The sequence below is a fragment of the Cupressus sempervirens genome, chromosome 2 (genome assembly GCF_028749045.1).
Source record: "Cupressus sempervirens isolate cs-2001-9-10 chromosome 2, ASM2874904v1, whole genome shotgun sequence".
In the NCBI taxonomy this organism is placed as follows: Eukaryota; Viridiplantae; Streptophyta; class Pinopsida; order Cupressales; family Cupressaceae; genus Cupressus; species Cupressus sempervirens.
In genome coordinates, this window is record NC_143119.1 from 600,861,445 (window position 1) to 600,933,533 (window position 72,089).

The following is a 72,089-nucleotide window of genomic DNA, read 5'->3' on the forward strand; positions in this document are numbered from 1 at the left end:
TCATCTTTTGGAGCATAAAAAGAACCTACATTTTTGTAATCTTTTAAGTTATAAAAACAAATAAAAATGCTTTGAGTGAGTTTTTCGTTGGACTCACCCTCTTTAATCACCCATCAATTTAACCATTAGTTGCAATCTCAGCACCATCTATGGGGATGGGTCCACTTAAGAGGGTGTTAAGTGCTCCACGCAAATCAAACTCCACTCACTTGGGTTTTTAGTGATTTTTCTAAGTTAGAAAATTCTTTGAATGCACATTAGTCTTGCTAACACTTCATTTGGGCATAAAAATTGAACAACTCTTGACGTGGAGGGCCTTCGAGCGCGCGCTTGACAAATTGAGTTTCACATATCTTTGTTTTGGGCTTAAAACAAACTCACACTCAATCTTGAATGCCTAACAATCAATGAACATCACATAGTTTTGACACATTTTCAATGACGCTCACATTTCTTATGTTGACGATCTCTCGACTTCCATTATGCTGACGACGCTGTCAAATTGGAATGAACATTGTATGCCATAATCACAAGTGTCTTCAATCATAGCTTACAAAATTTAAATCATCAATTGGAATGAACGTGTGTCTTTTAAAACCAAGATCATGTATGTGGTCTTGTTTTACACTTTTTAGGAGGCCTGCTTGGGGATTTCATCACCCCTTGGGATGACCTCAACTCCAGTGTTCCGGCGGAGTATAAAGATCGAGAGGTGAATCCAAAGACACCTCTCTTGAAATCAAGATTTTGTCACTCGAGCTAAGCCTCAAGGAACTTTATACCCTTGAGAAGTGAAAGAGGAGAAGTGGGTTACCGCTCCTCTCAGCTGTATGACATCTTTTTAGTTTCATCTACGGATTTGGGCCTCACGTACCTTGCATATATTGAGGACTCCCTAGCTAAACCAAATTTCATCCTTGTAGAAAGCTTCCTAGGATGTTTGTGTGTTTGACGTGCTTGCTCCAAACTTTTGTTTGCTTGTTTGTTCATAGCTTTTGAATGAATGTTTGCCAACTTTGGTCAAAATCCTAGAAAAGAAGAAATATCCCAACTCAAGGCAAACTTAGCGTAGTCATTGCCTCATCAGAATATCATCCAAGCTCCCCCGCCGCAAATGAATCTATTCAGTTCTTTGCTTTAGAAAAATCCCAAATCCAAAGTCCATCCAAATCATCCCCCTAGCCAGCTAGCAACCCAATCCAGAAACACCCAAGCCTTTAAGGAATTGTGATTACTCTGCCAAAGTTTGCTATCCAATCAATCCTACAAATCAACCAATCTCACCAAGGTTATCTCTCTAACAGAGCATTGTCTAGGGTAATCCAGCTTTGTCACCTGTATCCCTCATCACCTTGAGCTAAAGGTTGGGATCCACAACTGGTCAATCTTGTGTCATACCCATAGGATCATTAGTCTATCCTCAAGTTGACACAGCTACCAATCCTGCACATAGGAAAGCAAAACCCTCACCTTTTGACAGCATGCCCTTGAAGTCTTCCATCCTTACAAAAGCCTAAAATCCCCATCCAATCCTCCTTAGGTTTTTCATGCAGCTTTGACTTTCCCTAGGAAATCTTTGCAAACCCAATCCAAAATTTGAGCTTAATCCAAATCCAACCATGAACTTCCGTGTTCATCCATATTTAAGACCTCATCCCCATCAAACTCACTATCAAAGCATGAAGTCCCAATCCTATCATGATGAGTTTGGTTACATTGTCCTTGCTTCCGCCACCTCCTATTGCAATGATGATGAAAATATTGTTGACTATGATGGGTATATTGAAAGCCTTAGAAACATTTCACCAACCATCCCCCAAAATCCAAGAATTCTTCCAAACTATCTAAGTCATGCCATCTCATATCCCAGCTTCTCCTCCATCACCCAATCAACCAAGCTTCCAATCTTCCACCCCCATCACACAAGCTATTCCTATCAATCCACCACCTCCACCTCTGACAGACGAGTCTCCCAGGAATCTCCTAGAGGAAATACAAGAAAAGCCACCTCCAGCAGTCGATAAGCCATGTCATCTAGTCCAACCATATGAAGTAGTCAGTGATGAAGCTTCCCCACCTATAATATCACCTCCATCTCCCATAGCTTTCATCCCCATACCATCCATCAAATTGCTTAAAATCCTTCCATTTCCCGCAAGCATCAAAATCCCACCACCTATCAAATCCCTCCAAATCCTATCCACATTACCTCCAAGAATTTCCCAAATCTCCCGTAATGACCCTTATGCATCCATCTTCTACTCATCCATCTCCACTACCGAATCTCCCATCTATCCATCTGTTGCCTTTGAAGAATCTATCCCTTCACCTCTTATCACACCATCCACTCCAATCCAATCCTATCAAGATCCTTCCCAAAAGCATGTTGACATCCCCCAAAGCATAAACAAAGATATCATGATACCATGTCTTCCATCCATAGTGCAGTCACCATCCCCTCCATCTCCAAAACCTCAAGCCATACCTCCTCTTCTGTAGGATATCTTTTCATCCCATCAGCTAAATCAAGATCCTATCCTACCATCTCCTCCTCTCCATGCTTCCATCTTACCACCTATCCAAGCTATTCCACCATCTATAATCTACCCTCTTGGTTCACCTACATTCATCCATGGTGGCCCCCTCTCAGCAAAAGAATTAAGAACAGTATCTCCTCGTTGCAATACACCTAATGAAGCACTTCTACCATTTTCTGCAAGCAAAAAGTTTCCTCAGCTCGTTCAAATGCTCAATCAATGGCATTATCAAGGTCAAGGTTTAGGACCACAAGAGCAAGGAATTAGAAAGCCTATTATTGCACAAAAAAATCTAGGATTTCATGGTCTTGGATATGTATCCAAAGGCTCACCATCTAAAGGTGTTGGTACACCACACCCCCAAACCAAGCCTATCTCCAAGCCCACCATCCCAGCCTCCCATCACTCTTTCAAGAAATCTTATGTCATCCCCCCTCCACCATCTTTGAAACCCAAAAAAACCTACCATATCCCCCCTTCATCCGCTAAATCCATTTTGGGTCCCTATGTCCCAAAATCTACCATCCTCCATCCTCCTATCAACCATCATAAAAATCCTATTCCATCCATTCCTACGCAAGATCAACAAAGGCACGTATCAGGGCACATCATCCATCATCCCCCTACACGCTCTTCCATATCCTCTCCATCTCACAAAGCTTCTCCTAACCATCTTCCTAAAGCTTACCATAGCAATATGAATGCCAACTTCAAAATGCATAAAGCTAAAAATACACATCCTAGGCAATCATATGTCTATTCTAAAAGACATACTCCAAAAAGGCAAAATCCAATCAAAGAATGCAAAACAATGCAAAAGCCTATGAAAAGAAAATCCAAAACCATGTGGATCCCAAAGAAAAAAGTTGAAACCCAATGCATAATGACATCCACCATTGCTAATCCTCCATCCAATGATTCGTGTCCCCCATCTCCTTACTCCATCTTGGGTGCCTATATCCCCAAGCGTGCTTCCACAAATCCTCCATCAAGCTCGCACCTACCATCTATCCCCCATATGCTCTTTTCACACCCATCCCAACATGTGCCAATGTTGATCCTGCAAGCATCCCCATCTCATGCTCCTTTCCAGCCTTTTCATCCCTCGATCTCCTACCATCAATCCCATCTAATCCAATCTATTGCATAAATCACACATCCGGTGTACCAACAGCTAGCAACAAAATTGAACATTCCAACAGCCAATGAAAAATCCCAAAAAAAAAGCCAAAAATAGCTGAAGAAAGCCAAAATCATTCCAGTTAAGTCCAAAGTCAAAAAGTCAAAAAAATAAAGAAAAATAAATCGTCCACTGGTGAAAACTTGGCAATTCAAGCGCCTTGGACAAGTACCATGATATAAACTTGGCAAACAAGCGTCATGCGTAATCCAGCCATCCCCAGCTTAGCCTATCATCCTCATGCTTTTTGGTCACATCTTGACATCCAACTCCATCTTCCAATCTATACACCTATCCTCCATCCTGCAGCTTCCATCTCACACCATCCACTGATCTTCTGCAGCTTCAGCTAATCATCCCAGCTATCATCCATCTCCCTAGCGCCTTCCGCTTTTCCATCCTAGCTTGAATCCTATCACATCCATCGTAAGACCTCCTTCCACATGTCATCTTCTAACTGGGGGAATTGTATTCCTTGGAGATCTTGTCTTGTCCATCCTCCCTTGTCATTAGTATCCCGCTCTAGGCTATCCTCATGCAAATCCAATGTCATCCTCTCATTAGCCATTCACTCTAGCACCATCTATCCGTTCAGCTACCACCAACCTTAGCATTTTCCCCATCATCATCATTGGATGCATCTTGTCAAATTCATATCTTTCGTTATCACCTCATCCTTAGCTTCTACCTCTTGCACCAACTTGATCCATCCCGCTATCCTCTCATCCTGAGCTTTTTATCCATCTGTATCATACCTATCATTGGTCCATTAGCTTGTACCATATCTTGATTAGCCCACTTGTAAATATCTTGGTTCGTCAGCTTGTACATCTTCTTTAGCTTAGTACCATTGTATCTATCCAGCTTTCGTGTCAGTTCCTCCTTGATTAGCATCTTGCACACATCGCACAACCCTTGGTTAGCTATTCCAATGCATCCTTTAACTAGATCTCCTATCACCAAAGTGTTATCTTTCTTAGTTCAAATTGCCAGACACATCACTCATCCAACTCCACCAGCTTAGGTGCTCTCCGATAGATCCTTGTAGGATATAGCTTTCCTCATGTCTGATCTTGGTCCGCTAGTACCTCGTCCTACCCATCTCATTGGCAAACAGTTCTCTTTTGGATTTTCACTTTCTTTCAATTTGGAATCTTCCCTTTTGGGTCTTGAAGTATCTTTTCCAAGCAATCCTTTTGTTCCCTCCTCAAGGTTGCCACGATCTTCCATATCATGGTATACTACGAATGGGGCAATCTGAGCATAAGGTCTTGATCAGGTCTTTGGTTTGTTTTTATTTTCTGTTGGTGGGTTACCCAGTGTCGATTCCACACTGCTTCCTTTGGGAATCATGTGTGATGTTGGGGCAATCCTTGCGTGTTTTTTTTGAGTCATTTCATCAGTCCTCTAGATGGTTGGTGACACGGCCTTGATGTTCTTGGTAACCTTGGAAATTAACCAACTTTCCTATAGAAAATCTAGTGCTCAACTACATGGTGGTACTTCTCTTTGAAGTATCCCCCTACTCAAAAAGCTTCAATGGAATCTCTTCATCTCCATTATCCCCCATCCATATCCAACATCTGTCTCTCCTACCCCAGCTTGTGCAATCGTATCTCTCAGAATCAATCATCACTCTTAGCTTTAGGGATCCACAATCCTAGGCTTAGGGATCCACCAATCCAATCGATCCACCAAGCCTCATCTTTCGAGATCCACAATCCTAGTCCTAGGGATCTCCGAAACCCATCTTCCACCAATCTAACTCTTTGAAATCTTGTTGCATCAGCTTTATAATCCCCTCATCCTTCTCCCTATCCTGGATTCCTTTTTATAGCGCTCTACTTCTTCATCCTCCACCTTCCCTAAAGTCTTAAGCTTTCTTCCTCTTGTGCATCCGATTCTCCCTTTATTATTCTCTCGTAGTGAGAGTTTGAGCTGATTCAACCCCTTCTCTTTAGCCACTCTTCATCCTCCCACCCACCGAGATTCTTTTACTTTTCAAGAAGCCATCGAGCCTCGCTTTCTCCCCCCACCGCCTTCTTGAGGGGGCATCTAAGTCTAGTCTCTCCTCTTCTTATCCGAGACTAGGGCAACTTTGTTGCTAAAACACCTTCCTCATGTCGTTCATATTCAAACTTCTTTGAAATAGTGTTATCTCAACACTATGTCAAAGAGGGGCAAAATGTAGACACCTAAAATTCTTTAGAAAATAATATTTTTATTTTCTGAAAAAAAAAGTCCCTGATGACATCATCATTTATTAATTAATTAATTATTTAATTTATTTATTTATTTTTATGCCATTAAATCCCTTTATCTTAATTAAAAATATTTAATTAAGGAATCCCTCCCAAAAATGTTTAAATCTTATTTAAACATTATTTCCTTATTTATTAATTATTTAATTAATAAATTGACCAAAAATCCCAAAATAAATAAATAAATTATTTTTTGCCCAAAACTTGGCCAATTTCCTTAAGACCACTAACCTCTTCCAAAATCTTCTAATCTTTCTTTAATTTCGATTAAAGGCTAATCTCATCATTTTCTACCCTTAATCCCAACTCAAAATATTTAATTAAGATTAATTATTAACCCTCATATTTATTAATTATGTTTTAATAAATATCTCCTCAACCCAAACCCTTGAGATAAATAAACTTTATTTATCCTCAAAACCTTATGAAGTTCTAGACTCTTCTAGAAGGACTTTATCCTCTTCCTAAACCTCTCTCTAAACTCCCTTTTTAGCTTAATCCACCCCATCCACCCATACTAACCAAGCTTAGCTACTAACTCACCCACCCTCATTTAATGACATCCACTTGCACATCTCTAACATCCCTAATCTAATCCTAAACCCAAGCCTAATCCCCCCCCCCCCAACCTTGTCACATTCCCTAAGCAAGCTTAAGACTTTCCTAAACCAAGCAAAGTCAACAATCTCAACTCCCTCCAAAATATCCCAACCACCCAACTATGAATGCTCTTAAAGGGCCATAAAGACTCTTACAAGCCCATTCATTGCTCTTACAAGCCATTTATGAAGGGTTTTTATGAAGATATTATCCCTTGAGCCTCCTTTGTTGACTCATCCTTGCCCTTCCCTCCATCCACTCACCTTGTGACATGTGTCACTCTCTGATTGGTGCTAAACAAGCACAATCCATGTGCTCCCTTTTGAGTGCATCCTAGCCCTCCTTAAGCTTTCATCTCTCCTTGCATCCTAGCCCTCCATCCCTCAAGCCCTTTGCCTATAAATTGAATCCCCTCCCAAGCCATATCATCACAACTTTTAAGCCAAAGTTATAATGTTAGTTTGAGAAACAAAGCCTTTTACCATACCCTTATAATGCCAAATTGAGAGCTCACAAAAGCTACCAATTTGCCATTTTCCATCTCCACTGAAGCATAGTTTGAGAAGCCTTGAGCATACATACCAATCATTTACATAGACTCATCTACCAAGCAAAGAGCTAATTCCTATTGGGAGAGTCCATTCATTTTGCTCACATTCCTAATTAGGGATTTCTCTTTAGTCTCTCTTATATGTTATATTAGTTTTGTTAGTTAATGCTTTGTTCTCTTAATAGATTAGTATTTCTTGCTAACATATTAGTGTATACACTACTAACTTATTTGTTCTTTCAGCAATCCCATTTTTCTTGGGTATCCTAGGTGAAGATAGATGCCTTTTGATTCCATTCTCTTCACAAAATATTTTAAACTCCCTAGAGGTGAATTTTCCCCCTCTATCAGATCTCAAACACTTTATCTTAACATGAGATTCATTCTCAACTCTATTCTTAAATATCTTAAACTTCTCAAAAGCTTCAAATTTTTCTTTAAGAAATGTTACCCGCATCATTCTAGCGAAGTCATCAACAAAAATAATAAAATACCTTTCACCATAGAATCCTCTTGTTCTAGAGGGATCACTCAGATTTGTGTGAGCAATCTCTAGCTTCTCTTTGGTAGTGAACTTCTTGCTAGGAAATGATACTTTCTTCTACTTAGCCAAAATACATTCTTTACACACAACATTAGTGGGATTTGTAATCTTAGGCAAGTCTCTAACTACAAAAGTGTTACTAACCTTCACAATATTATCAAAGTTTATGTGACACAGTCTTGTATGCCACAACCAATTATTATCCACTTTAGCTACCAAACATGTCATTTTAGTAGGGTTCTACTAAAATACATTACCTCTAGATCTAGTGTCAGTTCTAATTAACTTACCATCTCTATCTTTGATCATGCAGGTCTTCTCAGTGAACTGCAACTATTAACCCTTGTCCACCTACTATCTGACACTCAACAAGTTATGCTTTAATCCATCAACAATATAAACATCATCAGTATTATTTTTACCATCAAGAGTAATGGATCCAAATTCTGTTATATGTCAGGTTGCATTGCTACCAACTCTAACAATACCTCCATCATGATACATGAACTTAATAAACTTATTCATATCACCAATCATGTGATGTGAACAACCACTGTCAATTATCCAGTCAGATTTCTTTTCCACTTGGGAAATTAGAGCTCTTTCTTCTCTAATTTCTCTATCAAGATCATCTTCCTTGATAGCCACAAATCCTAATTCATCATCACCTTCAATTTGACCTTTCTCATCAGATTCTTCATCTTCATTTGCGTACAACAATCTCTATCTCTATCTCTTCTAGGCTTAAACTTTCCCTTATACTTTTTCTCTCTTTTAGGAAATTTAGATGCATAATGACCAAATTCATCACAAGTCCAACATTTAAAGATTTTCTTACCATATTTTTTCTCTTTTCACAAGAAGGGCTATTCCTTCCTCAATATTCTTGTCTTCATCAGATCTGTTACTACCAGCAAAATCTCTACATGTGCTTACACTCCTTGTCAGATTGGGTCAAATGTTCAAAGCATTGAAAGTTATTTTGACTCTTCCTAGATCTCCAAACTATCTCAAATCTACTTCTATTCATTCTAATCTTGCAAGCAACATTTTCTTAGTGAAATCCTTAGTACAGGGCATTACTAGCTGAATCATCTGAGCTACTTGCTTGAATGGTGGTGTCAAAATTTTCAAGATCTTCCATATAACTTCATCTTCTTCCTTGGTTCCACCATGAGACCAAATTCCTACAATAATTTTTGATATTCTGCCACTATAACTTCTTACAGATTCATCTTCCATTATTTTAGCATGTTGAAATGCACATTCCAATTTTGTAATCTCATTGTCTTTGCATGTAAATCACATTCAAAAGTATATTCTAATGCTTTCCAAATTTCATAAGATGTTTTAAGTGAATTTACTTGATTGTGTCCATTCTCCAGAAGAGCTTTTAGTAGAGCTCCTCTTGCTCTCATGTTACACATGAACAAATCTCTCTCTTCTTCATTGCATCCTTCAAGATTTTCTTCTTCAACGATTTTCTTCTTACTTGTCAAGATCCAATATCTTGGACCCATGCACAATAGATGAGTCTTCATCTTCTCCTTCCAACTATCATAGTTGGCCCCATCAAATCTAGGACTATCCTTTCTAAAAATATTCACCATTGATCTCCCAAAGCTATTAAGCTTATCTTTCAAGGACCTGATGCTCTGACACCAATTGTTAGAATAAATAGTCCACTAATATAACTAAGAGGGGGGTGAATCAGTTATCCAACTATTATAACAATTATCAACCTTAAACAAATTTAACCATATGATTAATATAAATTGAAACCACAACAAGATACTCATAGACAATAACACCAATTATATTAACTAGGAAAACCTTGGTGGGGATGGTACCCACAAGATGATGCACTAATATAAATGTTCCTTATTAGAGGATGGACCCTGTTAGGAGTCTATGAATATATTCAATACATATGAGTCCTTGTTAGGACATTCTAATCGTGTTAAGAGTTGTGGAAGATAGCTGGACCCACTGCCCAAACAACTTAAAGGGCAAGACCAATGAACCCACTATTCAAATGATCTATGTATTATTACTTGTAGAATAATAGAATTTTATTGTATGTAATGCCTTGCCAAGGGATCCAATAGAAATAACCTAAAGTTTTACTAAGTTTACCAATATATATTTTTTGAACAAGAAGAATAACATACACATCAAACATAAAGTAGCAAAAGCAAAAACATATAATCAACTATAAGCGTACATAACAAGTTACATTCCTTAAGGATCCCATGATGTTGAATCACATTTAAATTTAATTAATACTAAGTCTAATAAATGTCACATCCATATGAAAGAATAATTAAAAGTCAAGTTGCATTCCTTAAGAATCCCATGACGTTGAATAACATTTAAATTTAATTAATACTACGTCTAATAAATGCCACATCAAAATGAAAGAATAATTAAAAGTTCATTGTCCATTTAAATAATATACATCTGTGTCTGAATGCCACTTGGCAATAAGATTCAGAATGCTCAATCATCCATTGTACATGTCACAGGGTATGAAAGGCTAAAAGAATATACATTTATAAAAATAGATTACATCACCCCTTTTGGATCCATGAAACAAAGTAAATACAATAAGTGAAACCATCCATCATAAAGATATAACCATCCATCATAATACACAAGATAGAAGGAAAAGAAATGCAAACAAGGAACTCCAACCACGACATCAATGGACAGATTTCAATGGTAAGAGTAAAAAGCACTACCACCTGACCACATGGAACCTAAATGCCCCACTCCCACCGCGCTGAGGAGATAGTCTCAAGTCCCAAATAGGATAACAAACCAAATATTAAAAGTACTCTCTAAGTCCATGAAGTCCTAAAAGTAGTCTTACTCAAAGGTACCAAGATAAATTGGCATCTAAACCCAGAGGCACACAAAGACACATAGGAAACCTACTATGTAAGCGAGCAAGTGTCATCGCATGAATCACGCTAGAGTAACCCTGGCAATCTCTAAGGACCCTAGCCCCCTAGTGATCCCTATGCAGCTACTAGTATCCTCTCGTACTGACAAGACATACTACAGATGCAAGATCACAACCAAGCGTTCTCTCTACTCCCATCCTAATCTATACTAGCACTCAAGCCATGAGTGAGAACATACAAAGACTCTTATTAGGTTCATTTTACTCTCATTGAGTGTAGTGTTTTCACTTATTAAACAATCTACAATGGGCTACCCTGGCAGCTACTTAGGGCCTCGACCCGCATTGCAAGCCACTTCCCGACATTACATATAGATAACCTACCCTAAGCTCATGAAATCACAAATCAAAGAATCATAGTAAAATCACCCCAACCCTATACAAGTGACTGGAAAGAATCAAAAGATAAATCACAATACCCATCAGTTCTCAGTGAGCAACCAGAAAGTATCCCAATAATACTGATTAACGACTCAAAATAGTTAAGTCAAATATCTCATAGCATAAATCTCGCTATCCCACAAAGACACTGAAAATAGTAGCCAATAATATAAACACACTCAACATAGAGTATACCAACACATTACCATGGTTAAGTAAAAATAATCAAGATTGAGTCAGCATGATACCACACTCACAAAACTCCCGAGCCTCTGGTAGATGTCCTAGGACTAGTCAACAATCTAATCAACCCAATCCTGAAACATAGACAACATATAAGTACAAAGTGTAAGTTTCATGTTTTGGTTTGTTTTGAAAATGCATGGTTGGGTTAAATGTAATGTTTTAGTTTCATTTTCAGAGTATGCTATCAAGTAAAAATATTCTTCATTTTCCCTATAGTTAACCCATGTATTTGTTTGAATAAAAATAAGGATTTACCCCCATAATATTTTAAATCAATTTCCTAAAATACTCTAAGGGTAAATGTTTGACTATTTAAGTCATTAAAATTATAACTAATGATCTTTCAATAAAATAATTTCAATTTTATAAAATAATTCATTATCGTGATAAAATGAATCTAAACCCATTAAATACCCCTCTTTTTAAAAAAAAAGCTTAATTAAAAATGATCAAATTTAGTAACATTTTTTTTAGTTAACATAAATTAAATTAAATTATATATATATATATAATAACTCTGTTATAATTAATTATTAATTATTAATAATTAATTAATTAAATTCTATTTAGCAAATACTATTTAAAATTGTTAACAAAAAACATTAAATTAAATAAATTTAAATTTAATAAAAACTAAAATTTGAATTTAAAAAAAAAACATATATCATAATATTAAAAAGGCCGACGGCCTTCCCTTAAAAGGGTCGGCCATGGCATGCCTAGTGCCGCAGTCTACAATAGCAGTCGCACGGCTACCAAAAATGGCAGGGGTGGAGGGTGTGGTCAATCCACCCTCCCACCATTTTATATATATATATATATATATATATATATATATATATGTGTGTGTGTGTGTGTGTGTGTGTGTGTGTGTGTGTGTGTGTGTGTGTGTGTGTGTGTGTGTGTGTGTGTGTGTGTGTGTGTGTGTGTGTGTGTGTGTGTGTGTGTGTGTGTGTGTGTGTGTGTGTGTGTGTGTGTGTGTGTGTGTGTGTGTGTGTGTGTGTGTGTGTGTGTGTGTGTGTGTGTGTGTGTGTGTGTGTGTGTGTGTGTGTATTTTAAAAAAAAAATTCTTAGCATTATTTTGATGGAAAAATTACTGCAAACCAACCAATTATTATTATTTTTATAAAGAAAATTTTCATTTTAATTTCAAACCCTTCCCGATTAATTTCTCATTTCTTTAATCTATTGGAAGAGGGTTATACTAATCTTTTGGTTTTCCCCATAAATAAAAGATTTAATATTCATACTAAGAATGCATATTACTGAAACATTCGTCACAAGAATTCTTCAGAAAAGCATTCAACAGACACGATGAAGACAAGAAAGAAAGAGCGTAATAAATTTAACGAATAATCATCAGTATCTACCTAGACATTGATGCTAATCGCTACACCCAAGAAGATTGTAGAGAAAATTTCTCCTCCCAAAACCTCCTTCTTTTCAAAAATTCCTTCCTCTTCCAAAATTCATGGTCCCTCAAAAATGAACCCTCAAATTGTGATACGAAGTTTTCTCCTAAAATTGGAGCACTAATTGTGCATTCACAAATCGAGGCACTAATTCTGCGTTCACCCGAGAGAACTCTCTGCTCACCAAACTTCAACTCTTTATTAACTTTTCCTTTATCTTTCCTTTATCTTTTCTTTTTCTTTTCCATGCACATTTATTGAATTATTAAATTACTTTATTTAATTTTAACTTGAATTTTCTTTTAATTTATTTATTAAATTTAATCTCATGCACGCATCGTGCAATCATAAAAAATTTAATAAATTAATTTCTTTTTTCCACGTCTTAATTTATTTTCAAAATTTTAATTGGTAACATATTTATTAACTTAAATAATATTATTATTTAGCATTTATTTAAAAATAAACTCTAAATATTATTATTAATTTAAATAAATACTATCATGTTCTAAATTTATTCTTATAACTTTTATCTTCAAATTTAATTCTTTTTATTTAATTAATCTTCCAATTAACTAAATATACTTAAATATTAAAATACCATAATAATTAATTTAATCTTTTAATTAGACTTAATTAATAGAAAATTCACCAAAGACTCATAAAATAAAATATGGAAACCCATCATAGAAAAACACATACCAGATCAAACTAAAGGGTTATAATCACGAATTAACGTCATTCGACGCATTCAAAAGGTACTCTTGACTCAGATACTTGTCCTACTTTTCTAGGATAAATGGCTTAAAGGTTTAGGATTTGGACTTAAGAATTTATCTCCCCTCTCTTACTATTGAGATAATGCAATAGGGTACGCTCATCCTGGAAATTCAAGGAAGTCAATACCCAATACCTATAACCTACATAAAATCCATGCATGTACAAACACAATATTCTAAGCTAAATAGGCAATGGTAGGAAGTGGTGCATTGTGTAGATCCCGACTAGTAGGTGACTACGACTCCCTTCCTTAACCACATCAAAAATGCCATACATAAAGAAAACATAAATGCACACCATACACATGCAGTATCGGGTTAGTATCCATAAGAAGACACATAATAATCCATCTAACTAATCATCATCAATAACTGAAATCATTGAATAATCATCATGCATACATGAAGTATAGAGTACCAAGTAATCTCATCATATAATCAACTACATGTGAAACAATATCTGATAATCTCAAAACAATACTACTAATAATCAAGCATAAAACTGGCCTAAAAGAGTTCGGCAATAATAACAGAAATGCAAACTAGGGGCAGGCACTACATTGTATGTCCTGTCAACCAGACTTTTACTCATTTTGTTCTTGTAACCAGATCACAAATCTCAGATTCAATAATCCCTTGGATCCCTTGCACACATTTAGTAAGAATTTTTCTTCTTTTCACACTTCACACTTCTTGCAACAATGGATATAGATTACAATCAAGGAAAACATTTATTCTTTATACCATATCTTCATAATAATTCCTTGAGTTGTCCTTGAGGCTTTCCCAATGAGGCTTTCCCAATTAATTATAATAAGATAATTAATTAATTGCAATTATAATGGCACTATTGGCTCATAATCTATACAAAAATTTACACGTGTGATACTAGGGCTTCTGCACTCATTGATGTCATCAGTTGACTATCCTCTGTTACTACTTGATTGTGCATCTTCTTACTACATCTTGGATGTAATCTAGAAAACAAATATCAGGAACTATTTTCCCAATACTCTACCTCTAAACTGCTCTCTATAAATCAGGTACAACTTTCATACATCTTTGACTTAGACTATGTGCACTTAACCACATCATCAAGACATTGCGTCAAACAAGTCCATAACTACACATCACTAGAAAATCAAACCATTATCTATACCATTAAGATCTATGTCTGCTACTTAGTCAGTCTTTAAAGAAACTATGCTAAATTGACATCAATGACAAACAAAGTCATGAATGCAACATGTCAATACTCTCCAATGCTTAGGATACTCCTCCAATGTAGTATCATCAGTATTCATGCTAACAACCTCTAATTGTAGATATTCATCCTTAATAAGTTATTTAGTTAAAACAATAGCCTTTTGGTAGCTTTTTACCACTTTGAGAAGCAATATTAAGTTGACACCTTATCATCACCAATCAACTCAGGTAATCAAATTTTGAAATAGAGACTTAGCAATAAAACTAAATGCAATTTTAATAACAATTGAGAATCATTAAAGGATCATCAAGTGAATAGGTTTATAGTTAACTACAATTGTTTGAAAAACATCTAACACAGACTCTGATAACCCATCATCTCAAACGTAGAAACCTAAGCATAAGAACACATATTAACTAGGCTTATAGTGGTTGTTATACAAGATGTTTTAGTTAAATTTTCTTTCTATGCTAATTTTTCAAATTAGTTTCATGTAAATGACATGTTGTCACAAAATCTTGCACCCTTGTCCAATTTTTATACCTAAGGACAACCTTGTGAAACATGGAAACAACCTCCAAGTTGTGGGACTTGAATTGTAAGGTTGAGTCTCTAGAGAAGGTCGGCTTCCTTTACTATCAAGATGTACCTAACTACTCTTAGAGAGGAAAAAGGAGAAGGAATGCATAGAAGCAAAGTACCTAATGTATTCTAAGGAGGTGATGCACCAAAATAGAATGTTTGATCTTATCTCTACCCATAAATGCACAATTAACCAGTTATAACCTCAAAGAATACAAATTTAGCCCTTGCTTAATCTAACAACCACATGTAGATCAGACAACAAAATAATACTATAGGAAGAAACTTCACTCAATATTATTCAAATGCTAAAATAGATAGAATCATTCAAATTGCATAATATAGACAAGAACATCAACCAGAGGCAAAGAAGTATTGCATAGTGTGTTAGTGGCTGAAAGAGATACAAAAGAGAATTACAATAGCTCAGAGGCACAGGAAATTATAGTAGTATGCATGGGAAGCAATACTAGAGAATCAGAGAAAAATCAACCCTTTGAAAGGGTACAAAACTTGATTTTATAGTTAAAGCATAACTAAGAAACTTCTACTAGAAGCCAGGAAATCAACCACTATTATCAAGTTGCAAAGAGACATCAATGTTGATATAGAAGGATTTCCCCAAGTGTACGCCCATATGAAAAAAATCTAATTTCCATACACATTTTCAACTCTGGAAGGGACAAAAATGGTGGTCATAACTAAAGATTTGGTAGATGGATAACCCATAGCCATGAGAAGATAGAAAATTCATTCACCAAGCCTAGAGAAAGCAAAAAGTAGTTGCAAATGATCAAAAGATCGATCTAATCATTAAGAGCCATCTTTATTGTTCTCAATGCTCGCCAAATTAGATATATTAGTAATTTAAACATATTCAACCTTCATCTTATACCCTTCCTGTAATTTCATTGGTCGAAGATCTCTTTATTTTCTAGCCTGGACAAAAGAAATGCCTTCATGGTCAACTCAATGTCTTATGATCCTACAATCGTCAAATGAGGTCAAAACCCTCATATCATCTTTAGCTTAGAGCCCAGCCCTTATGATCTTACAATCACAAATGTACCTCATGGTTAAAGGCACCCTCTATAACCACTATGATCTTATGATCATCAACTCATCTTAACATTGAGCTCTCCTTTTACCCTTCTTATGATCTTATGACACACCAATATTTCATAGCATCAGAAGCCTACCAATCTACCCTTACGATCTTATGATTTACCTTGTCATCCGATCATAGGACCCTCAATCTTTCCTTGCGATGTTACAATACAACTAACTGACCTTATGATCTCACAGTCATGGTCAACTTAGCCCTTTGTCATGACTTCAACGGTCTCATCATTTGCACCTACAATCTTACAACATTGCTTCATCGTAAGATCGAAACACTTCATTTGACTTCCTTTGCCCTTAACTGTGACTGCTAACTATGTTATTACTTTCCAAATTGGGCCCACCATGTTTACATGTCCATTCATTTCTTTCTCACATTGTCTAAAAATCGTGCTTATTGGTAAAGTGAGATTGTGACGGTCGTAGATATAGGAAGATCTGACAGTAGGGAAAGTTGTAGGCTTGCAAAAAAGTTAAAGTGTGCAATTACTTTAGGAAATGAGATATAACCTCAAGTCTTAAAGATATATTTTTGCATGTCCCAACTTGAATACTTCAAATATATGAATGTTATAATTTTTAAATTCATATATGGAAATTTTGGTGGGAAGGCAAAAATGACCAACAATTCTGGCAACTCCTAGGAGATGCAAGCCTACTACACATGGACCAGTGGCATGTGCATCCATTGGACAATAGAGTTTCTCTTTGTAACTAAAACTAGGAACCAAAATCCTCTACAACCTCTGCAAAAAAAACATGCACTCGTGGACTTCTTGGAAAACAAGAAAAGACTGAAAGAAAATAGCTAACTATATACATGAACACTCATCCTTCATCAGAAGTAGGACATAAGATATATTCCATTAACCAAAATAGGAAAAATTTCACCATCAGACCTACTTAACTAAAAGCATTAGCCTAATTGCAACTGATAACCACATAGGCTCAACTCCATAATGTATCAGATTTTGAGTGCCTCCCTAGTTTTTTCCTATTTGCATCCCATTTTAACACAAGATCACCCTCTCTAAAAAATTCTAACCTTAGCCTTCCTATAAAAGGACTTCTTGACTTGATGTTGATATGCTTCTAGGGTATGTATGGCCTGATTTCTTTTCTCTTCCAGCTCCATCCATTCTTCCATTCTTATAGGCATAGCATCATTTTCAATTAGCTCCAACTAATAAGCCAGCTCAAGAGTAGGAAACTCCAAGTAAATAGGAAGTCAACTTCTTTACCATATACCAACATGAAAGGAGAATTTCCTATGGCTCTCTTAGGTGTTATTCAATTCTGGCAACTCCAGGGGGATGCAAGCCTGCAATACATGGACCAGTGACCTACACATCCATTGGGCAACGGAGTTTCCCTCTGTAACTAAAACCAAGAACCAAAATCCTCTACAACCTTTGCAAAAAACACATGCACTTGTGGACTTCTTGGAAAACAAGAAAAAGGCTAAAAGCAACTAGCTAACTATATACATGAACACTCATCCTTCATTAGAAGTAGGACTTAAGCTATATTCCATTAACTAAAATAGGCAAAATTTCACCATCAGGCCCACTTAACTAAAAGCATTGGCCTACTTGCAACTTATAACCACATAGGGACCACTCCATAATGTATCAGATTTTGAGTGCCTCCTTGGTTTTTCCATGTCTTCATCCCATTTTAACACAAGATCACCCTCTCTAAAAATTCTAACCTTAGCCTTCCTATAAAAGAACTTCTTGACTTGATGTTGATGTGCTTCTAGGGTTTGTATGGCCTGATTTCTTTTCTCTTCCAGCTCCATCAATTCTACCATTCTTATAGACACAACATCATTTTCAATTAGCTCCAACTAATAAGCCAACTCAAGAGCAGGAAACTCCAATGAAATAGGAAGTCTAGATTCTCTTCCATATACCAACATGAAAGGAGAATTTCCTATGGCTCTCTTAGGTGTTATTTTACTAGCCCATTGTGTTGTTTTCAACTTTTGATGCCAACACCTTTGGTTATCCTCTATAGTCACATTCATAATCCTAATTAGGTTATTGTTAGATGACTCAGCCAATCCATTGCCCTGAGGATAGTAGTTTCAGGATGTGCTCAAGTAGATATGATGATTAAATACCCATGGACAAATCTAAGCTCCTACAAAAGATTTTGAATTATTTGAAATAATGGTTGAAGGGGCACCAAACTTGGTTATAATTCCATCAAGGAATTCAACAACGAAAGATTTTGTGGCATCCTTCAATGCAATCTCCTAGTAGCTAGAATCCATTTATGACTAGAGTTAGAATGTGGATTAATACGGCCTATGAACTCCAATCCCTATTGAGAAAAAGGTTGATCCACCTAAATGGGATGAAGAGGAAGAGTTGCAATTCTTTGCTTACCAGAAAAGAAAGCACATTTTTCACACTTCCTCACATGTCTATGACAATCATGGAACAAGGATGGCTAGTAGTAACCAACCTTCATGATCTTTATTGCAGTTGTCCTTGCTAAAAGGTGACCACCATCAGGACCATCATGAAGCTCTTTAATCAGTCTCTTTTCTTGGTCTACATGAATACATCTTAGCAAAGCTCCATTGAAGTCCTTCCTAAAAAGAACACTATCAACTATAGCATAGGGGATTTATTGCAATCTGAACTATCTCCTTTTATACCTATCCAACCCTTGAGGATATCCATTTCCTACTAAGACGGTATTCATGTCATCTATTCAACTACTTAGATTATTATTTCTCACCTCGTGTTGTTTTATCAACAACAAGGCAATTTCTTCATCTATTTTGTGAGATGAGATCATCTACTTGCACAACCCTTTCCCTCTTAACAACTTGGTAACCTAGATGTCCACATCATACTCCATCACCTTAGTCATCCAACCTACTCTTTTCTCATTGATATATTTTCTTAATAGGAAATATTTAACACTTGCATGAGGGACCAATAAGTGGATATTATTATGGGATAGAAGGTGTCTAAATTTCTTCAATGCTCTTATGACTACAAGGGCTTGCTTCTCCACATAGTTTTACTCATCTTCATACTCTTTTAGCCCTTCACTAAAGAAATCAATAGGTTATTCTTCATTCTTATCATTCAATTGAGTCAAAATAGTATAAATACTTGATTCACCACCCAAGGTGTAAAGGATGAAATTCTTCTCAAAATTTAGATTGATGAGAGTAGGGGTTGAAGCTATGGCTGCTTTGATCTCTTCAAAACTTTCTTTCCCTTCCTTGGTCCATGAAAAGACCATATTACATAGCTATCAGAGGTTTCACCATGGAAGCTAAATTAAGAATAAATCTCCTCACAAAAATTATTCTACCAAGAAAACTTTGCAAACCTTTCTTATTGTTAGGAAGAGAGAGAGCAAGTATGGCTTTGGTTCTTTCTGGATCAATAGTCAGACCATCCTTGGATACAATGTAGCCTAACAACTATCCTTGATTAGTGGCAAAGACACACTTTCTTGGATTCAAAGATACTCCATACTCTTTACATTTTATGAATACTTGTCTAAGATGGCCAAAATGGTCTACCACATTCTTTATATACAGTGTAATATCATCAAGATAGACCAGCACAAATCTTTCAAGCATACTATTGAAAGCCATCTCCATTGCCTTTTGGAAGGTGGCACCTACATTAGTTAACCCAAAGGAAATTTTTCTATAGGATTTGCTCCACTAAGTGGTGGAAGCAATCTTGTATGTATCAACCTCTTGAACTAGAACTTGGTCATAACCAAAGAACCAATCCAAGAAAGAGAACCTCCCAAAACCACTAACCTTAGACAATATTTTTTTCGTAGAAGGGAGGGGGTTATAATCTTTAAGGGAGATATGGTTAAAGTCCCTAAAGTCCACACACAATTTGATTTCCACATTCTTCTTCCTAAGAGGGACAAGGTTTGCTACCCATGATGAGTGCTTGATAGGAAAAATTATATTAGCCTCAATCATCTTGGATAGCTCCTTTCTCGTTAATGGCTCAATTTTAGGATTCATTGGCATCTATTTTTGCCTTACAGGTTTGAAATTATCAATTAAATCTATGGTATGTTGAAACAAACTTGGGTCAAACCCCTTTAAATCATCATATGTCCAAGTGAATACATCACTAAACTCTTGACATAGATGAATGGAATTCTCTTGCTTAGTTTCATTACATACCTTCCCAATGTTTAAGGTCTTTCTATTAGCAGCCACAACTGGTTCATGCCTCTATCCCTTGCTTGGTCATTAGGATTGAAGATGCTCTCCAAGGTAATGAGACCCTTAAGAAACTTGTTGGAACTGAGATTGATGATCTGATCACCATACTGGCCATGCAAGCTTGACTAATTTCTCTCTGAGAATTCTACCTCATTCTGCAAGAAACTTACAATTTTTGCATCATATTCAAACACTTGCCAATTGGTGTTATTGCTAGGAATAGCAGGCCTAACTACCACTTTAATCTACTAGTTCTTTTTAGCTTCAAGGCTCTTTGGCACATCATAAGATGCACACACTGCTACAAGTCTATCAGAATGTCTATTATCCATTCTAGGGATGCTTTGAATATTAAATGCATTGAAACCTTCAAGAAAATCCCACATTCTATGTTTGTATTGCTAGGAATAGTAGGCCTAACTACCACTTTAATCTACTGGTTCTTTTTAGCTTCAAGGCTCTTTGGCACACCATAAGATGAACACACTACTACAAGTCTATCAGCATGTCTATTATCCATTCTAGGGATGCTTTGAATATTAAATGCATTGAAACCTTCAAGAAAATCCCACACTCTATGTCTATAAGACTTGAGAAAACCATTCTTAGTGACATTCTGATTTCTCACTTGATTAACCACCAATTCACTATCTCCATATACACTTAATGCTAGAATTACTCTTCTTTGAGCAAGCAAAAGACCTTGAATCAAGCATTCATACTGAGCCACATTATTAGTACAACTAGATTAGAGCCTAAAGGAGAAGTAGTACCTTACTAGTGCAACAGAAATCAACATCACACCAGCCCTTGATCCATTCTTATTCCTTGATCCATCAAAGTACATACTCCATATCCCACTCATATCTTCTTTGGTCTTCATAAGCTTAGTGACAAGAGAATCCTTTTCTAATACACAGTATGTACCAAGGCCTATCTCAAGGGTTTCTAATATAGGATCAAACTGGTATTCATTAGCCTATTCATTTAAGAGAAAATCAAGTGTATCTGCTAGGGAAGTAACAGGTTCATTTACTATGTCATTCTCATCCATCTCCAGGATAGTGCAATTCATATTGATGAGATTAGGGGTGTAGGGCTCAATATGATGGAGGGCTAGAGGCTTTTCTATGATTGAAGCCTTGGTTCCATATCTTATTCTAAAAAACACATATGATTAATCAGAAGATATGCAGTGAAGTCTCTTGAAAGACAAATGGCAAAGTGTGGCTTGACCTCAGCAACTGATACATCTTGAGTTATAGTATAACCAAGGCATGCATGTAGGACCATTTCAACATTCCTAAGGATGCCTATAGTCTTGAAAGTACTACCATCCAACTATAATACATCCCTAACAATGGGCTCATATTTCATTTCTAAAGCATTAGCAACACACTTAGGCATCACTGAACTACTAGCCCCTGAATCAATCATGTAGTTGTGGACTAGTTTATCCCCTATAATCAGATAAACATAAAATGAGGAAGTCTAACCTTTTTACTTATTTCTCCTTCCTTTGATGGTTGTACAAGACTTGTGGCACTCTCAATGTTATGTGGGTGATCCTTTGGTTCGATGCTCTCCAATTCTTGTTGCATCAGCCTCTTCTGCGTAGGTATAGTGGCAACAACATCTCACATGGAAATATTCACATTTTTCTTCTTCATCTTCTCTACCACACTGAATGAGGCATTAGGTGCTTTGGTAAAAACCTTGGGAGCTGCATGTGTTGGAGGTTGAGATGGGATAAATTAGGGGCCATTCACATATCCTCTACTATTATTGTATTTGTTGTTGAGGGGCATTGGCTTGATCAGTCACCACTTGTACATGAGGTACTACATTTGGTGTTGAAGCTTTATTAGGAGGACTAGGGGTAGCCTCTTCAATAGCTCTTCTTTTGCTCCTGGTATTGTGAGCAATGGAGTCCTGGTTTACATTACAATATTCCTCCACTGGTGATTCATGAAGGAGAAACCACCCTGTCTTTGCGTATGTGAGGCATCTTTGGGTTGGCTCTCATTATATGACTGTCCTGTTGTAGGCTCTTGAGTGGTCAAAACCAAATAAGATTCAACCTTTTGACACATACAATAGGCATAGTTGTAATTGTAGGAGGGGCAAAAATCTTGATCTTAAGCCATATTTTTTTGAGGGACTATGGCCCTACTTTGATTTGCACTCAAAGTAGAAGCATGACCATTCTGCCTACCATGATCAAAAGAAATGTTACCATGATTCTGATTTTGAGGCCTACCATTATTTGGAGTTTGATATTGTATTTGAGGAGCCTTATTACCTTGAGTCTGTTTCCTTTCCAAAGTCACCACCTTATTTCCAACTTTATGCAGCACCAAGAGACCATCCTCTAGCTTCCTCTCTTGACCTTGCAATCTCTTATCTATGTTTTGATTCATAGACTGCATCATCTCTTTAATTCCATCAATTCTATTTGAAGAGGTGGAAGCTTGAGGGGCTAGAGCAAGGGGGAGTGATATGGAAGGTGTGGGAATATGGGCTATTGTTGGTTGATGATTTGGCATATCAGGGAAGAAGGGCATAGGGGGTCTTGGAGCTAACTCCCCTCCCATATTAGGATTTTTTTACTTTTATTTCTATTTTCATAAGCATCAACTAATGTGTCTCCTCCCATGGTTTGGATTGTAGTGGCAATATCACTATTAAAGGCTTTGAGGTAATGCAAGAAGGCATTACTGGGGGTAGGCTTCATTGAAGTAGGTATTTTGTCCCATGTCTTTTGAAATATGTAGTTGAAATCAGTCATACATTCATGGGGGGCTCTTTTTATAGTAGTTAGTTGTTCTAAAAGTGACAAATAGTCACTTTTATCCTCAAAATGTTTAAATAGTCTTGCTCCTAACCCATTCCAATCCATTATAAAACCATGTGGTAGACCCCTGTATGAATGTAGGTATTTCCCTTTTAAAGATGAAGCTAGGAGGCTAATGGCCACATCATCTTCTATAATACCATGGATATTGCAAACATTTGCAACCTCTTGAATCTGTACTAAGGGAGAGATGGAAGTTTCACTACTAAATTCGGTTATATTTTTAAGTGTTGTACTGGTATGTCATGTCTTTGGGCTAACAAGAGAGGACTTCCACCATTAAAGGTGGCAAAAGCATGAGATCTAGCCATATAAGAAAGTGACCTATTGATATGAGTAGAGGCTATTGTACGTTAAGATCTCACAATAGGAGGAGTGGAGATTGATCTTGAGGGGTATGTATTTCCTTTGTACTCCTAACTGGTGATAAAGATGCTTTAGTCTTTCTTCTTCTAGGATTTGAAAATGAAAGCTCTTGGTACTGAAATTTAACTTTAGAAGATGCCCTTGTTTTAGCTTTAGGCATGAATCGATGCAACTTGGTTTGAAACCAGATATGAAGGGTGTAGAGTCACCATGTACTTTATGGAAATGAGCCTCTTGGAGGCCTAAAACACTGAGAGCAACACTATCTTCTCAGCATCAACTTGAAATTCTTCTCTTTTGATACCAATCAGCTTTGAAATCTTTTGAATATTATCCCACTGTGCATGCCAAAAATTGTTGTCACAAAATCTTGCACCCTTGTCCAAAGTTTTTACTTAAGGACAACCTTCTGAAACATGGAAACAACCTCCAAGTTGTGGGACATGAATTGTGAGATTGATTCTCCAGAGAAGGTTGGCTTCCTTTACTATCATGATGCACCTAACTACTCTTAGAGATGAAAAGGGAGAAGGAATACATAGAAGCAAAATAGCTAATCTATTCTAAGGAGTTGATGCACCAAAATAGAGTGTTTGATCTTATCTTTGCCCATTAATCCACATTTAACCAGTTATAACCTCAAAGAATATATTCAAACCTTTCTTAATCTAACAACGACATGTAGATTAGACAAAAAAAGAATTCTATAGGAAGAAACTTCACTCAATATCATTCAAATGCCAAAAATAGATACAATCATGCAAATTGCAGAATATAGACAAGAACATCAACCAGAGGCAAAGAAGTCTTCCACAGTGTGTTAATGGTTGAAAGATATATAGCAAAGAATTACAATGGCTCAGAGGCACAAGAAATTACAGTAGTATGCATGGAAGAAATACTAGAGAATCAGAGAAAAATCAACCCTTTGAAAGGGTACAAATCTTGCTTTTATAGTTCAAGCATAACTAAGAAACTTCTACTAGAAGCCATGAAATCAACCACTATTATCAAGTTGTAGAGAAACCTCAATGTTGATACAGAAGGATTTTCTTAGGTGTAGACCCATATGTAAAAAATATGATTTCCATATGCATATTCAACTCTGGAAGGGACATAAGTGACAACCATAACTAAAGATTGGGTAGATGGATAACCCACAGTTGTGAGAAGATAGAAAAATCATTCACTAGGCCTAGAGAAATAAAAAAGTAGTTGCAAATGATCAAAAGATCAATTTGATCATTAAGAGCCATATTTATTGTTCTTGACACTCACCAAATCAGATATATCAGTAAGTCAAACATATTCAACATTCATTTGATACCCTTCCTGTAATTTCATTGGTCAAAAATCCCTTTATTTTCCAACCTAGACAAGTGAAATGCCTTCATGGTCAACTCAAAGTCCTATAATCCTACAATCCTACAATCATAAAATGAGGTCAAAACCCTCGTATCATCTTCAACTTGGAGCCTAGCCCTTATGATAGCCAATGCATCTCATGGTCAAAGGCACCCTCTATAACCTCTACAATCTTACTATTGTCAACTCATCTTAACATGGGGCCCTCCTTTTACTCTTCTTCTGATCTTACAACACACCAATATTTCATAGCATCAAAAGCCTACCAATTTTCCTTTTTGATCTTATGACACACCAATATTTTGTAGTATCGAAAGCCTACCAATCTGCTCTTATGATCTTACGACACGCCAATATTTTGTACCATCAAAAGCTTACCAATCTGCCCTTATGATCTTACAATCTACTTTGTTGATTGGTTGTGGGACCCTTGATATTTCCTTGTGATGTTAAAACATGGCTAACTGACCTTACAATCTCACGATCATGGTCAACTTAGCCTTTTTTTGTGACTTCGATGGTCTCATCATTTGCACCTATGATCTTATGACATTGCTTCACTGCCTTTGCCCTTAACTGCAACTTCTAGCTTTGTTATTACCTTCCAAACTAGGCCCACCATGTACATGTGTCTACTCATCACTTTCTCACATTGTTTAAAGATCATGCTTCTTGGTAAAGCGATATTGCTACAGTCATAGATCTAGGAAGATCTAATGGTAGGGAAAGTTGTGGGCACACAAAAAAGTTAAAGTGCGTAGTTACTTTAGGAAATGAGATTAACCTAAAGTCTTAAGGATATATTTTTGCATGTCCCAACTTGAATACTTCAAATATATGAATGTTACTACGTTTGAATTCAAATATGGCAATTTTGACAAGAAGGAAAAATGACCAACATGACAATAGGCAGGGAGGGAGGGAGGTTATCTTTTCTCACAAACACAATAGGTCCAAGTTCATCACTCCACTCTATCACTAATATCATTTAAAAATTCATTCAAATTCTTGAGAAGGATGCTCCTGATATCTCCAAATTAAAATAAAAACAAGCTGAGCACACATATAAACTGGGGTATGCCCCTTTTAAGATGTAAAAGTGTATCGAGCAAGACTAGAAGTTTTCTCCTTCGTTCTTTCCTACTAGTGCCCGTTTGAACAAAGACATTTGTAAAAGTAATTATGTAGATATAGAGGTTTAGATCTAGATATAAATAAACTAAGGTATGCCCCTTTTTATATGTAAAAGTGTATAGGATGAAAGTCCCAGGAAAGACTGGAGATTTTCTTCTTTGTTCTTTCCTACCATTGCCTATTTGAATGGAGATACTTAACATTTTTAATTTTTTCTAAATTTTTATATAATAAAAAAGAATTCAGTTGTTTATATATATATATATATATAGGTTTCCTCAAAGCATAAAGCAAAGGAAAAACATGAATAAAACTAAAAACATCAGAAGTATTCCTTAGTTAGCTTAAACACTAAGAAAAGAAGTTTTATCCATAAAGCATGGATAAAAAACAAAAGGCATACTAAGTTTTATTTTATAACAACCCCCCCCTGGCTCAATTCTAACTAAGGAGAAAAAATCCTAAGAATAGGAAAGAGGAAAGAGGGAAAACCAAGTAGGAACAAAAATGTGCATTAGAAAAGCATATTTTGGGACACAAGCAAAGTGTGAACTGTCAAATAATAATTTTCATAGTGCTGAATAAAAAACCTCCTTTGAAACAAGGATAAAAATCAAGATCAATCTGCATGAGTGCCCCTAGCGACACTACTTGAACAATGAGCAACTGGCAAACTAAGCAAAAAAATTCTCAATCAAAGATATAGAAGATAATAATCTACATAGAAACCCCCAAACAATGAATAGATGGAAAACAAAGGCAAAAAATTTATCAGTTAAGGATGCAGATGACACATAAATCTATACAAGTGACCCGAACAACACTACTCAACCATGCAAAAATAAAGTGCTAGTTGAAAATACAGGTGCCAATTGTCTACAAAACTAATCAACTATGGAACAAAGGAAGCATCAACACTAACAATAGAAAAGCCTCCAAAATCTTGAAATAAAAGGCATGGTAGGTTCATTTCGATTGTGTGTCACTAAGAAGAAGGTGAAGGAAAGACCCATGCAAAAAGAGCATGATCTTAGCCTATCTATAATGAACCAACAAAATTCAGCTCAACCTCTATTGTCATTACTATTACATGCAAGTCTCTATTTCTAAGATGAAGCATAATCTTTGGCTTCCATTTAAAATAGCAATATAGCTTCAAGCAAGCAAAGGCAAAAAAAATCCATCCTTCAAAAGCTCTAAGTTTCTTCAATACCTACAGCAAAAAAAAATCATTCTCCTTTTTAGCAACCATGAGCTTTGATACCATGTAAAATTTTAGCTTAACCAACAAATAATCTAGCTAGAATGATAGAAAAAAATATGCAGTTGTAGAAAGAAAAAATTCAAAACAAAAGATGAAAAATGGAGCTTCATACTAATTACAATGAAAGAATTACAATAATATAGGTTTCCTCAAAGCATAAAGCAGAGGAAAAATTGAAAAAATCAGAAGTATTCCTTCATTAGCTTACATAGTAAGAAAAGAAGCTTTATCCATAAAGCATGGATAAAAAACAAAAAACATACTAAGTTTTATTTTCTAACATTCAACAACTTTGTTTCCTTCCATAGTATCCTTCTTATCCTCCATCTCCTAACCTATCTTACTGGATAAAGATTATAATTCCGTCTTGACATACTTTTTCCCCTTTTACAATTTCTCAACCTCTTGTGACAAGGCCTCAATAGTCTCAATTTCTTCATATTCATTATTATTGTATTCTTCCAGTTTACCAATTCAACCAATCAATATTGGGATAGATGAAGTACCTTACATCATGCATTTAGCTTAGTCTTTGTCAAAAGATGGAAAAAAAATCACAAATTTCTACTAGGATAAAAAGATAAACTTTTCTTGGACTTATTAGATATGCTAGGGCTTGACACTAATCTCATAATTCATCATCTCTCCATAGCTCTTTGTGTCAAACATGTTAAGCAGAAACCAAGAAAAATGCATCCACACATGGCTCTACTTGTCAAAGTTGAACTAGGGAAGCTCCTTCAAGATGGACTTATATGAGCTATTGATTATGTTGAATGGATTTCCAACAAAGTACCTATTTCTAAAAATGATAAATCCATTCAGGTCTGCACTAATTTATGAGACCTAAAGAAACCATGTTGGCCCTGAGGACGACTTTTCACTCATTAACATTGACATGATAATGGATATGACTATTGATTCAATGGATGGTGGTGGGTTACAAGGTCCAAATAGCAAGAGCAAGGAATATGCAAGTTTCACAATGTTGTCAATAGAATGGAATGACCTACAAAGCTTCCAACCCCTAAAATGCTTAACCAAAACCTATGCCCTATTTTGAGGTGATTGAAATGGTCTTAAGACATCAAATTCAAGATGATTCAATAGGTTTTACGGCCCTCAACGAAACCCAACACTCCAAACCCAAAACTAGCCTTTCTAGGCCTTAATCCTTAAATCATAACAGCAGCAACGCTTTTTTGCCCTTAACTCCAACACTTTCCAAAGGAATTGGAAAATAAAAACCAGATTTGGATACCCTTATTAGAGATACATAACATATATAAAACTTAAGGGTGGTTGTTTTGGACCAATATGGTTGTTCTTCACAATAGCCCTATCTTTAAACACACAAAAGAGGTCACTTTACAAAGGAAGTATATGATAAACATATCCCCAAATTTTGGAACCTTCTACAATCTCATAAAATGGATCCAATTAGAGGAATATGCAACCAATTTCAATGTATGGTCTCAGTAAACAGAAAAGCCCCAAATTATGCCCTCAAACCCTCCAAATCTAGGGCTTTGTCAATCTCTGCTCATCCAACACTTTCTTCAAGAACCAAAGGTTGGAACACCTTGTATTTGAAATGAATAGATGAATTCAAACATAAAAATAGCCCCTCCTTAAGGCCAAACTCCTACTGTTGTAGCAAACCAAGAAATTTCAATGCAAAATGCTTCAAATCAGCATGGTGATCACCATTAAACTCTATCTCCTTCCTTCAAAAATGTATGTCATAGGGTTAGTAAGGTATAATATAGATGTAGTTAATTTCATTCCATGAGAACCAAGAAAACATTCATGGAATGACCATCCTTGCAAGGGTTTTGTCAAGTTTCCTTAAGAAAATTGGAAAATGTTGTTTACAATCAGCACCAAGGAATGCAAGAATAATGAAAAGCTTAAAAAAAAAGTGTGTAATGCAGTGTAATAACATAAAAAAAATCCCTAATTCATGCAAGGTTCAATAGCCTTCAAAAAATACACAAAACCAAGAAATAACTCATGAAAATGGAGATTTTCTTTCAAATCTGTGACAGTCCATACAATGGCATTTTTTCTTCTTTTTTTGCCATACAAAATGACTTATCTATAATATATAATATTCATTATAACCTTTCTAACAACCCTTGTTAATTTTAGGAATGATTAGGAGCCTTAACATAAAGAAAATAACTTTCCCTCCTAAATCCAACTAACCATTGTAATTCAAAAATTTGAATTTACAACATTACAAATTTTGGATTTTTAAAGAATTTAAACTAATCTAACCTTTCCAATGGACTTATATAGTCTTATTGAGCATTCCTAAATACTAATATATCCTATTATGATCCCTTTTACATCCTTATGTCCATTTAGTCTCTTTTTGAGCCTTTAGGACCTAGGATCTACATATTTTACAATTTTATGCCATAATAGGCTTTAAAACTTCCCAGTTGATTCCACCATGATATAATTGGTTTGTCTTCCTACTTGGAGTCTTCTGGTTGTACTTATTTCCCTAAAGTACCCCTGCACCAACTATAGGCTAAGAGATATATTCCTTAATGGATGGAATCTTGGGATATAACCAAACCAAGATAGTTTCTTAAGATCAAGAGAAAATAATCTTCACATGCGCATGGGGAACCTTCTATTACAATGTCATGCCATTTAGACTTTAAAATGGTAGAGCTACATATCAAAGAGCTATGACCACTATATTTCATGATATGATGCATAAAACAATGAAAGATTGTGTGGATGACACCCTGGTTAAGTATAAAAGGAGAAATAAGCACCTTGTTGATTAGGGGTTAATCCTAGATTGCATGAAACAATTCAAGCTTAGACTTAAACCTAAGAAGTGTGCATTTGGGGTCACCTAAGGAAAACTTCTTAGATACATCATATCTTCCAACAAAATTGTAGATCCTAAAAAATTTCAAGCTATCATGGATATGCCACCTCCTAGAAATATTAGTCAAATGAGGAGCCCTCAAGGACATCTACAATTTATTAGGAGGTTCATCTCTCAACTTCTTGATAAAGCACAATGATTCAATAAGGACTTTCACAAAGGGGCTAATGTGTGTGCAATGAAGCATGTGAGAAAAGATTGAATCATATTAAGGAAGATTTGGAAAATCCTCCTATCTTGATGCCTCCTATTCTTGGGAAACCCCTTATTCAATATATTTTAGCTACAACAACATCCTTTGGGGTATTAATAGCACAACAAGATGAAAAGAGAAAAGAAAAGGTTACTTACTACATCAAAAGAACACTGATAGATTATGAGTTCAATTACAACAAAGTTGAAAATGCTTTCCTTGTAGCAGTGTTTGCATCCCAAAAACTCAAACATTACATGTTGGCACACACTACACAACTAGTAGATAAAATTGATCCTTTGAAATACCTATTAAGTAAATCTAGTCTTATTAGTCAATTAGCTAAATAGAAGGTGATTCTCTAAGAGTTTTAAATTGAGTATATTGATCATAAGGCTATAAAAGGACAAGTTATTTCTAATCAATTGGTATGTTTCCCTCTACAAGATAATGCAACTATGAAAATTGATTTTCCTAATTCATCTATCATGCATATGACTTAACATACTTGGAAAATGTTCTTTGATGAATCCTATACACAAAATGGTTCAAGTGTGGGAGTCCTATTTAGCACACCTCAAGGATACACCATTCCTAAGGCATACAATTTGTTGTTCCTTTTCACTAATAATATAGTTGAATGTGAGACTTTAATGAATGGAACTGAACTAGCTATTGAATGGAGTATTATCAAGTTGCATCTCTTTGGAGATTCATAGCTTATCATCAACGAAACCAATAATAACTATCAAACCAAGGATGAGAAATGAATTCCTTATTTTAAAATGGTTGATGATCTCAAGAACTTATTTGTCTTTGTGACTTTCCAATAGATTCCTAGAGTTGAAAACAAAGTGGCTGATGTTATGGCTACTCTTGCTTCCATCTTATAGTTATAAGAACATGAATCTAGATATGAATTCTTAGTGGAAGCACTATGATTCCTTGAATATGATACCCCATAATTCCTATGTAATTCTCACCTTTGTTAGTCATGGTGCATTTTACTACACTAAGATTTGTTCCTACCTATGTAACCAAATAATTCCCAATAGCCTAACCCATAATGAAAAATGTCAGCTTATCTATAATGCCTCCCATTACACCATCATCTTTGGTGACTAGTTTAGGAGGGGTCTAGACATAACACTTCTTAGATGTTTAGAGAGACAAATCCAAAATGGCATTAGCTGAAGTGCGTGAGTGCATGTGTGGGTCTCACTCTAAAGGCCTTATGCTAGCTCAAAAATTTCTTAGGAATGGTTATTGTTGGCCTACTATACAAAAAAGCATTGTCAAATATGCTAAATATTGAAAAAAAATGTCAAATGCATGAAAATTTAGAATGTGCTCCTAGTACGAAGATCATCTCATATATTACACATTGGCCTTTTCAGCAATGGGCCTTTGACTTAGTAGGTCAAATACATCCCAACTCATTAGGATGGCACAAGTTCATTAGCACAACTACTAAGTAATTAACTAACTAGGTTGAAGGTGTACTATTGTTTGTTGCTAAAAGAAAATAGGTGTCCATGTTTATCCTAGACTATATTATTTTTCACTATGGTATGTCATCCTCTATATTATTGATAATGGAGGAAAATTCAAGAACATGGATCTCAAACAATTATGTAAGAGATTTAAAATCAAACAACATTGATCATCCTACTATCATTAGGGAAATGGATAATTTGAAGCATCCAATAAGACTATTCTAAATATCTTTCATATAACAATTAACAAGTCTGGTATAGATTTGCATCTTCAAATCAATCCATCTCTATGAGCTTACATAACTAGCATACACACACCAACAAGAGCTACTCCCTTCTCTAGGCTAAAGTTGTCTTGCCTATCAAGGTAGAAATACCTGTTGAAAATGTGAGGTAGGCTAAGCTACTAAGAGGGAGGGGGAGTAAATTAGGAACCAATAAAAATTCAACTTATTTCACTAATTAATCCTTCATAACATATTCTGATCTAATTGTACACATGAAATAATGAAAGCAATAAAACATTCATAACATATTGACACAAGATATGGTGACCTAGAAACCTTCCAAATAGAGAGTAAAATTGTTGAGCTATCAGTTTGCACGATGCTTAAGAACAAGAATCCTTTCAAACTCCTCTCTTGAAAAGCTAATCTGAGGATCAACTCCAAGGTTCTAGGTGATCTTGTGACCTACTGGAATCTGCTCAGTTGAAGATAAATGTGAATGTTCACGAGGAGGCCTTTTTTGGTTCTAATAAATTTGGATAAGATGTAGAATCTATTTGTTGCTTCAAAAGAGTAAACTCACAAAAAGAAACATATATTTTGTATTTTTATGTTTTATGATGAATACAATTTAACAATACAACTATATGAATTCCTAATTTAATCAAGGGGTTAGTAAAGAAAATAATGAAAATAGGGTAACAAAAAGTTTAAACAAATAACATGAAAGTAAAATACTAATGAACATAAGCCATAGAAACAATGTGTTTGTGAGTTAAGCTTTTGAAAAGATTGGTGGGTAACCAATGAAAATAGGAGCAGTGCTTCCTCAATTCCACAAATGCAATCATCGATGGGAAATTTAGTAACCATAAGATGTTTCACTTTTCATCAAATTGCAAGACCATAGAAAGTGTGCTCATGTGAGACAAAAAGCTATGCAGGAACAAGATGATGATATCTTCTCAAACTAAGTATGTCAGCAGAATTCATAAAACTGTAGCAAACACCAGAATTAAAAGATTGCACAACCAAAAATAACATAATAAATTTTTAGCTCAATTACATCCCATAAACATATATTCACAAAATATAACACACTTAGGCAAGAATCACTACACTCCAAATGCAAGCACCAAAAGCATATTATTATTGCAAAATAATGGTAGCCCTAATTACATATTACAATCCTAAATTTATAAGAAATATTCTCCTCAATTTATGTTGAGAGTGAGAGATATCTTTATGCAATCATATGCTTTTAGACTAATAAAACAAATCTATTTATGTACAAACTATCTATCTAACTAGTGCTAAGTAGGACTCCATCCATTCTATATCATTAATTGGATGCATGAGCCTTTACATGTCATAAAATAAAGAAAGCATGAGAAAATAAGAAAGTGAAAGCCTTCAGTCGATGTAGGAGTGACTAGAAGTGGCAAAAATAGAAGCTCCATCTTTACTAGGCATCCATAGGAGTTAAATTGCTATCAGAATGTGTTTCTGATGCATGGAAAGCTCTAATTTTAGAACTGACAGTTAACTATTGAGACACCTCTAAGTTCTTTAAAATCTTCCAAATCACTACTAAAAAAAGTGCACCAATGCACCTGGCGTAGCTAGTGCACCTAGCACAACTAGCACACCTCGAAAGTAGGCTCCAAAAATGTAAAATTTCACTAAGTGTCAAAATTGAAATTCTAGCATCTGGGTTTTGTTCCCCTTTATACTAGAGCTATGTCTGGGTATTTTCCCTTGAATTTATTGATTATCTTAGTTACTTGAGTTGCATCCAAAAAATATTACGTATTATATTTGTCCTTTACTTTCTACCTATAGTTATCCACTTCTATACAGGTTTCTGTAAAATCTCCAAGCTTTACATCAAGCTCTAATAAAGCTTCTTCCATTATGAATGCTTGTCAGATATCCTCATCCTTAGAAATTTCATCAAACATTTTTCAAAATTTCTCAAGTAGCACCTCTACTGGTATTATCTTTTCCTATGCATCATCTTAAAAAATGTCCAAACATGCATCACTATAATGTTTCTCAGCTTCCAAAATTTGCTCTTGGGCTTGGTCCTTGAGCCTATGAATCTCCACATGTAATGTTTCCATTAATTTATTACTATCTGCAATCTTCTCTATCCAATCATCTATCTTATCTAATTCCTCAATTATATATACATCCATCAGCATTAGATACCTTTGGCCTTTTATTGCCTATAATGCCTGCAAGTCTTTTTCCCAAGTATGTACCTCATCCATTAGACCAAAATCTTGATTCAAAATTGCTACTAGCTTTTCTACATTCTCCTGCATAACATGTAATAACTTAAGATTTTCTTGAATAATCAATATGCCTTTCTCCTCAAAATTTTCTCGCCATTGCTGACAAGCTCTCAAGAATGGGTCCAATTATACTGCACCCCTATCTCTTCTTTCAATTGTCACATTTAAGGTTTCCTCAAAATTTGTGGGATCCAAGGGACCAACAACTTAGCTCAAATATCCCTTTAGGATTTTGTTTTGCCACCAAAGTGTTATCAATTATGTCCCATCCTACTCTAAACTCCTGAATACCTCCTTTATCCCAAGTGTAACCATCAGCTTCATGATTTCCAAGGTTGGCTTCCCAAGCATAACTTCTTAGATCTAAATAATCCCTTGGAATCAATTCTTCAGCATTTGATTATGGAGGAGGGATTGCTACATGAGAAAAAAAGTCCTGGCTCTGATCACTCATGATGAAGGCTAAAGCCCATGCATCCCTTGGTGGTGATTCAGGTTTCCTCAAAACTTCTATCAATTCCATTCTATCCTCTTCTTCGCTGATGAATTGATGTTTCTTATTTCTTATCAGCTCTTTCCTCAATCACCTTGGGATATGTTGTACCAGGTATTTGCCTTTTGAGGATGAAGGAGTTAACTCAGCTATGCCCTTTTGCCTATCACTCCTTTCTAGAGTCTTCTCCCTTTGTAAGAGATCTACACTGGGAGTCTCTGTATCTGTGGAACCCACAATTCTGACCTCTATGTCTTAGGAAGTTTGTTGAGGTTGTTCACTTATCTGCCCTTCTTCTGACACTCCATTAGTGGATACTTGTTGTGGCTCTTCTTCATGTTCTACTTGGACCTATTCGACTTCTATACCTAGAGGAAAAGGGGTAGCTAATCCCTTATCTACACAGAATGTGACTTGTGTATATGCTACTTTAGTATGTTAGAAACACTAAATTAAAACAATCAAAAAGCATTTGCATATTAATTTAACATAACTTCATGAGAGACAAAGTAAATTCCTCAAATGAGAATATGAGCCATGGATAGGCTCTCTCAATGAGGATGATCACTTGATGTAGAGTTGTGTCTAATAGCTAAGATGGCTTGATTTTGTATGTATGCTGAAATGCTCAAATGGGCTTCAATGGAGGATCTTTGATAAATTTTGGTGAATGGATTTGATGTAAAAATGGCTTCTCAAAATGGCATTATGTCTTTACTCTCTAGATTGTGTTAAAATGGCTTGGGAGAGGATTCCTTAAATAGGCAAAGGGCTTGAGGGATCAAGGGCTAGGATGCAAGGATGGGAGAAAGCTTATGGAAGGTTTAGATTGAATGAGAGGAGAGAACATGGATTGTGCTTTCTCACAGCCAATCAGAGAGTGACACATGTCACAGAGTCATTGGTTAGAGCAAGAGGGGTTGAGGGGTCAACAAAAGAGGCTCAAAACTCATAAAGACCCTCATAATGGCTTGTAAGAGCAATGAATGAGCTTGTAAGAGTCATTTATGGCTTTGTGGGCTTCATAAAGTTTTATGATTGGGATATTTGTGAGAGAGTTGAGATATTTTGACTTGGGTTGGATTAAGAAAGTCTTAAGCTTGACTTAGGAATGTGCAAATGATTAAGGCTTGGATTAGGCTTGGGTTAAGATTAGATTAGGCTTGTTAGAGATGGGCAAGTGGATGACATTTAATGAGGGTGGGTGAAGGAGGAGATATTTGTTGGCTTTGTCTTGGGTTAGCAAGTCTTAACCCATGTTTAGGGAATGTGACAAGGTTAGGGGGGAGATTAGGATTAGGGTCAAAGATAAGGATTGACATCTTCTAGAAGAGTCTAGGCTTTGGATGAGGATGAAGACTTTCTAGAAGAGTCTAGAACTTCTTAGGATGAGGATAAATAAGGTTTTTAGGAATAAATAAAGTTTTATTTATTTCAAGGGTTTGGGTTGAGGAGATATTTATTAAAGTATTTTTAATAAATATGAAGATTAATATTTAATCTTAATTAAATATTTTGAGTTGGGATTAAGGGTAGGAAATGATGGGATTAGCCTTTAATCAAAATTAAAGAAGGATTAGAAGATTTTGGAAGAGGTTAGTGGTCTTAAGGAAATTGGCCAAGTTTTGGGTAAAAAATAAATAAATTATTTACTTTGGGATTTTTGGTCAATTTATTAATTAAATAATTAATAAATAAGAAAATAATGTTTAAATAAGATTTAAACATTTTTGGGAGGGATTCCTTAATTAAATATTTTAAATTAAGATAAAGGGATTTAATGGCATAAAAATTAATTAATTAATTAATGATGATGTCATCAAGGACTTTTTCAAAAAATAAAAATATTTTGTTTTCTAAAAGATTTTTAGGTGTCTACATTTTGCCCCTCTTTGACATAGTGTTGAAACAACACTATTTCAAAGAAGTTCAGATATAAACGACATGAGGAAGATGTTTTAGCAACAAAGTTGCCCCAGTCTTGGATAAGAAAGAGAGACTAGACTATGAGATGCCACCTCAAGAAGGCGGCGGGGAGAGAAAATGAGGCTCGACAGTTTCTTGAAAAATACAAGAATCTGGGATGAGCAAGGAGACTCAGATTGGCAAAGAGAAGGGGCTAAATTAGCTCAAACTCTCACTATGGGAGAATGATAAAGGAGAATCATATGCACAAGAGGAAGCAAGCTTAAGACTTTAGGGAAGGTGGAGGATGAAGGAGCAGAGCGCTATAAAAAGGAATCCAGGATAGGGAGAAGGATGAGGGGATTATAAAGCTGATGCAATAGGATTTGAAAGAGTCATATTGGCGGAAGATGGGTTTCGGAGATCCCTAAGACTAGGATTGTGGATCTCAAAAGATGAGGCTTGGTGGATTGATTGGATTGGTGGATACCTAAGACTAGGATTGTGGATCCCTAAAGCTAAAAGTGAAGATTGATTCAAAGAGATAGTGATGCATAAGCTGGGGTAGGAGAGATAGATGCTGGATATGGATGGGGGATAATGGAGATGAAGGGAATCCATTGAAGCTTTTTGAGTAGGGGGATACTTCAAAGAGAAGTACCACCATGTAGTTGAGCACTAGATTTGCTATAGGACTGTTGGTTAATTGCCAAGGTTACCAAGAACATCAAGGCCATGTCACCAACCGTTCAGAGGACTGACGAACTGACCCAAAACAAACACACAAGGATTGCCCCATCATCACACATGAAACTTAGAGGAAACAGCGTGGAACTGACACTGGGTAACTCACAAGAAAAAAAGAAACAAATGAAAGACTTGATCAAAACCATATGCTTAGAGTGCCCCATTCACAGCAGACCATGATATGGATGTTAGAATCTGATAAGATTAATAACCTAGAAAACTAGTGCAAAGAGTAAATATCTAAACTATGAATGCAAATGATACAAAATCAAAATAGCATCATAGAGTTAGTCTCCAAGAGAGTAATGCAAATGCTGGAAGCAAAATAGCATTAAGAGGATGCAAAAACAAGAGATGCAAATACAAGCTAGGTAGCATGCTTATATAGGCTCGGAAGAGGGAGGAGGTGGCAACACCAACCAATGAGGAGCAACCATCTATCGGACTAAAGATAGCAAAGTATCTTCCCAAGATAGCTAATGGATGCTCACATGTAGGAAGGTGACACCTCACAACCATTCACCTAATAAGACATGCTTTATTAACCTAAGCGAGATTATTAAAAGTGTAGGAAAAACCTAGCAAAATAGAAAAAATAAAAAATTATACTAACACGCCCCCATAAGCAAAGCTTAGGTGGATGTAGAAATGGGTCCCGGCAAGTCAAGCTTGATGAGGTACCCATGTACATAAAATTCCCCCAAAAGAGAGAGAAAAGAGACTCCCCAAAGAAAATTAGGACTCCAAGTGAGAGGAAGAGGCCCCCCCAAAAGATGAAGCATCTCGCACCTCCAGCAAAGCTTGCAAATTTTGTCCGGTTGATCCACTTACATCGAACAAGTTTTCTTCCCTTAGGAAAAGGGACAAGATCCCAAGTGTGGTTCCTCATCAAGGAACTATACTCTTCCTGCATAGCTATATCCCACTCAGAAATACCAGAAGCCTCATGAAAGGACTATGGATTTGAGGCAGTAGCAATGAAGATATGTAGAGCATCCTGGAATTGTGAACGAGTCTGCTTGGTGTCTAATGGATCCCCAACCCAATCACCTGCAAACTGTAAGGTCTGTCTAGCCCAAAGTGGACCAGAAGATGGAGAATCTAGAGGAGAATCATCAACCTATAAATGATGACTAGGAGAGGAAGGAGGTGAGTCCTCTGAATCACTCTCTGCATCAGAAGTGGAGGTAGAAGACTGTTCAAGTGAATCTGACCCATTAGAAGATCTATCATGTATTCCAAGTGACTCCAATGTCAAAGTAGAAGGCAACTCTGTGACCATGCTCTACTGGTTAAGCTGATGCAAGTAGTGGAAGTTAAGATGGCCAAACCACTCATGCCATAATCTGCTCACATCATTAAAGTGAGTGAGTGAAACAATCAAAGGAGGATCAGGAACAAAGTGAGAAAACATATAGAGTTGTGACTAATGATCTGCTCTCCCAACTGCAACTGTAGAATCATTGTGCAACTCACATATCTCCATTGAACTAGGAGTGAACTCAACCCGCTTGCCTAAACCTGTGTGAGTGATCTGGTGTACTGATTGGAGATTAGTTGACAATGAGGGTACATAAGGAACATCATGGAATGTACCATCCCCCACATTAACCGACCCTCTCTCACACACCTCAACAAGAGTGTTATCACCCATCAAAATAGAAGGCATAGTACACGGCTCCAAAGATGGAAGTTCTTCCTTAGATGAAGCCATGTGGTGTGAAGTACCCGAATCAAGAACCCAAGTGGATGGTGAGGAAGCAACTGCAAAAAGAGCCTTGCCCTTTCCTTTCCCCTTGCTATTTTCTTTTTCTTTGTTAGACCCTTCAGTAGAACTTTGTTTGATAGACTCAGGAACACTAATATTATTCTTCTCAAGAATGTATTTCAAGTGATCAAGTTGTTTCTGCAAACATTTATGTTCATCATGACCAGGTCTTTCACAATAGGCACATTTGACCTTTTCTTTCTTAGGCTTATCGCCCTTGGAAGATGGTGTATCAATAGTTGATTTTGAAGAAATTGATATCTGATCCTTCTTCTCCTCGCTATTCTTTTGTTTCTTATCCTTACTATTATTGTTACTACTTTGTCCTTGTTGTTCTTTTGTGCCTTGGTTGGCAGCCAAGGCAGGTGACTTAGAGGACGTAAGAGTGCCCATCTGGATTAGCTTGTCCTATTCTCGAGTGAGATTGACAGCAAAATCATCTAAAGATGGCATGGTGAATTGAGTACCAAGTGCACCCTTAGTAGCATAGAAGGTAGAGACAAACATAGAATATTCTGAACTTAGCTTGGAGAGAATACTAAGAATTAGTTGTTCATCTTTCTTTTCAATTCCACATTGTTTTAACTGTAGCCTTAGTGATTTCAATTTGGTGAAGAAATCTTGGATTGTGTTGAAATTGCCTGGACTCAAACTAATTAATTCATTTTCCAACATATGACCCCTCATTGAATCTTGTGTGCCAAATAGTGTTTTTAGCTTTGTCCATACTTCATTTGGTGTATCCAAAGACTCAATGTGAAATAGCAAGTCAGGAGAAACAGACAAACACAATGTTCCAAATGCCTCATCACATTTGTTAAACCACTTAGGCTTATCTTCATCTTTAGCAGGTTCAGTTTCAAGTCCCATAGTTATCCTGTTTAATCCAGCTTTCCTTAAGTGAATTATCATGCATGATTTCCACTCAAAGTAATTGTATGGAGTTAGGATGGGCATATTTGTTTGTTCCATGATGAAGGAATGCAAAGAAATGCTAAAAAGAAGAGAACCCAGCCACAACAATGCCCCCCCCTTTTTACTCAATCAAAGAACCCCCCCCAAAGAAATATGATTTGGCACTTTATTTTAGTGCATTTACAACTACCACTAGAAAGAGATACTTAGTGGTCTTGATTTCAATGCATTACAAACCCTCATGAAGAGCATATGCTAAAAGTGAAACTTAGGCACAATAATCAAAGAAACAAATAGCACCACTACGATCTACTCAAAAAATCATGCACTTTCAAAAAAAGAATTACCTCGATACGAGGTCATATGAGAAAGTTATGATCCTCCGAAGTTTCCAAAACGAAAACTATGCACAGTCACAGCTGAGAATCTAAATTTTTTGAAGAATTCACGCATGAAAATCAAAAAACAACTCCACTAGTGGATAGAGCACAAAAAAATAGCCAAGTTCATAACAAGAATCATCAAAATTGGAGTCTGTATGAGCAAGAACGAGACATTTGAAAACTGCGTTCAAATTTGCGACTGCCAATGGAGAGGGGTATGGCTGTAGCTTTGCATGCTCAATTCTGCAAAATATACAGCTTTCATGCAAAATCTAAAAGATACCCAGATGGTTTTTCAGGGCTACGAACAAAACCCAAAAAGCGTTTTTCTTGTTGATGTACAAAAGATGCTGCTGAAGTGTAAATCAGATGCCTTTAACAATAAAAAATGGCTTCCAAAAATCAAGAAATGACCCCAGCAACCAAAATATGACATGCAAATGCTGGACCAGCTTCCTAAGTCCATTAATGGCATGCTGGAACGTGCAAAATTGATTGAAAACTCCAAATATGCAAGTTGGTTGTTAGATTTGAGATTGAAACCCCAGAGAAAAACCATTTTTGTCAAAACTTTTCTGATTCTCAGGATCATCCAAAGATGCAAGAGAAGAGCATACTTCATTTTTCAAAAAACTACAATAAATTTTATTTTCCCCTCCCGAATCTCTCAAATAAGGAAACTAAAATCTACTCTTGCACATAGAAAAGCTCTGATACCATGTTAGAATCTAAAAAGATTAATAACCCAGAAAACTAGTGCAAAGAGTAAATATCTAAACTATGAATGCAAATGATACAAAATCAAAATAGCATCATAGAGTTAGTCTCCAAGAGAATAATGCAAATGCTGGAAGCAAAATAGCATTAAGAGGATGCAAATACAAGCCAGGTAGCATGCTTATATAGGCTCGGAAGAGGGAGGAGGTGGCAACACCAACCAATGAGGAGCAACCATCTATCGAACTAAAGATAGCAAAGTATCTTCCCAAGATAGCTAATGGATGCTCACATGTAGGAAGGTGACACCTCATAACCATTCACCTAATAAGACATGCTTTATTAACCTAAGCGAGATTATTAAAAGTGTAGGAAAAACCTAGCAAAATAGGAAAAATAAAAAATTACACTAACAATGGAAGATCGTGACAACCTTGAGGAGGGAACAAAAAGATTGCTTGGAAAAGATACTTCAAGACCCAAAAGGGAAGATTCCAAATCAAAAGAAAATGAAAATCCAAAAGAGAACCATTTACCAATGAGATGGGTAGGACGAGGTACTAATAGACCAAGATCGGACATGAGGAAAGCTATATCCTGCAAGGATCTATTGGAGAGCACCTAAGCTGGTGGATTTGGATGAGTGATGCGTCTGGCAAGCTGAACTAAGAAGGATAACACTTTGGTGATATGAGATCTAGCTAAAGGATGCATTGGAATAGCTAACCAAGATTTGTGCGATGTGTGCAAGATGTTGATCAAGGATGAATTGACATGAAAGTCGGATAGATACAATGTTACTAAGCTAAAGAGCATGTACAAGCTAATGGACCAAGATATGGTAAAAATGTACAAGTTGTTTTGGACAAGATTGGATATACAAGCTATGATACAAGGTATGATACAAGCATTGGATACAAGATTATTTACAAGCTGTACAGGAACTCTGAATGATAAGATAGCGGGATGGCTCAAGTTGGTGCAAGATGCAGAAGCTAAGGATGAGGTGATAGCGGAAGATATGGATTTGGCAGGATGCATCCAATGATGATGATAGATGCGCAACCAAGGATGGAGATAATGCTGAGGTTGGTGGTAGATGAGCTGATAGATCACGCTAGAGTGAATGGCTAATGAGAGGATGATTTTGGATTTGCACGAGGATAGCCTAGAGCGAGATACCAATGACAAGGGAGGATGGACAAGACAAGATCTCCAAGGAATACAATGCCCCTAGTTAGAAGATGTCATGTGGAACTAGGGCTTATGATGGATGTGATAGGATTGAAGCTAGGATGGAAAAGCTAAAGGCACTAGGGAGATGGATAATAGCTAGGATGATGGGGTGAGGTTGCAGAAGATAAGTGGATAGTGATAGATAAAAGCTGGAGGATTAAAGATAGGTTGATAAATTGGAAGATGGAGCTGGATGGAAAGATGTGACCAAAAGCATGAGGATGATAGGCTAAGTTGGGGATGGTTGGATTACGCATGACGCTTGTTTTCCAAGTTTTCATCATGGTACTTGTCCAAGGTGCTTGAATTGCCAAGTTTTCACCAGTGGACGCTTTATTTTTCTTTATTTTTTTGACTTTTTGACTTTGGACTTAGCTGGAATGATTTTCGCTTTCTTTAGTTGTTTTTTTCTTTTTTGGGATTTTTTCACTGGCTATTGGAATGTTCAATTTTGTTGCTAGTTGTTGGTACACCAGATGTGTGATTTATGCAATAGATTGGATTAAATGGGATTGATGGTAGGAGATGGAGGGATGAAATCGTTGGAAAGGAGCATGAGATGGGGATGCTTTCAGGATCAACATTGGCACATGTTGGGACAAGTGTGAAAAGAGCATATGGGGGATAGATGGTAGATGCGAGCTTGATGGAGGATTTGTGGAAGCGCGCTTGAGGATATAGGCACCCAAGATGGAGTTAGGAGATAGGGGACACAAGTCACTGGATGGGGGATTAGCAATGGTGGATGCCATTATGCACTGGGTTTCAACTTTTTTCTTTGGGATCCACATGGTTTTGGATTTTCTTTTCATAGGCTTTTGCATTGTTTTGCATTCTTTGATTGGATTTTTCCTTTTTGGAGTATGTCTTTTAGAATAGACATATGATTGCCTAGGATGTGGATTTTTAGCTTTATGCATTTTGAAGTTGGCATTCACATTGTTGTAGTAAGCTTTGGGAAGATGGTTAGGAGAACCTTTGTGAGATGGAGAGGATATGGAAGAGTGTGTAGGGGGGTGATGATGGATGATGTCCCCTGATATGTGCCTTTGTTGATCTTGCATAGGAATGGATGGAATAGGATTTTTATGATGGCTGATAGGAGGATGGAGGATGGTAGATTTTGGGACATAGGGACCCAAAATGGATTTAGCGAATGAAGGGGGGATATGGTAGGTTGTTTTGGGTTGCAAAGATGGTGGAGGGGGGATGACATAAGATTTCTTGAAGGAGTGATGGGAGGCTGGCATGGTGGGCCTGGAGATAGGCTTGGTTTGGGGACGGCATGTACCAACAGTTTTAGATGGTGAGCCTTTGGATAGATATCTAAGACCATGAGATCCTAGATTCTTTTGTGTAATAATAGGCATTCTGATTCCTTGCTCTTGTGGTCCTAAATCTTGACCTTGATAATGCCATCAATTGAGCATTTGAATGAGCTGAGGAAACTTTTTTCTTGTAGAAAATGGAAACTTTTTTCTTGAGGAAACGAGGAGATATTGTTCTTAATTCTTCTACTGAGAGGGGGCCACCATGGATAAATGTAAGTGAACCAAGAAGGTAGATTATAAATGGTGGAATAGCTTGGATAGGTGGTAAGATGGAAGCATGGAGCAGAGGAGATGGTAGGATAGGATCTTCATTTAGCTGATGGGATGAAAAGTTATCCTGCAGTAGAGGAGGTATGGCTTGAGGTTTTGGAGATGGAGGGGATGGTGACTGCACTATGGATGGAAGACATGGTACAATGATATCTTTGTTTATGCTTTGGGGGATGTCAACATGCTTTTGGGTAGGATCTTGATAGCATTGGATTGGAGTGAATGGTGTGATAGGAGGTGAAGGGATGGATTCTTCAAAGGCAGCAGATGGATAGATGGGAGATTCGATAGTGGAGATGGGTGAGTAGAAGATGGATGCATAAGGGTCATTACGGGAGATTTGGGAAATTCTTGGAGGTGAAGTGGATAGGATTTGGAGGAATTTGATAGGTGGTGGGATTTTGATGCTTGGGGGAAGTGGAAGGATTTTAAGCAATTTGATGGATGGTATGGGGATGATAGCTATGGGAGATGGAGGTGATATTATAGATGGGGAACCTTCATCACTGACTACTTCACATGTTTGGATTAGATGACATGGATTATCGACTGTTGGAGGTGGCTTTTCTTGTATTTCCTCTAGGAGATTCTTGGGAGACTCGTGTGTCGGATGTGGAGGTGGTGGATTGACAAGAATAGCTAGTGTGATGGGGGTGGAAGATTGGAAGCTTGGTTCATTGGGTGATGGAGGAGAAGCTGGGATATGAGATGGCATGACTAGATAGTTTAGAGGAATGCTTGGATTTGGGGGATGGTTGGTGGAAGGCATCTAAGGCTCTCAAGATACCCGTCATAGTCAACAAGATTTTCATCATCATTGGAATAGGATGTAGTGGGAGAAAGGACAATGCAACCAAACTCATCATGATAGGGTTGGGATTTCATTTTTTGACGATGAGTTGGATGGGGATGGGGTCTTGCATATGGATGAACATGAAAGCTCATGGTTGGATTTGGATTAAGCGCAAATTTTGGATTGGCTAATGAAAGATTTCCTAGGGAGAGTCAAAGCTGCATGACAGACCTAAGGAGGATTGGCTAGAGATTTTTGGCTTTCTTGTGGATGGAAGACTTCAAGGGTATGTTGTCAAAAAGTGAGAGTTTTGCTTTCCTATGTGCAGGATTGGTGGCTTTTGGTGTCAACTTGAGGATAGACAAATGATCCTATGGGCATGACATGAGATTGACCACTTGCGGATCCAAACCTTTAGCTTAAGGTGATGAGGGATGACAAGTGATGAGGCTAGATTACCCTAGACAAAGCTCTATCAAAGGGATAACCTTGGGGAGATTGACGGATTTGGATAGATAGATTGGATAGCAAACTCTGGTAGAGTAACAACAATTCCTTAAAGGCTTGGGTGATTTTGGATTGGGTTGCTGGCTGGCTGGGGGGATGATTTGGATGGACTTTGGATTTGGGATTGTTCTAAAGCAAAGAACTAGATAGATTCGGTTGCGGCAAGGGAGCTTGGATAACTTTTTGATGAGGTAGTGACTACACTAAGTATGCCTTGAGCTAGGAGATTTTTGCTTTTCTAGGATTTTGACCAAAGTTGGCAAACATTCATTCAAAAGCTATGAACAAACAAGCAGACAAAGGTTTGAAGCAAGCATGTCAAACACACCAACATCCTAGGAAACTTTCTACAAGAATGAAATTTGGTTTAGCTAGGGAGTCCTCGATATACACAAGGTACGTGAGGCCCAAATTCATAGATGAAACCAAAAAGATGTCACACAGCTAAGAGGAGCGGTAACCCACTTCTCCTCTTTCACTTATCAAGGGTATAAAGTTCCTTGAGGCTTAGCCTGAGTGACAGAATTTTGATCCCAAGAGAGGTGTCTTTGGATTCACCTCTCGATCTTTATACTCCGCTAGAATGCTGGAGTTGAGTTCATCCCTCGAGGTGATGAAATCCTCGAGCAAGCCTCCTAAAACTTAAACAATATTTTGGATCCTAATCTTATGCACCCAAGATGGCCTCAAAATACAATGAGGGGAGAGAAGATTTGGATGATCTTGGGCTCAAAGATAGAGTTCTTTTCCAACTGACACTTAAGTTTTCTGATCTAGACTTTTTGAAAACACACGTGATTAAGATGCAAAGGTTCAATTCCAATTTGAAATGTGCCAACAAAAGAGAAGTGATCAAAGAATGAATACACAAAGGAGAGTTAGGGTCAACAAGAAAGTAAACCCGCGCACCCGGAGGCCCTCCACGTCAAGTATCAATTAATTTTCTTTAAGGCATTTAACATTGAGTGTGAGTTTGTTTTAAGCCCAAAACAAAGATGTGTGTAAAGCTCAATTTCAACCGCATGCCCAGAGGCCCTTCACGTCAAGATTTGTTCAATTTTTATACCCAAATGAAGTGTTAGCGAGACTAATGTGCATTCAAGAAATTTTCTATCTTAGAAAAACTAATAAAATTGCAAGTGAGTGGAATTTGATTTTTGTGGAGCACTTAACACCTTCTTAGGTAGACCCATCCCCATATATGGCACTGATATTGCAACTAATGGTTAGAATGATGGGTGATTAAAGAGGGTGAGTCCAACAACAAATTCACTCAAAGTGTCTTTATTTGTTTTTATAACTTAGAAAGTTTCTAAAATGTGGATTCTTTTTATGCCCCAAAAGATGATTATTTGATCTATGGCATTCAAGATTGAATTTGTTGTTTTAATCATGCATTCATAAAATTAAAAAACAAACTTGATTTTAATCCATGACACTCAAGAGTGATTTTAGCAACATGCATTCAAAGATAAGTGATTAAACATTCAAATTTTTTCCTTTGAGCATTCAAGATTGAGATTTTGCGTGTTGTTTTACGAACTTTAAAGTGCTTTGTTTTAACCTTAGATCATTCAAGATTGTTTTGGACTCAAAAGTGAAAATGACTCTTTGGACTTTGGTTTTCATTCAAGATTTTTTGTTCTATTTTGCATGTTTTAAGCCCAAAAATGATATTCCTAGATTATTTTGATGCATGAAAAACCTAAGAAACATTCAAGATTTTGCAACAAGACATTTGTTTGGAACAAATAACAAAACTTTTAGGAAAATTTTGGCAACCATTTAGGACTCTTGGTTTTCATGAGATTTTTAAAAGAACTTTAAAATATTTGCAAACGAGGTTCATTTTATCCTTGATTGATGCTTTGAGTTTGATTTAGATTTTAGTGTGCACTTAGTGTTGATTTTGAATCTTTTGAAATGGAAACTTGAAATTCTTTTTAAATTCTCAAAAATGAAGTGTTCCTAACTTTTCATTAATGCATCTAAAACCTTGATGTTGCAAGGATGCAAATGATTGGATTGGTTTAGTTTCACTTGTTAAAAGATTTTTTTTTGGGCAAATTTTTTAGTTTTTAATGGATTTAAGTATGATTTGGGGGTTCATTTTAAGCACTTAAAAAAAAGTGTGTATGATTTTGCTTCCTTAAAAAAAAAAAGGCCAAGATCCCTCAAGAAGAAGAAGAAGAAGTAGATGGAATAGAAGAAGAATATAGACAAGAAGAGGAAGAAGAATTTCAAGTGCTTCGTCCACCTATAAGCTTGAAAAATTTGCAAACACAATGAGATAGACTATGAGTTCCTTTATCTTTTTCATGCTCATGTGGACCTACAAAACCAATTTATACAATCCTACCAATCACAAAAATAAGCAAATTAGCCAAAATCAGCAAATGAAATACAAAACTTGACTAAAAAAATTAATGAAGATGACCCATGCGGAGTCCCACCGGGCGTGCCAAAATGTATATGCTACTTTAGTATGTTAGAAACACTAAATTAAAACAATCAAAAAGCATTTGCATACTAATTTAACATAACTTCATGAGAGACAAAGTGAAGTCCTCAAATGAGAATATGAGCCATGGATAGGCTTTCTCAATGAGGATGATCACTTGATGTAGAGGTGTGTCTAATAGCTAAGATGGCTTGATTTTGTGTGTATGCTTAAATGCTCAAATGGGCTTCAATGGAGGATCTTTGATAGATTTTGGTGAATGGATTTGATGTAAAAATGGCTTCTCAAAATGGAATTATGGCTTTACTTTCTAGATTGTGTTAAAATGGCTTGGGAGAGGATTTGTTAAATAGGCAAAGGGCTTGAGGGATCAAGGGCTAGGATGCAAGGATGGGAGAAAGCTTATGAAAGGTTTAGATTGAATGAGAGGAGAGCACATGGATTGTGCTTTCTTACAGCCAATCAAGAAGTGACGCATGTCACAGGGTCATTGGTTAGAGCAAGAGGGGTTGAGGGGTCAACAAAAGAGGTTCAAAGCTCATAAAGACCCTCATAATGGCTTGTAAGAGAAATGAATGGGCTTGTAAGAGTCATTTATGGCTTTGTGGGCTTCATTAAGTTTTATGGTTGGGATATTTGTGAGAGAGTTGAGATATTTTGACTTGGGTTGGATTAAGAAAGTCTTAAGCTTGACTTAGGAATGTGCAAATGATTAAAGCTTGGATTAGGCTTGGGTTAAGATTAGATTAGGCTTGTTAGAGATGGGCAAGTGGATGGAATTTAATGAGGGTGGGTGAAGGAGGAGATATTTGTTGGCTTTGGCTTGGGTTAGCAAGTCTTAACCCATGTTTAGGGAATGTGACAAGGTTAGGGGGAAGATTAGGATTAGGGTCAAAGATAAGGATTGACATCTTCTAGAAGAGTTTAGGCTTTGGATGAGGATGAAGATTTTTTAGAAGAGTCTAGAACTTTCTAGGATGAGGATAAATAAAGTTTTTAGGAAATAAATAAAGTTTTATTTATTTCAAGGGTTTGGGTTGAGGAGATATTTATTAAAGTATTTTTAATAAATATGAGGATTAATATTTAATCTTAATTAAATATTTTAAGTTGGTATTAGGGGTAGGAAATGATGGGATTAGTCTTTAATCAAAATTAAAGAAAGATTAGAAGATTTTGGAAGAGGTTAGTGGTCTTAAGGAAATTGGCCAAGTTTTGGGCAAAAAATAAATAAATTATTTATTTTAGGATTTTTGGTCAATTTATTAATTAAATAATTAATAAATAACGAAATAATGTTTAAATAAGATTTAAACATTTTTGGGAGGGATTCCTTAATTAAATATTTTTAATTAAGATAAAGGGATTTAATGGCATAAAAATAAATTAATTAATGATGATGTCATCTAGGACTTTTTCAGAAAATAAAAATACTTTATTTTCTAAAGGATTTTTAGGTGTCTACAACTTGTACTTGGGATGCCAGAACTACCTTGTGGCCTTGTGATTCGGGGGGCATCTGACTCTAATCCTCCTATTGAGGTTGATTAGTTGGAGTGTCTCTTATCTTATCCCTAACCAAATCAGTACCCACGGGCATAAAGTCAAAATATGACATCTAAAAGACATCAGTGCCTGGCACATCCTGCTCATCTATCCATTGCTATAATTCATCTTCTAATGTAGTGGTCTAAATGGGTTCATCAAGGATAGATGGCAGTGTAACCGTAGAGCTTCTCCTCCTCTTTGACTCTATAGCTCTAACAAGTTGAGTTCTCCTATTCAAATGTAGATTTTCCTCTTCCTCCTCATCACCCTCTTCTTCTACTTCTTTTGGAATTGGTTCGAGAACTAAGGGGAAAGGAATCACTTTCTTGATCACCTTTTTCCTCCTCTTTACTGGAGTCTTAATCTTCCTTCTTTTAGGTGTGGAGGGGGAGGCTTGCTCTATATCTCAAGGTGAGGAAACCTCTTGTACCTCAATTTCTACTTCTTGTTGGTTTTGTGCAACTAGTGACACTTGGGGATCACCTTGGGCTTGTGTGGCTTCTACACTCTCTGGTCGTTGTATATTTTCCCCTTCCTGCTGTGGAGGTGCCTAAATTTCACCCTCTTCTAGTTTGGCTTGTTGAGGAGAATTCCTCTTCCTTTTTCCCTTACCTTCACCCTTTTGAGCCTATAATACCTAAATGTTCTATCAAGTTGGTGCACCATTTCTGGTCTTACTAGTGATTGAACTATAAATGTAGGCACCATGACCTTTGCTCCTTGACCATTGGCTAGGAGGGCTTGAGCATGAAAGACTACTATTCGAGGAATTGGATTAAGTTTGAATGGTTTCTTGATCTAGTCCTGTTTCAATTTGATGATGTGACTCACCCTATGGTTGATTTTCAAGTTTTCTTCTTTGTCTAGCTCAACATTCATGATAGGCATGTCACCAATCATGTCCTTGTTAAACAATGGGTCGAGAAACTCCTCTGACTCTTGTTGCACAATCTTTAATAGGATCTTTATATTTAAAGCCCTCTCTATTAAACATAGAGTCATCCTATAATAATCTCTTATATAGACATCGTAGTTGCCAGTTGCATTCATCCAATGATCTTCAACTGCATCCTCATGCTGGAATGTTTTACCCGCTAAGTATTGCACTCTCTCGATATTGTCAATGTAAGGCCATAGAGAATTATACTCTTCCAAGGGATATTGATCTGATTCACATTCAAAAGAAGGAATTTCTTATCTTTGATCCACCTGAAAAGGTCCTATAGTCATAGTCCACATCCAACATGCTTTGTGTTGCTTTCTAACTTTGTCATATGCAGACAAGAGTTTTTGGGAGATCTCCAAGAGAATAAGTCTATCATTGGGATACCTAGGGAGCTTCTTAGGGTTGATAGTTGTACCCGCTACCCTCAAATATGTAAATGTCCAGAATTGGATATAATAAGCTCTGACTAGTGATATCTATCCAACTACCTCCTCTGATATTCTCTTCGCATAATCCCCTTCTATGAATTGGATTATTACAAAGATGAAAGCATCATTCACTATCTTGTATTCCTTGCTTTGCTTTGAAAGCTTTTTCTTTACTAGTTGAGGATATACTATGTATGGCCATGCATTTGCATCTTGCATACTACAACTTCTATATAGCCCTGGATAATCCATTGCTCTAGTAGCCAATAGGTATACCAAATATGACGTCATATAAAATCTTCAGTTGTTCTTAACTACCGCTAGCTGGTCTCCCAAGTTCTCATTGAGAATGGAGGCCCAATCAAGTGGCATCTTCACTGTCTTCATGGTCTCAATAAAATACACCAACCAAATGTTAAGATGCCCTGATGCTAGCAAACCCATAACTCTACTTAATAACATGATGGAATATCTAATGTCTTCCTTCATATATCCCTATGTCATATCCACTTTGCCAGCTTTCCATCCTAGGGGATTCTTCTCAATTAGATATGAGGATTGAATGATCTCAAAAGCTTCCTCCACATATTCCCTATACTATCTCTTGTCCTGGTGATAGGTTAACCTAATGAATTGGTCTCCCCTTGGAAGGTGGAACACCTTTTCAATATTGTTGGGTCAGAGATCTAGGACAATCTCTCTAGTTATACTTTTGATGACCCTTTCTTCAGGAACATAATGCTCTATGAGTGTCATAATAAGCTTTGAGGATTGCACTAACACTAGAATGCACCCAAATCTGTATGGCCTAACTCGGTATCCTAGATCTCTAAGTACTCATCTTGAAATCTTGATTTCATAGGTATGCCTGGTATTTGAACATGATGGGACCATTTTCTATGTGAGGGAGGATGATGAAGATGCCATTGAATCTACATAAAAAGAATGTCCATTAGTCAAAAAATTGAAGAAATCTTGATAAAATTAGATCCTAACAACAATATGAACAAGACCCAAAACCCTAATTGTTTGAAAACATTTAAAAACTTTTTTAATAGCCCTGAAATGCAAAAATTGCACACCTAGCACACCTGATAGGTGTGCCTGGTGTTCCCTCTTTACAAACAAATCCATTGTATTTGACTTTGTTTAAAGTGTGCATAGTAGTGAACCTAATTAGGTGTGCTACTGCACACCCTTATATAGGTTTATGCATTGTGTTTAAGGTTTCTTGAAGTTTTTTGAATTTTTTTAAAGAAAATAAGGTACAAACTAGTGCACCTCATGAGGTGCACTGATGCGCACCTTATTTTTGTTTATTTTAATTGTAGGAGATAATGGGGCAAAAGGCACACCTAAATAGGTGTGGTGTTGCAGCTAGAAGCTGGTGCGCTAAGCAAATGAAGAGGATAAAAATGAAGATTGAAAGAAGTATGAAGGAGAGGGGGGGGGCCTTTAAATGAACCAAAGCACCTTTGGTAGTTGCATAGTTGTGCTACTGCACATCACCCAAGGGTGAATACCTTTGTCTTTATACAATTTGGCACACTAGCACACCAATTGAGGTTCATCGGTGCGCCTCTCTTTTTGCAAAATAGGCCTATTTCCTCAAAGACAGATTTTTGTCAACTAGATTTTCTAGCCAGAACCTAAACATCAACTAGGACATTAGGTAAAACCTCAAAAGGACTCAGAACCCAGACTGGGGATCTGAAAAGCCAAATAATAAAGTAGGGGATCCCCATTTCTAGCTGAAATGGGGCGTATGTTGTGAAACCACAACAAAAACTAGGGTGGGGATGATACCCACAAGCTTTAGTACTATAATATAAAGTTGGTTAGGTAAGGCTTATAATTTATCACTTCTAAAAATCTACCCTGTTAGGAGCAATAAGGACTACTAGATCCACCTTGTAAAAGGATTTACGAAACATAAAATTAAGTATGCACTCAGTAAAGAGATTTGTCAAAGACTGTTTAGTCTACCTGGTTAAAGGATTTAGCTAATACATCTATTAGGATGAACTAGTTGCTAATCTTTTATCTATAGCTCTTATTTGTTCATTAAGATTCCTTTGAAATGTAATGATCACCTTGTTATGATAGATAAATATTTGTTGTCCCTTATACTGCTTGTAGCCTTTTCACTTCACACTTCTACTTTCTATATTTACATCACACTTTCTTCTATATCATATTTGGATGTGATACGATACATTACATATATACTGATCCAAATCATAACTCATCAAAGTTGGCTACAACATAGGTTTCCATCAAGATCACAAAGTTGGCCCAACTATTGCCACTTAGGTTCTGAAGACAAACTTGGTGAGGTTCTGATACTTAGTAGCCATTGTCAACACTCAGCATCGCCATGCACTCGGTAGATGTAGAAGCTTGGTTCATACTAATTACTTCCAAGTAGTCTAAACTTAGTTAGCACTTGTGACTCAGTGAATAATGTGAAACTCAACATCTAAAATGAATCACTTGATTGACCTTGTATGGCTCAGTCAATACTAAGATTGTGAGCTCGGTATAAACTAAATCACTTGGTTGACATTCCTTGGCTCAGTCAACACTAGATTCACATCACTGACACTGTAAGCTTGGTAAACACTAGAGAACACGGTTGACATTGTGAAACTTAGTTAATACTATGAAGCTCGGTTAGCATTGTTAGTGATCAACTCGGTAACTATTATTCAGCATGAACTAAATACTGATTCTAGAACTCGATAGCAACTATAGAACTTGGTAGAACCTAGATTACTCGGTTAACACTACAAATTGCAATATAAGCTCGGTAAAAAATTTACCAATCAACTAAGTGTGAGTCACTAATAAACAAACTTTGACCATAATATCAACAATACCTTCACTTAGAGTCTCTCTAAAAGCTCTTGTAGTGGATAAGATTATCACATATCATGCATCTAAGAACTTAAACTGTTATACAAACATAGATAAGCTATGTTCAATCACATGAGATATTATGAGAAGAAAATGTCACAGAGATACAACAAGAAATTACTCCCAAAGTTTTTATGGTTGGAGATGTGGTCTTAAGAGAAAGTCCTAAGAATCAACAAAATATTGAACAAAAAGAAAGTTTGAACATAATTGGTTGGGTCCTTATATCATCATAGTTACCTTTGGACCTAGTGTGTATCAACTCTGTACACTAGAAGGAGAATAACTCTCTGAGCCTGTGAACACTTTCCACCTGAAGAGGTTCTACACGTGACACTCTTTGCATCTAGAGTTCATGTGCATAGCATATATGATCCTTAAAAAACATAAAATATCCTAAAAATTTATCATCTTAGTGAAAACTTGGCAAACAAGTTCTTTGATGTATCACAAAAAAAAAATCTAATTTTTTAATATAAAAAGTCCTAATTTTTTAAAAAATCCTCCCAAATGGTGAAAACTTGAAAATAATCATTGCTTGTACCTTTGTGCTTTCATCTATTAGCTCATTGCTCTAGCCATGAACTAGTCAACCTTCACCATGCACATTTCCCCTTGGTCTAGAACTTATCTTCATCTAGGTCTAGGGTGTTGGATACAATTGTTCAATTGTGTGTTGTCTTTGATGTTACACAAATGTCATATCAGTTATCAGACAGAGTCTACCTAGCTCAGAAGGTTTGCAAGAAGATTTACAGCGTCTATCAAATGTTCTCAAACTTTACTTTGTGCAGACAGTTGTTATCGAGCTTTCAAGGTTAGTAAAGAAAATTCAATTGTTACCGAGCTCACTCAGTCATCAAAGGAAAATAGTACCAAAAAAAGTTCTTACCGAGCTCTCATGGTTAGTGAAAGAAATTCAATTCTTACCAAGTTCATTTGGCAGCCAAAGGATTTTGTAGATTTTACAGTGTTAACCAAGTTGAGTTGGTTAACTCAAAAAAAAAATTCTAGAAGCAATGCTTACCAAGCAAGGTCGACCAATAAAGGATTTCATTTTTTTGTGAAATAAAGTTTGTTTATTTAATGTAATATTTGTAGCCGACTGATGTATGGTTTATTAGTAAATGTAACTTGTGAATGAGCTGACTTGATAATCTAAATGGTATATATAAGAGGTCAAGTTGTGAATTTTAAGTGTGTGTTGCATTTGATATGATATGAGTATGAAGGAGGACTTATTATTGTGAGAGCAAATTTTGAAGGATGATCAGAGATCATTAAGGAGTAGCAAAACTATATTTGATCAAGGAGGATCTAATGGTGTAGAATAGAGATCTATAATCAGCAAATTTAGTTGCATCATATTTAGGTCAATTCATTGTTACTTTCTAACCATTGTAGCAGTGATTTCAAAATCTCTTAACAGAGTTGGTTTAACAGCCATTTTTTAAATCCTCTAACAAGGTGATAGTTCAGTTGAATTGTTCTAAAGACCTCTAGCAAGGCCACTCCTAACAGGGTGATTAAATCCTCTAACAGGGTCACACCTAATAGTGTGTATTGTAACCTTTAACAGGGTTGGTTCCTAACAGGGCTCACTTCAGAAGAGTGAAAATTGGTAGCTAGTTACTTGGTGGTTTTTCCCATATTGGGTTTCCACATTAAATATAGTGTCTCTTGTGTTTATGTTATTTACTTTTTCATGCATTCTAATAATTATGAATGCTTACACTTCAGTAACGAGTTAATCTACAGAGTTACAACATTTTTGTGAAGTGTTTACCAAGTGACAACAGTAACTAGTTATTTAAGACATCTAAGGGATTAGGATTTGTTTTTGTGGTAACTAATTCACACCCCCCCCCCCCCCCCCTCCACCCCCTCTCAGTTACTTCATCTATAATTCCAACATAGGGTACAATTTTGTGCCATCATTGTCTCTAGGGCACACTAGTACCTCTCAGCACCAACACAACTAGTGTTTCTTAATACTACCCCATCTAGACATTGAGTTTTTCTCAACACTTGTTGGATAACTTATCTTGAACTTACAGCTTGTTAATCATCCAAGTCATAAATTTCTATTGCACTTGCAGCACAAGTCTTAGAAATATTAGTGATGATATTTTTAGTGTACTTAAATTGAAATTACTAAGCTATGCATGATGATATTTTATTTTGTTTTGTTCTTCATTGATCATTTTTGTTGATTTTATCTCCTTATTCTTTTTGTGATGTCACCTAACTAGAGGATTTGGGGCATGGGGCATATCTTATTTGTCTTTAACCTTGTGGATGTGGTTTTAATGATCCTATGTGTATGATGTGTCAAGCTTCTTTGATAAGCTCCTTCATCGTGAGTGGAATACCACATATACCTTAACCTGATTTATTTGACCACTTAGGTGAGTTTTAACTACGTCCTTAACTATTTATATTGTATTTGTTTATTCAAGACCATACTAATGGTCATCTAGGCACCCATGCCTTGATGTTAGTATAATATTACAAAATTAACTGTAAACTTAACCTAATTCATCTTGATGTCTATGTCTTTGATGCATACATTAGTTTCCTACATTCTATTTGATATGGATCATATTCAAATCTTCATACTTGCATTGGCACTAGCGATTTTTATATAATCTTGTGATGTCGATTAATAAGGCTTAATGATGAAAATAAACGACCTACTTAAGACCCTTACAATGTACACTTGCATTTTCATTCTAGGACTACATTCTAGAATTTTCATCTTGCATAAGGGTGAGAAAAATCTTCTTGTTAGAAAAATTGGGTCATCATATCCTTTTTTGGTCAACTATATTTTCGATCTACATCATTTTTTTATCCATTTATCATTCATGTATCACTTTTTAATCTTTCTCTCATCATCATCTTTTCTTCTATCCTACAATCAAATGGGTTATCATATCATCCTATTCGATCTACCCAAAACTTTAAGTTTTCAAGTCACGAAGTCCATATCATACATATGAGCACTTTATTAAGATCAAATATGAGAGATATGCATTTATATCATAATACTAAGGAAAGAAAACAACTATTTATCAACACCACATGAGCATGTAAGTAATTTATTAAAAATAATATATATCCACAACCTAAGCATCAATACTTGAAAGAAAAAGTACATAGTACATATCGCTAAATCTAGTATCTTACATAAATAAGGATGTATAAAATACGTGTACAATAAGATCAAAAATTGGAAATATCAAAGTCTTGAAGAAATTAAAAAAATATGGATATCAGGTTCTAGTCCTAATACAAACTACAAAAAGGACCTCATGACTAATTGTCTCCCTTATGGTTTAGATGAGGAGGTGGAGGAGTATGTGTCCTATCAAGAGGTTGTACACTCCCTCTAACTACTCTACCCACTAGGAGTAATCTAGCACTCATATGTCTACTAGTACTATTGTAATATATGCACCATAATAACAAGTTTCTCATGCTCTATGTCCCTAAACATCTTGTCTCTCTCTTTCACACTCTTGCATAAGGCTCTTCTCTTGTGTTGTAGCATCCTATAGCTATTGGTCTCTCATTACAATCACAATGCGAGCTTGTTGAAGCTTGACCTCTAATGCTCTGGTACGTTGGGTTTTTATATCATCATCTCTCAGGTGGTCTTGTACTCACTACTTCTACTACCATAAGGTTGTCTCTACACCAACCCCCTATCCACTAGTTGCTCACCCTTGATATTGTCTCCATCATAACCATTATCATCCCCACTTCTCTAAAGGTACTAATTTTACCTCTCGACTAAATCTGCATCCTTGGTTGACTAATTCTAGGGATACTATTCTAGGACCATGATTTCTACCATTGCATCTACCTTTCCCACCATCCCCTTCATTTCCCTCATCAACTCTATCATCCACATTCTCTAATCTAAGGGCTCACTTGATCAAATTAGTGAACCTAAGGAATGAGTGCTATTGTAGCTACTGTTGGTAATATGGGGTCATCCTTGCATCTCTAACTTGGGAAGAAGGTACCATGCAACACCACATAAATCTCATAGAGTTACAACTTATAACTCAACATCAACCCCCAGTCAAAGGCCTCCTTTACCAGATACCATGCATAATCTATCATCTCCATGCTAATACCCTGTTGTCTCCCAAATTGCCTCCACACTCACTTGATAGAAAATATGTCCACTAATCTTGAGTTCCTCCCTAAAAATTTCCTATTATTGAACATGTGTGAGATCTCATCTTGAGTTTCATCCCATTGCTCACACTATAAATATGGCCTCCAACCATCAAAGTGATATCATTGAGTTTTCATCCCTGGTAGGGGGTCTTACTTAACCAAGCCTGATGGATATATCTTACATACCTATAAATGTAGGTTTTTCCCCTCTACCTTGGAATCACAATAGGTTGTGTCACATGGATGTGCTTCTACACCTATACCTAAGAAAACACTATACCTACAAACCAACTCTTCCCCTCCTTATACATAATGTCATGGAGCTCCCTATAAATATTGAGGGTATGTTGGACCACATGCCATATGTCTAGGTTGATATAATAGATCCATCAATTATCTCCCCCACCCATATTGGAAGTTGTGTTGATTCTTATCAACTCCAAGAACATACTAATCTATGAATATAATATGCATGCCATTGGATAATCCTCCCCATATGTGGTCATCATGTGCTCCCAAAGGATGTGCCCATCTAGTATAGTTTCATCAATGAAGACTCACCACATCCTAACTAGTTTGTCCCTTATATTTTGGTCAAAGTATACCCACAACAAGGTATGAATTAATATTGGAATCAATTAACATAAGCATATCATGCACAGAACATAAGTATACAATATTGTCAAACACTCACTGGATCCCCTTGGCATGGAAGTCATAGGATATGATACACATATTCCAATGTGATTGTGACCTCTCCTATGGGAAGATGGAATGTGTTGTGCTACAAGTGGAATCTCTCTGCCAAATTTTTCAAGAGCTCACAATTTTCCTGGATATGGGGCAAATGAAACAAAAGCTAAGTCCTAGAACATCGAATATGACCAAATCCTTTGTACTAAGATATCTCACTAAGTGAAGGCCTCTCGAATATGGGGAATCTGATATAAAGATTTAGGAACTTCAGATGCATCATAAAAAACAAGAAACATGTCAATAAGATATATTGGAATGCATCTAAGAAAATTAATCAACAACCCAAAGAAACTAAAAAATTAATTTGTATAGGCAAAAAAGTAGTTAAGTGATCCAAAAAAATTGGGAAATAAAATATTGTTGAACTATAATCATATGATATTTTACCTTATGAAAAATGATACAACCATTTATTGTGATAAATCACATGAGTTCATACAACATCTGGGTAGGATCTAGGCAATAATATGGAAAGAGTGTGTGCAATGAACTACATGCATGTGATATATTGTATGATGAAACTTAAAAATTATCTATATACAAATTTCTAGCCCTTAAATTGAAAAAATATAATAAACAAAAGAAAAATTTGGACCTTTTTTAATTACTTACTGGTGCATCATAGTCTCAAGGCCAATTATGCCTCCTACTATGCTTGAAACAGTGAGATTGCACTAGTATTCACAATTTCACTCTTAAGGGCTCTCAAAATCATTAAAAGACAAATGGACAAATGATTTGGAAATGACCCTTTTAGGCCCCCTTATATAGTGTTGACCTAATTTTTGAATGTCGTAGCTTTTCACAAAACTTGCATCCTAACCTTATTTTGACATCCTAGATTCATTTTTAGGATTTAAATCAAAATTCAAATTCATCTTGCTTGTCAAAATTGTGATTTGAATTCTTTTCTTTTCATCACATTTGACTACTCTTATGAGGCTTATATATTCATCTTTTGAGGAAAAATCTTTCAAATTTCTACATCATCAACTACTTTGATCTAATTTGAATGATATACCTTTCTAGTCAAACTTAATCAAGATGGGGCACATTCTCATTGCTTGGAGGTCAAACTTAGTTCTATGTTGTTTGAATCACTTATCAATCATCTTGAATCATACCTTATCTCGATATGATTCAGTCTTCTCATTTTTGCATCTCCTCTATATTATTTCAATTTTGATTCCAAGGATGTAGGAATAATCTATCATTGATCTTTCAAAGTTTCAATTTGATTATGTTATGCTATCATTGCTAGGTGCAGCTCAACATCATTGCTTCACATCAAATTGGCATTCATCATACCTTCTACGCTTGGGGAAGGTGCCCTTGGACATATGAGTTCTCATTGCATCACATAAGTTTTGGTATTGTCTTATTAATCTTATCCTAATGTTTAGTTTCATTGCTTCACATCAAATTGTGCATTCAAGATTATCTCTGATTCTCATTCAATAAGGTTCAAAATCAACCTTGCTAATCTTTTTTTTATCAAGTTTGAAGTTAGTTATCTCACTACACTTCATTTGGTTAGATTCAGGGCCATATCTCTTATTAGTTGTTTGACATCATCATCATTCTTTGACTTAGTGTGCTCACTCGTACATTGACTCAAAAAATGTAATCACCCAATTTTGGTCTAGTAAACTATAAGCCCCCTTTCTCATTATTTTTAATTTATATGATAGATCATATTATGCACTTATCAATTTTCTATAATTAATTAAATAGTAATCCTTGATCAAATCATCACAAAGTCATTTATTTGATTATACCATAAAGTTTGACCACTTTATCCTAAGTTTATTTGATTAAAAGAACATGTCCCCTTTATCCTAAGTGCACATGAGAAGGCATTTTCTAATCTATTTAAAAACAAATAAAAATTGTCTACAACTTAAAAGTGCAATTTCCATTGAGATGAAATCTTTTGAATTTTTAAAAAAGCTTTTGCCTCTTTATCCCAACCACTCATTGTTTTGCCTCTTAATCTTAGCCTTTTCTTTTTCCTCTTATAGATATGAGCACATACTGTCAGAATATTTAGAATAATTGGGGGGCTAAATCAGTTATCCTTAGGTCATGATGTACTAATTCATTTTTTACTAACTTAAATCAACTTAAACGATCTCATTAAACCACTTGGTCCATATAGCACATCATCAACAACTTAATAATATGTTCATCACTTAACTCTTTGTTTAGTATATGCCAACCAATAGTAAAATAATCAATAATAAATAGTGTGCATTACACATATATGACACTAGGATTTAACATGGAAACCCAATTTGGGAAAAACCACCAAGTAACATGCTACCACTTTTCACTCTTCTAAAGTGAGCTCAATTAAGAGCCAACCCTATTAAAGGTTACAAAACACATTGTTAGATGTAAGCCTGTTGAAGGATTTAATCACTCTGTTAGAAGTGACTTTATTAGAGAACTTTAGATCATTCCATTAGAATGTCACCTTGATTAAAGGATTTACAAAATGAGTGTTAAGTCAACCTTGATTAAAGGATTATGACTACCACAATGGTTAGAAAGTAACAACAACTTTGATTTGTAAAATACAACTCACTTTGTAAATTCAGATCTCCATTCATCTCATTTTTTGTTTTATTTACTGGACTTCATTATCATCTCCATCATTGATCTACTTGGCAACCCTTCAAGCAATCACACTTCACCAATCTCCTCACTTCTCATCTCCTACTCTATTCTTCACAAATTCTTCTTAATATCATCGATCAACAATGAAATAACCATAGAAAACATCTCTTATGCCTCCTTAAATAGGTAGCTTTGATCTTTTTCTACTTAAACATCACCATAGATATTAGGGTTAGGTCAAATTCAACAAATCCATCCATCTTTTAGTCCTTCTACTCCTTTTCAATACTTCTAGAAACTTCTCTTCAAATCCTTGCCTTTGATCACATAATAAACTCAATTTGTGTATTAAATACACCATCTCATCAATCCTTATCATCTACACATTTTGACTAATATGAAAATTCAACTATGTTAGACTCAAACTTTATTCTTTCTCAAGCGGTAATTTTGTTGATACTCAACCATTACTATGTTATTTTGCTCGATCATTATTGTGTAGCTTGGTTGCTACTGTTCTATCTCGCTCGACTTCCATTGGCTTGCTTGGTCTTTACTATGCTTGGTTCCTACTACACTTTTCTTCTTCAGCTTGCTCAGCCACAACTATCACTTGATTAATATAGTTTTCTTAGCTAACTCTTAAGTTCCTTAATCTTCTATTTCAGCTTCTTCATTGACCAACCACATTTTATTAAGATTTTCTTGTGATTAACTCAACACTTCTATACTTCATACACCAAGTAAATGATACATTATATTGTTAAAGACTAACTGATCAAGTGCCCATTGTAATTCCATCACACTTTCTCCTCTTCACTCAAAAAATTTACTAGTTCATCTATTTATATCTCTTTTCAAATCCTCTTCATCAATCAACTGATATGGCACTCTACATTATTAGTAAATGTCTCTCTAGTAGGTTTGACATCAATGAAAACATAATAATTATTCCAATTGTAGTTTCCAACATAGGGATCAATCAAGACTTAATCTCCACCATTGCTCATATTTTTGCCTCTTAATCTTGACCATCCACTCATTTTAAAATATCTTTAAAAAGAGGCTTTCTCCTTACTCATTTTATTTCTAGTGTTCATGCTATTGTTTAGTTATCATTTTGATTCTTGAGCTTAGTATTTCCTTTTATTGAAATTAGCTTATCTCATCTAGCTTGACTAGGATGGAGTAATCTTTTATCTTATTAGATTAGCTTTACTTTTCTTGTTCTTGCATTTTTTTATAGATTACCTTACATTTGCATGTCACTTTGAAGATCATGGATACTTTCATCTCTATTACTTGTTATCTTTGAATCTTCCATTCTATGGTGTACCTTGCAAGGGTCTCCTATCTTAGGTTCACTTGAGAACCAACATTCCTATCTCTTAATCTCTTGCACATCATAGATAGGAAGCTATAAGCCTCCATTCAAGACTCCATGTCCATTGGATATCTTGGATAGAAGTGTTTATAAAGCGGTCACATTTTTTACTCACATTTATAGTATGAATAAACTAAGAAAATCATCAACAGAATTGAAAGGCCAAAATCCTTCATCATTTTATGATAAGTTAGAAGCTATATGGAAATTTACAATAAGGAAAGATAAGGAGCTTATGTAGAGCATGTTTTGACACAACTCCAACTAGACTTAACAATAAAAGAAATAAAATCATTTCTTGGAAAAACAAGAACACTAATTAAGACTATAAAAGATTAACTAGATTAAATTATGGTGAATCCAAGTCACTAGAGGAGGAGGTTGAGAAAATATTAAGGAAATTTCTAAATTTATATGGAAGGAAAGAAGAAGGGGTTTAAGAGATATATGATGAACAAGATGTAAAGAAGAAGAATATCATGTTGATCTCAGATTGATTTTGACAAGTGAGTGCCAACACACTTAAGTTATTTACTTAGTTTATGTCAAACAAGTAGTACATGTTGAGCACAACATACATATTATAGAGAATGTCGAGTCAACATTGAGTGCCAAGCCACTCATGTGTTGAGTCACTCAAGTGTCAAATAGATAGTGTATGTCAAGTAACATAGCAGCTGAGTAAATAGTGGATGTCAGGTGATACAGATGTCGAGTCACAACATAGAGAATAGAATATGCCGAGTATTAGAGATCAAGTGATACAGATGTCGAGTCACAACATAGAGAATAGAATATGCCGAGTATCAGAGACATCAGATGCCAAGTGACATAGTTCTGACATACTTGTTTGTAATGGAACAAGCAACTATGTAAACCATTTTTTAGCCAACTTAAAGATTGAGTTACATTATTTTGGAGATAAGGATGAATATCAAGTTGGATTCCCTATGCAATTAGATGAAACCAATCAGAAAAGAAAAGAAAAAAGGTTTAAGCGGCGAAATGGATGAATCATAGCTGAGGATTCATACCTAACCCTAAGTCACCAAAGTATTTTTAAGGAGGACAAACCCTAAACTATCTATGAGATGTGATGTTGCGAAGAGAGTAGTTTGTATGTGAAAAATAAAGCATTTGTGGTGGCTAAGGAGTTATGAAGTGAGAATGCATTACAAAATCAGTTAGAGTAGGATAGAGGAAAGGAAAAGAATACAATAAAGAGACATTTGGTCAAGGAGGATCGATAATATATCAGTTTAGAGGTGATCTATTATCAAGCAATCAAGTGTTGATAGTAGGATCAAAGCTGAGACATTCTAATAGGTGATTTCAGTCAAAATCTCTTGGCATAGTAGTCCTAACATGTATTGAAATCCTTTAATAGGTTTCTTACTTAATTATAAGTATAAGTTTAATAGGTTTCTTACTGTATTGAAATCCTTTAATAGGTTTCTTACTTAATTATAAGTTAAAGTCCTTTAACCAGACACACTTCTAACAAGGTAATATCTAATAGCCTTTGTAAGCCTTTAATAGGGTAGACTTTTCATAGGGTAGTTCATGTTTCATGGGTAAAGCATTGTAACCTTCATTGGATACACTTTATTACTGTAGTAGTGAAGATTTGTGTGTCATCCCCACCCCAATTTTACCTTCTCATTGGAGCGTTTCTAGGTAATCATATATGGTGTTACATGTGTGTGTGAATGTTTATTTGCTTACATGTTTTAAATGTACATGCATTACATGTTATTTTAGTTTACTTGTTGAATGTATGAGATGGATGTGTGGTGAAAGTTTTATGGGTCCTAGTGTAAACTATTGATTTACCCCCCTACCCCCAACAAAATTTTATCTTTCCTATTGTAATTCCAACAATTGGTATCAGAGCCTGGTTCTCTGAAAGAGAAGCTTTGCAACTTTGAGGAAAGATCTTGAAATGAAAGTCTACAAGTTGGGAAAGATTATTGAAAATCAAGGAATTGAAATACAACTCATTCTACATCAACCGGATGAAGCAAGAGAAGAACTAAAGAAATCTTTGAAGAGAAGGAAAGAAATTGCTATTGCAAAGAATAACACACAATACAAAGAGATAGACACTAATAAGCTATTTGCAAATGGAGACTCTAATGAATTTGATGCAACAATTGTAGATCTAATGGAAAAAAATAGAGCCCAAGCTGAGGAAATCTAAAATCTCAAGTTAGAGCAAGAATCACAAGCTATAATGCTATGTGAGGTGATAGAATAGAAGAAGAAAGCTATGGAAGACAAATCCATGATTGAAGAAGACAATAGAATTTTAAGCAACAAACTAGAAGAGAAGTCAATAGAGCTAACCAATATTTCCAACATGAAATTGGATACTTTCAGTCAAATGATGAATGCCAACTATGAATTGAATGTCAAGGACATTGAGATAAGTACATTAAAATTATAGAATGATCTAATAAGGGAAAATGAATCTACTAAGACTTTCAACAAACCAATGAAGCCATCAAATACTTTGAGCAATTATTAAGATCTGCTAGATTCAATAATGATATAGATAAACTAGGATACACAAGTCCTGAAAAAGGAGAGTCATCCAAAACTGCTAAAGAAAGGAACAAGAAAGGTAAGTGTAGAACCAGAATCAGTATGCAAAGAACATTAACAAATAAAGTAAACATTCACAAACCAAAAACTAAATTCACATATATGCTTAGACTAAGAAAGAAAATAAGAAGTGCAAACCTCACGAGAGAAAACACTCCATGCTTTCTTGATTCTGTAGATGTGTCCTTTTGCTGTGGATGTATGCTCAAAGATGCTCAAAAGCTGCTTCAATGGAGATGGGTAATGGCAAATTGGTAGCTTTGTGAGCTCTCAATTTGACATTATAAGGGTATGGTTGATGGCTTTGGTTCTCAAAATAGCATGGTAACTTTAGCTCAAAGATTGTTGATGAAATGGCTTGGGATGGGATTCAATTTATAGGCTAAGGGGTAGAGGGATGGAGGGCTTAGATGCAAGGATGGGGAGATGGTTAAGGAGGGCTAAGATGCACTCAAAGGGGAGCACATGGATTGTGCTTGTTTAGAACCAATGGGAAGGTGACACTTGTCACAAGGAGGATGAGTGTGAGAGGGTAGGGTTAAGGGTTGGTTAAAGTCATGATGAGTGGGGTTGAGTATGTAAGAGGGATGTAAGAGGAATGAGTGTGGAAGAGGGAAGAGTGTGGAAGATGGGTGTAAGAGTCATGAGTGGGTTTGTAAGAGTCTTTATGTTTTGTAAGAGCACTCATGACTTAGTGGTTGGGTTTTTTTGAGGGAAGACTTTGGTTTGGTTTAGGAAAGTCTTAAACTTGTTTAAGGAATGTGACAACATTAGGGGGTGGATTAGGCTTGGGTTTAGGATTAGATTAGGGATGTTAGAGATGTGCAAGTGGATGGCATTAATGAGGGTGGGTGAGTTAGTGGCTAAGCTTGGTTAGCATGGGTGGATGGGGTGGATTAGGCTAAATGGAGGATTAGAGATAGGTTAGGGGTTTTTGAATTTGAGGATTTCATTTATCAAATAGATTTATTTAATAAATGGGGATTTTTGGAATTAGATAGAAGAATAGGATTTAATTGATAAATAGTAGATTATTTGATTTATCAATTAGGACTATAGATGATTAATTAATTAATCAACTAGGGGATGACAAAGGATTAATTAAATAGAAATTTAATTAATAATGCCTTTTTAGATAACTAAATAGGATTACTAAAATAGTGTAATCAAATTTAGGTGTCTACAGTAAGAACTCTAAACCTACTTGTCATAATTATGGTAAGAGAGGACATACTACTAATATGTGCTGGAGTAAGACTGTAAATCAAAGTGTCAAATATAAGAACATAGTTCAGTGTCAAAATTGCAACAAACAAGGTCATCAAGCATATGAATGCAAAACCAAGACCATGTAGACACAAAGATTTGAAGGATATTGTTATAGATGTCAGAAGTATAGACATAGAGCTTTTGAATGTAGATCCAAACCCATGTGGCCATCAAATAGGAAAACAAAGGTAAGGAACAATGAAAACTCTTATAATTGGGATTATAATACAAGATGTAGCTGTCATTATTGTCAAGAATATGGACATGTTCCTGAAAATTGTATTAGGACACACTTTAGAGGTGACTAAAATAGGTGGTTAAGTCAAACCACATGTTTTAGCTACTTGAAGACTAGTCACGTCGGTTGATATTGTCCAACAAGGACAAAGGCACCAAGTTGTGAGTTTGATAAAAGCAAATGCAAGGCAGATGTTGAACACATCAAAGATGAGATGAAGAAAACATGGAAGAAAAAGGATGGTTGCAGCACATCAAATGGAGAAGAGATCACTTCACCTAATGGGTTGGGTGATCACACCTCATCAAACTAAGCAATCAAGAGGTATGTGGGACTGATATTTAAAGGTTATAAAATACATCAATTCCAAAGGAATTTAGTACTGAAAAGATCATATAAACATGACAAAAGATGCTAGTTGTTGCTAGGAATTCAAGAAAATTCTTTAAGTTTTTTCATGTTTCTGTCGAGTATGAAATACTTCCTATGTGTGCTAAGTAAAGTACTAGTTGATTCCAAGCTCGTAGTGGTTGTCGAGCAAATGAAATGTTAATGGATGTCAAGTAAGCCTGAAATTAGTTTATGTCAAGCTTACAACTGTGTAAGCACTCAACATTTATTGTAGGGGTTTCAAAGGGTATTTGATTGATTTTTGACTCATTCTTTCATCATTATGAAATTGAGAAAGAGCTAGGAGAGTAGAAGGTGATCTGGAAATCCATTCAAAGCAGTTGCTACAAATTCAAGCAATAATTCATCACCAGTTCATCAGATTTTATAAGGTACTTATTAAGAGCTAAGTTATGTAGTTTATATTTTCATAAACCCTAGTTTCATGAAATGAAATATAGTTCAAAGAATGTAAATGGTAAGGAGATTTTAAATGTTCAACTAGTTAGTAATGAAGTTAACCAACCCATTTTCAAGGCTATTCCTGACATCGCTTACAAGCAAGACCCCTCCAGTGCGTTATCCATGATACCACTAAATGTTCTAATGGTGAAAGATGTCAAAAAATATTATAACTACAAAATTGGAAGCATTGGTGATATGGAGATCAAAGAAGCATACAATAGATTATGTGCGAACGGTGTTTTGAAAGAAGAATTCAAAATTGTTCAAAAGAAAAGGTTGACATGAGCCCTAGATTTCCCAAATGTTTTTAAAATTGAATGGATAATAATAGTCCTAAGAAGAATTCATGACAATTCTTTATGGTTGGATAATGGACCTATCAAAATAACCAAGAGGATAATTCATAGGGTTACTAGTTATCCAACCCTAAATCGACCTAAGACATTGAAAAGTGATTTGAAGGAAGTAATTGAGAAGAACACTGGAGCCATATGGAAGAAGAGAGGCATGACCATTGATGCAATTACTAATACATTGATAGAGTTTTTTGTCAAGGTCATTTCACACAAGTTTTACCAATCTAGTAGATTAAACAGTGTTCCCTGTATAGTAGTAGATGTAGGATATAAAATTGTCAAGAAAGATCATACATATGATCTAGTAGAGCTATAGCTACAACAACTAGTTGAGAACCTTGGAGCAATCACAAAAACAAAGAGTGCACAATGAAAATTTGGTTCTATATTGATATGCATATTCTTTTATGTGAAAAACACTTTTCCTACTTTTGGAACAATTGCATGGAAAATAAATAGATTGGTGGTAGTATAGATCGGTGAATACATTAAGCAATTAGGAGAGAATTTTGAATTTTTGATGACAAGTTATTTTGAAGACTTCAAATAATCAATGAAAAAGAGAATGAGGATACATATGTCCAAGCTGCTACACCAAGGGTGAGATGGTCGAGACCCTTAGGATATGAAATCAATGTGGATGAAGCTTATGTAGCTATAATAGCTTTACTAGCATAAGAGGTTGACAAAAATGCAAAGGCTTTTGGAAACTATGAGATAGAAAAGTCCAAAATCTCAATGGAACTGAAAACTGCTTTTGTAAGTAACAAGAAAGATAAATTGGTGAAGAATTTGAAAGCAAAATTTGGAGAGGGTGTCGAGCACGAAGAAGAAGAAGAAGAAGATGAAGATAAAGAGGAAGAATATTCTCAAACCTAAGCTCCACTTGCACTTACAAAAGGTATGGGAGAAGACCAAGAAGAGGAAATTGAAGTTACTGAAGGTTTTGAGGAATAAGAAGTTGAGGAAGCTCCTACACCCACTGAAAAAAAGAAGAGGAAGGCCAAGGCCCAACCTATGGCAAGGGCTAAGAAAACTATTAAATCAAGCCAAGCCAATCCTATTGTACCTACTACAAGAGCTACTACATGTGCAATAGCACAAAAGGCTAAGGAAAAGACCAAACTAGCACAACAAGGAGGTCAAGTGCAGAAAAGGCCAAGAAGGAAATATGTGGCCCAAGTAGATTCTGATGAAGAGAAAATAGAGTTAGATGACATTACCCAATTCAAAGTGGTAAGTCATAGTCCTCTATCAAATCTTGAAAATCTTTGTGAAAATATTAAGAATAGTGTAGATTTGTTAGGATTTTTTCATGTAGATTTTGACAATCTTGGTAAAGTGGAGAAAAATCAAGTGGAGGAGGCTATCTATGCCATGATGGAAAAATTCAAGACTACCCCACTAGAGATTACCAACTCAATGCCCAAGAGTTTGTATGATGGAGTTGAGCAGAAATGAAACTATTGTTTAAACTTAGAAAGACAAATTAGAGAGACATCTCTTACACAAGTGATGCTTGAACTAAGTGAGAGTAAAATTGCTAAGGCTATGAAGAAATATGCAGTTAGGTTTGTACATAAATACAAAGCCCTTAGCATTTTACAAAATACCATTGAGGATGTAGTTAAGAAGTCCACACAGATGTGGAAACTCACTTATGGGTTAACTATAGTAAAGGAAGGTGAGGAAGAGCCCATAGAGGTAAAGGATGATGAAGAAGAAGATGATCATGATGATAGTGTTGAGGGAGGAACTGAAGTGCATACAGATGACAAGGCAATAGCTATGTCAAGGCAACAAGAAGAACAAAGTGTGCAAGACACACAATTTTCAAGTGTCAAACCTCAACATGTAACAAGTGAAAACACTAAAAAAATCTTAGTTAAGGATGTTTCTGATCTATCAACTCATAACATCAATCCCCTATCAGAGGAAGATCATAAGTGTAAGGAAACTTGGCAACAAAGAAAATAATTGTTTCCACATAACCCATAATAGATTTGAAATAAACACGAAATTAAAATCCACATGCAAGAGAATAGATAACATACCCACAAAATTGTGACAGAAGATATACCCTGGGAAACCCTCATTGAGGGAAAAACCCAGCCTCCAAAAGCATCCATCACCATGTATTATTCAGCAAAAATACCATTGCCATACAACCATGGAAGTCTTCATGGCCATAGCCACAACCGAGAAAACTATGTGAACAAGCATGAATCCACACATCCCATGCCATGCTTCCAACCTTCACAAATGCTCCCTTGGCTCCCTTGGCTAACCTGTCAAGCCTTGTCCCACTCGACTCTTGCCTTTCTCACTCTTCCTCTTGTCTACAATAACTACCCTTGTGGCTTCTTATATAGTAGCAAGTCCCACAAAACCACCAAGTGGTATTACATAAACCATGTGCTAAAACCATGTGCTACCTAACCCACTGACCCCACATTTAATATTGGGCATTTAATTCTTTTCCCCAATATTAAGTAATTACATGAAATATTTTCACAATGTTACAATACAACTCATCAAGAATATACCATGGGAATCTTTACATGTTGCACATCCATCTAGGTACAACATTACATAATAAAATAAAATAAAATTTAAACAACATTATGCAATGTGTGCAACACCCATTATCTCAACAATAAGAAGATACTAGATCAATCCACACTATAAGCAAAACTTTGTAATAATCTTGTATTGGTCAGTGTGGAAAAATTGTAAAAGACAGTGACTAATACAACAAGGGAGGAGGTGAATACACAAGAACCACCTATACTGCCCCCTCAAGTCACTCATGTACAACCTTTGGACAAAGTAGCTGAAGCTAAATCAGAGAAGGTTGATACACTTAAAAGGGATACAATGGAAACACAAGTCACCACCAAATAATAGCAAGGAATAGATTAGATAGACTTATCTATGCCTACAACACAAGATCAAGGTGCAATTCAAGTCATTGTGGCAGAACAGAGCAAGCCTAAAGAGATAGAATTGACACCACAACTAAAGGATCAAACATCTATACAAGCCCTAGTAACCTTACCAGCATTTGGCAGTCCTTCCACTCAAACTCTTTAGAAGTCGAGCATAGATGCAACACCATTGCAGATCTTAGTGTTGAGCCCAAGTACATCAAAGGCAGAGGAAGTAATCCAATATGGAGATGTAATCCTTGATGAAGAAATTATTCTACCAAAGTATAATTATGATACAATAACTATAGACCAAATGGGCATACTCCAACAATCCCTAGCAAGGAAGAAGCATCAAGAAATTCTTAGAAGGGAGCACAGGAAGAAGCAGGCATTGCAAGATATTAAAGACATCTTTTTAGATGCATTCAGTCTGTCAACTCTAGATGAGACCAAGCCACTCATTGAACAACTAACAAACATAGATGACAAGGTTAGTGATGCCAACCTAGATACAAATGAAAATTTATTAGAATGGTCAGAAAAGAAATTTCAGAACAAAGTGAATGAAAAGATATCAGGTGATATAGCACTAACACAAGTTGCATTGGCAACTAAGGTTGAGGATGTGCAAAAGGTACTTGAGAAAATTTTCTCATTGTACACCAAATTGTGCAATCCAATGCTCTTCACCCAAGAAACTAGAAGTCACATTTTGAGCTTGGAAAGTCAGATAAGTTCATTAGGTGCACAACTCCCAATGACACCAGGTCGAAGTGAAAGGCACTTCAAGACACTGCTACAAAACCAAAGTCAATTATCTAC